This window comes from Mercurialis annua, linkage group LG7 (genome assembly GCF_937616625.2).
Source record: "Mercurialis annua linkage group LG7, ddMerAnnu1.2, whole genome shotgun sequence".
Taxonomy (NCBI): Eukaryota; Viridiplantae; Streptophyta; class Magnoliopsida; order Malpighiales; family Euphorbiaceae; genus Mercurialis; species Mercurialis annua.
In genome coordinates this window covers 11,628,369-11,686,768 of record NC_065576.1, presented here as the reverse complement: position 1 = coordinate 11,686,768, position 58,400 = coordinate 11,628,369, and the positions used below count along the sequence as shown (strand labels likewise).

The following is a 58,400-nucleotide window of genomic DNA, read 5'->3' as shown; positions in this document are numbered from 1 at the left end:
CCGATAAAAGGTGTTGTCCGTTTTTGTGTTAAAGGAAAGTTAGCATTGAGATACGTGAGACCGTATGAGATCATAAAGCGTGTTTGAGCGGTGGTTTATAGATTGACTTTGCCACCGTATATGTCGTTTATTCATCCAGTGTTTTATGTTTCTATATTGCGGAAGTGCATTTCTGATCATTTTCATTTGATTGTACCTCATAACGTTGAGATTAACCAAGAGTTATCATATGATCGTATTTTATATGTTTCGTGTTAAATTCAAGGACGAATTTGTTTTTAAATTGGTGAGAATGTAATACTCCATACTTTTCCGGTTTTGATGAACTTTCTGATGCGGTTGTGTTTGGTTTTTACAAGCACTATTCCTTTTTCTATATGAAAAAACCAAATAGCAATTAGAATTACGCAATTAGAATTAATTTTTAATTTTATTGAATCTTGTAAAAGAAAAAATGAAAACGAAAGGTGTGTTATACATGAGTACATCGAGACAAACCAAATCAAGAGAAAGGGGTTGAGGAGCGGGAATAGTGAACAAGTGAAAGATCCAGCTAGAGTAACAGTGACAGCTTGGCCAACCTTGTCGGTCACCAAAGTCTGGTCAAACTTCTAATTACACACACTCTCTATCTACACATCGGCGTCTGTCATTTTGCCACATAAGCACATACTTAACAAGGGCACGTGCTGATAGCAGCTTTGTAGGGTCCTCTTTCTCCTAATTTCATTATGAGGATCTTCCATTCATGTTTATGTTTCTTTCTTTCTCCCACTTTTTGTTTTTCCTAATAGCTAATTTCATATCATTAGATTAGATTTTAATAATTACAAATTTTAATTACAACTATTAGCAAAAAAGGATAATCATAATTATCAGATCTATCAAATCATTCTTCAAAACGGAACTACCAAGTCATAAATGTACACTTCTAAAAAATTGATTTTTTTAACTTTTTGAAATTTTTGCAAATATAGTAATTTATTAGTAAATTATTGGTAATTTATTGATAGACTAGAGGTAAAAAGGAAGTTTTTACAAAAATTCCAAAAACAAATTCTGATCTTGCTAATGATCTAGATTCAGAACAGGATTTTCCGTAAAGAAAAGTCATAAATATACATACTTCTTTTTAGAGATAAATTTTAAGTCAATTTCAAAATAAATTGATCCTTCAATTTCTATTTAATATAGAAAAATTTGTATATCTATTTTAAAAAAATGCACTTTTCATCTTAACACGTAAAAATTAAAGAAAATACCTCACGTTTTTTCATGTTTATATTTTTATTCTTGATATTTAAAATAATTATGATTTTACTATGTTATTATATATATCATAACATTATCATATCGGTATCAGAATCTTTCTGTATTATTATTTTACGTACTTTATCATACTATTATCATAATTTTATCATATTATTCTTATAATCTATTTTTATAAAAATCATCATAACATTATCATAATGCATTTCATCATAACAGTATAATACATATTATAATTGGTTAAAAATGACTTACACTTCAGCAAATTGCATCAATGAATGAGTGATATGTCAGCACCGTGTATGAATTTGGGAAAAATAATGAAAGTTGGTATATTTTTATGAGAAATTTTAAAGAACGTGATTATATTGAGAAAACGTGTTAAATTGGTGAATTTTTAAGACATCGCCCCTTTTTTATGAATAATATGAATTTTGGCCATAAAAAGTGGCAAAAGTCAGTTTAAAGCTTTCGCACAAGAAATGGCACACTCAAGGTGGCACACTAGAGACTACGGCTAAGAGAAAGACAAAACATCAAGTTCTCGAAAAAGAGAATAGAAAAAAGATTTCGGTAGAAACCCAAACCCGAGTATGTAAAACTCCCTATTACAAAGTTTAAACAGAAAAACTAGTTACTAAAACAGTTAAGAATAGCACCCTCTTTGTCCTGTAACTTCTTAAGAATTCTGATGCACCGTCTTAGATAATTTTTGAGAAAGAAGATCAATGATGTTCTCTTTGTGCTGAGTTGAAAATAAACCAAGTTGAAGACCCACACTCCAAGTTTTCTCAACTTCTGTTTCAGCATCCACAAATGGCTACCTCTTTACTGTACACCTGATAGAATGGAATTTGTTATTGTTTTTAATTATCTCAAGTTCCCTGGATATCTCAACTGAAGTATGTGACACATTATGCAAATTTCCTGAATTGACTAATGTCTTTGTAGATTTTTTCAAAAGGACTAATAACATCTTCTAAGTAAGTTTCCTCTAAGTGAATGGATGGGTTCTTAGAATCATCTGAACCCTCTAACTTGACATACAAGATGGAATGATCGTAGAATCAAATAGCAACAAAGGACTTGTAGGACTACTCAACAAATCATTACCAACAAAATCATAATCTGATTGACATGAAAGCTTAGAATGATATTTTATACCTAGGTAGTCAGACATCATAACCGGTATATCAAATTCATGAACGGCAAGAAAATAAATCCGACCATTAACAACCATCAAAATAAAATAGTTCGTTAAGTCTAAACTTGCCGAGATCAATAACAAAACCGAATCCAACCTCTCTTTCAAAATAGCTCTTGAAAGAATCATCTCATGCCACCGATGGGATCTCAGAAATAGTAATATGCACATATCATTCCATCAATTTAAAATAATAAGTCCACTGTATCAAGCTATAAAAACAAATCGTATAGGGCAATTTTGACAAATTGATCCTTATCCACCACATTATCAAAGTTAAAACGAGCATAGGATTCCCCCCCCCCCCCCCCCAAATAAGAAAAGAAAGAAACTATTGAACCACTATGACAAATAACAAGTTTAATATTTAGTAAATCCCGCAAATATTTCACCTTTGTAATCAATAAATTCTGAAAAGAGTGCATGACAGAAGAAGGACAAGAGTAAGAAATCGGTTAAGAAGTTGGGCATAAAATTGTTAATCTCTGATGGAAGGGCTATGTATAACACCCACATTTGAATTTTATAGATATTTATTCTCATGAATTTTATTCATTTTAATGATTAAGAGTTTCTATATGATAAACAAACATATTAGATCTAAATTGGAATGCAAGCACATCGGTAAAACATATTTTATTTGGTTACCATGAAATAAAATCAACTAAAAGGGTTAAGTTAGACTTTAATAATATTTCAAGGACTAGAAAGAGATATTAGTATTGATGAATTATTACATAAAACCTATTATATTTTAGTGTGAATAAACCCTAACTACATCATAAAACCCACCTCTTTATCATCTTTTTTATTTAACAAAAGAAACCTAGAACTAAGATAGAATAGAGAAAGGGGAATTCAGAGAATATACACCTAAGTCAAAGAAATAATAATTAAATTTTAAGGGTTTAATGGTTCGAGAAAAATTGGAAAGCAATCAGGTATGTTAAATGAATTGAATTCTTATGGTTTAGGTTTTCTGGTTTGAACTCTGTTTCTGGCAGTAATTTGTATTATATTGTTTATGTCATAAGTTCAAATATATAACTCCAAATTAATTTATTTTTGAGTCTAAGAAAACTATAGCTATTTTACTATAATTTACATTCTTCGTGTTTCATCAGTTTCAGTCGTTATCATGGTCTAATTTTCCACGCCATTTTATTGATCTACTGTGAAACAGTCTGCTAGTGTGGCACTAAATAATGAATAACACATAGAAATTTAATTAAGTTGGTTAATTTTTCTATCTCTTATATTCTCATATACCTATAACTACAACGAAATTTTTTATAAAATGATATTTAAATTAAAGTGTGTATCACTATTGAGACAAGGTATATGTTATGCCTACTTTGTATTATACATGCCCAAAAGATGTCATGTTTGATGCTATGGAATATTTAGGGTGTTAGCTAAATTTTTTAGCTTTAAGAATAGAGTAATTATGTCATTTGGATTGTGAATAAGGAGAGAACATTTAGTTGTATATTATATTTAAACAGTTCAACCTAGTTCCTGTGAATTGCATAAATTTTTTATACTAATCCAATTGATGTAATTGCAATTATAAATGAAACTAGACTCATGTTACGACCCAAAATCTCGAGTTGCGATTAGCGGTAGGGAATGGGAATGGTAGTTCCGAAACCCGTAGCAAGCCATTAAAAATACACATAATTTTTTCACGGAACAATCATTTTCGAAATCCAAACGTCCATTCATAAGCAATTTGTTTTCATTAAAACCTCCTTGAACTTTGACGTATACAAACGTCCATTTTAAAATGAAAATGTTTCATAGGAACCCGGGTCTTATTGTGCTATGTCCCACATCCAAGCACAGCCCGTTCCAACACAAAGCAAACACTTTTAGCAGCGGACACTACTAAAAAACTGTGTTTTACCGACGGATTTTAGCGACGGATTTTGAATCCGTCGCTAAATCTTTTTTACCGACAGATTTTGCGACGGATATGAAATCTGTCGCTAAATTGTCATTTAAATTTGCGAGAACACTCCCGCCAATTATTTTTGATGGTTTTAACGACTGATTTCATATCCGTCGCTAAATCCGTCTTTGAGTAGCGACGTCGCTAATTTAAAAAAAATAAAAAAAGTAAATCATAAAAATAAATTAATAAATTAAATAAATTTTTTATCAAAAAATTATTTAGGAAAATAATTATTAAAGAAAAAATAATTATTATTCTTTTAATTAAATATAATATTATTTAAATATAACATAATTATTTATGAAATATATTGAAAACATTGTTATTTATTTATTCATTAATTATTATTTAAAATAACCATCAATTATAAAAAATAATTATCTTAAAATATGGGAGGAAGTATTTGTTATTTTTTAGTTACATTTAAATATAAATATATATTTATATATAATAAGAAGCTGAGCTGGTTCAGGTAGAGCTATGCGCGGGAGAACTTCAAAGTTAAAGAGTAATGAGTGGGAGCAATTGGAAGGATGGGTAACCTATTGGGAAGTTTGTAAAAATTGCGAATGGGTGATGGAGACAACGGATGGGTAACGGAGAGCGACGGGCGACTGGTGAGTGACGGTGGGTGACAGGTGTGACTGATTAAATAATAATAATTTAATTTTACTATTTAGTTTTTTTTTATTTTTTTTTTCAATTAGCGACGGATTTAAATCCGTCGCTAAATTTCGTCGGTAATTGGCAATGGATTTAAATCCGTCGCTAAAATTCGTCGGCAATTTCTAAAAAATTCATCGCCAATTTTTTTGGTCCGTCGTCAAAAATTTAGCGACGAGGATTTTGCCGATGGATTGAATCCGTCGGGAAACGTTTTCCCGACGGATTTCATGCTTTTAGTGACGGAAAAATCTGTCGCTAAAAGCAAGCATTTTAGTAGTGGGAATTCAAATAACATACATATGCATCAGAGTTTACACACATGAAACCGTTTTACAAACATTCATACAGACTAGGACTTGACCCTACTACAGCACTACTGAATCCGTACATACGTCAGACTTTTGGAACAATAATAGAAGTCTGGCTTGCCAAAACTTGACACTTGCACCAAACATTGTTGGGGGGTCAGTTAAAACTGAGTGAATTCACGTAGTTTAGTGCCTATTCACAAAGCATTCAAATCGATGTGAAACCATTCAATTAAAGGCATCCATGTATATCTATTACGAATGAAACCATAACATTTATACTATACTTGGTATAAGGGTTACACAAATCAAAACTCTCGAACGAATCGAGGACTTATTCCTTATGGTAGGTTCACTACCATGTTACGGTCTCTGAGACTTCATCTTACCGAATGTATTCGTACTACTACTTATATCCAACAGAACACACCAGAGAGTCCGGGAATAGCTCAACCGGACTTAACAGAGTTTCTCAAGGTAATTTAACTGAGCATAACAAGTATGCCCGAGATAAATCAACTGAGCTACTAAGAGAAATACATGGCTTAGAGGATAACGTCCTCTTACATTCACACCATAACACCACATTCACAAATATCACACCACATTCACAATTATCATCCAGTAGATCCTTTCAACTTATGACACTAGGGTCTGACTTCTAGACTCAACTGGTGATCACACGGCCTATTGACACCCAGTAAGTAGTTTGTTTCATCGGGTCTCTATACTGGTTTCAAATCATGATGCATGTATTTCCAAACAAGCAATCATTTGTAAATGATGCTATGCATTTTATATAACATATAGCTTAAAAAATGCATTCAAATACATCAAATGTAAACAACCGCAAATGTACTCACAGCTTGCTATTCCAATTATTTACTCATAATAACATGAGCTCTGTGAGATCCTTGTCCGCTAGTAGGTTGACTTGTCGTACCTATTCATAAGTATCAAATATATATTCAGTTAATATTTAACTCGGTAAGCACATAGACTTCAGAATCAACCTTACACCAAACTTATCACATCATCACGTCTAACCCCGACACGTTCTATTTACATGTTGATATGTGATTTATACATATTTTATGTTTGTTAGGTTTATTCCTTTGAACCTAATTTCATAATATCATTTGACTAATAATCAAATAACTATACTTATAATTGTATTATGTTTTGTTGAATAATTTACCTCGCAATCGCTTACGATTGCTAGCCGTAAAATAGTCCGACCTCTAAACGAAACCGACATTCTTAAAATTCAGAATGTCTTTTTTGACTTTCGTTTAGGTCTCGGACTAAAACTTGCACTCAAAGGTATCAAAAACTCGCCCATAAGTTGATAACTTGGGCTGTCCAGAATTGCACATCAGTTACGCGCAACAGAATGTTCTGATTTATTCAAGACACTTAGAGGCCGAATCTGCAGAAACTCAATGTTAAAAACTTTTAGTCAACATTCTTAAGTTTCCGTACCAACAAACGGAACTTAATTCGGAGCTGCATAGATTGAGATATTTCCCTCGCAATATCCATGTTATGCAACGCAATATTTCCAGCAAATATCATCAATCTTTCATCCAATCCTTAATCAATCTAACTCATCATAATTCAGCTATACTAGCTCAATTCCAAGTCTAATTATCATCATCTAAAACCTTAAACATGTTCTTGATTCAATGGCCGAACCATACTCCACATTTCATACCCAAATTCCTTCATTAAAACAACATAAACCTATAGCTAACATCATCATCAACCTTAAACTCATGAACCATGCTAAACCAAAAGCCAAATAATTCATCCAATTTAAAACTCATACTATCAGAATTTACCTTTGCTTGGTGACTCCTCTTTGCCATAGGTTTCAAGACCTCAAAACTCCATGGAAATCCTTAATCCAAGCTCAATTAAACTCTACATCAATCACTACACAAAACTCCCAAAATCAATTCATGAACCCTAACTTTCTTAATCCAAGTTACTCCATAACCAACCATCTAAACATAAATTAATAGAGCAATAATCTTTACCTTTGTCTTGTGAATCTATAGATTCAAAAAGAAAAAAATTGGAGCTCAATTCCTTGAGCTATGGCGATGAGATGGTGTGCGGCAATAAAGGGAGAAAAGGTAAGGATTTTCTTTCTTTTTCTCTCTTTTATTATGTTTTGTTTTCTTTTACCTAGTTTAAATGTATAGATAGGAAAACATACCAATCAAGCCCCTCACATATGCCTTATCACATCATTTAGTGAGTTAAAAATCTATTTTAACTCACTCGCCATACCGACATACTTACTTGTCCAAACAATTTCGGACATCATTTTTCCGACTAGTCCTTGTTCATTATTAATAATAATAATTCTCATATTGAATTATTATTATTTGTCGATATATGTTTAACAATTCTTATGTCGGTGTCCATTTCCAACCTAGTTGGTCCAAATTACAAAATTTTAGGACTCGTGACACGATTTTGTTATTTCAAAAAATTTGGGTTATTACAACTCATATGTACAAAACTCATATCAATATTGTGCATAGATAATATTTGTGTTAGAATTGGTGCTTAATTGAAGTTGGTACATGAAATTTGCCTAGTAAAGGGGATTCAAATTACTAGTTTGTTTATTGTGTAAATTTTAAATATAGTTGTACATTGTGAATGAGTTTGGATTATATATGTGAAATATGTACTTATAGACCAGAAGGAAATACGGCGGATAAGCCATGAACTTCACGGGTTTGAGACTCAATGAATTAAGTAAGTGAATAGATAGTGCTATACTTGGTATATTCGTTTGTTTATAATTGCAAGTGTGTTGATTTGAGATGTAATTGTGCATAAGAATTATGGTTGGATTATTGATGTGAGTCATGTTTTTATTATGAGAAGCATTTCATGCTATATTTGGATATTCAATAAGAGTTGATAATAGTCGTTGGTTGCCTAAAATTGAATTTGGGCCAATAACGTGGGATTGACTTATTGGTTGACTAAAGGGCGAATCGGTCCGATAATGTATGTTGGTTGCCTGGCAATTTGGGCCAAAATGTGAATTATGCGCATGATCGAATATCCTTACGTAAGGTTGATATTGATTTGAATTAATATGAACATATTTGGCTTGAAATGATCATTGGACTATGTTGTTGGTTATGATTATTTATTATGTTGAACGGATAATCGCTTGAGTTATTTTTTAAATACTTGGAATGCTTGTGAATGTATATGTTTAGCAATACCTATATATATTTTTTTATTGAGTTGCAGCTCACCCTTCTGTGTTATTTTTTTTAAGATACAAAAATTTGCATTAATTCGACATTTACATCTGATAGACGTTTTAGACGGGCCAATAGAGAGTTCATTGCACGTGCATCTTTTGTAATGATTTTGTAGTATGAATATGTATATAGTGTGAATAAAAGTTTGTATTAATAGTTTTATAGTATGTTGTGTACAAAATGTTTAGAGTGAGATACTACGAATGTATATGAATATGCTACAAATTAAACTTTTTGTGCTGTAACATTACATGTATGAAATGATGTAATTCATGGAAGAATAATAAATGAAAGTTCTTGTGCTTATTAATACTTTGTGAATAAATAATGTTTTAATCAAAAGAGTGTGTTACTCTGGATTTGACAAACATCTATTTTTTGACAGTTGCAATCTTCTCTTTTGAAGGTGCATGAATAGTGTTTGGGAACCGAGCTTAAAAGACCTAATCTTAGAATAACCAATCTCAATAATTCTTAGTTATGATAAAACAGAAGCAGACTATACTAAACCATCCATATGAAGAAATCTTAACTTGCATTCAAATTCTCCTGGCCAAAATAACTCTACCATAGATTCCATACTTAGTAAAAAAACGTTGTAAATCTATTTATTTCCAATCATATATGAAGTGCTCAAAATAAAAGCTGATATCAAGGATATTGATAGAGGGTGAGGGTTTAGAAGAGGGTAGGTGGTAAGGATGATTTTGGTTATGGTTCTAGGAAGGTTTAGGGTTTTGAAAGAGGGACATGGTGAAGGGTTTTCGGTTTGACTTCTTTCAAATATTTTGCTCTTTTAAAGACTAATTGAAAAATAACCTCTTAATGTTTATAACCATGTGCTTTACTATAAAAAAAAGTTATTGTTTCTTTTATATTTTGGAAAGAACACTGTAGCATTTTTTGTTTATTTTTATTTTAATACCTAGCATCTCATATTTTTAATTATTTTTGTGAGTTTTTTTTTTCAAGTGTGTTAGTTTATTTGCACTATTTGAAAATATTGAATGCTCAAGCTGTATTTTTTTAAAAAAAACCTTACATATTCTTTTGAATTAGTTTAAAGGAATTTTTAACATTATGTTTATTCTTTGAATAGAGGATCAAATCGCCCCCTCAACTTGGCACAAAATAGCAAATGAGTGAATTTCACCATTTTTGGTATAAACAGACCCAAAACTTATATTATCGTATCAAAAAAACCCATAACTTGCATTTTCATATCAAAAAAGCCCCTCAGATACAAAAAAGAGAGTGGACTAACTAATTATAATTTTTAAATCTAATTAATCTCAGTTTAATATGATTAAGCACAATTAAAAATCTATTTAACATTAATTAAACTTAATTAAACCTATTGTCAAAAAAATTTAATTAAAACTAAATCTAACCCCATCGGAAACAGCCGCCGCCGTCGTTCTACCGACAGTCGCCGTCCCAATGAAACCCTCTACCATTTGTGGTCATCCCCTTGAGAGATGAACAGACTTTAAATGGATGAACAGACAAAGGGATGAACCCTTTAAGGAATGAACAACTGTTGTTCATCCCCAAAGGGATGAACAATTTTGTTCATCGCTAAAAGAGATGAACGAGCTTCTGATCATCCCTTTTAGGGATGAACGGATGAACTTCTTTTCATCCTTAGAAGGGATGAACGATAGCGGAGGCGTACGGAGGCATATGGCGGTGGAAGACGAACGGTGGCCGGAAAAAAAAAAGGAAAGAAGAAGGAGGAGGTTAGAAGAAAGGGAAAAAAGGTGCCTAATTTTTTGTTAAAAATTAAACAAATTATTGAAGTTCTAAAATTACAGAGATACAAATGAAAACTAAAAATTATCAAGAATTATTTTAAAAGATGAATAAAATATTAAATTTTTTTTAAAAAAAAAAATTCATTTTCTTATGGAGAGTGTAATTCACTTGTTTGGGTGAGAGCGGGGAAGGGGCTTTTTAGGAAAACTCAACTTTTTGGTCTGTTTGTACCAAAAGCGACTAGAATGACTCATTTAATATTTTATGTCAAGTGAAGGGGGTGAATTGATCCCTTGGTCTTTATTCTTTTCTATAACTCAGCTTTTCCCATATAAACCTTTTTTTTATTTTTTTTAGTTTTTCTTAAGCTATTTATCAATCTAGGATGGAAAAATGTTGAATAGTACTCCTTTTATTTTCTATTAATAGACATTTTATGTGAAAAAACATCTAGTCCACTTTATTTAACGTTATTATAAGAGTGATATCATATATTATGTATAACATTAATTTAACTTTTAAATATATGTAGAAATTTTTTACATATTACTTATTTTTTTCAGTTTATAATATTTTTTTATTTTGTCACATTTGTCATTTTAAAATATTAGAAGAATATTTATTATTATTTTTATCAATAAAAAATTTAATGAGATTTTAAAAACTAATTAAATATAAAAATAACTAATATCAATAATTTAATAGTTTTTTAATTCATATGAAATAATCTAAAACAATAGATAAATGTGGATAGAAGGTGCGTAAAAAAATCTGATTGCCTATATTTTTAATTATGTAGGGATTTAAGTATTTCAATGGAATTTGCAATTTTTTCAGTGCTCATGAGTGGTTTGATCCAAATGTTTGAATTTTAATTTATTTTGGGTAAGAGGTAAGGTAATGAATGCTATATTGGAAAGTAGGATCAATTTTTGGTCCCCTTGGGAAAATGATAGGTTTGAATGGGTCCCCATATTACCTTGAGATAGGGATGGCGACCCACTGACATTTATCAGAACACCAATCCTTAACTTCATTCTTACTGCTTAATTCTAATGTTTTCGCAACTGTTTTTTATTTTAACATTGTTTTTAGCAGCATACTATTATCACTTGCTAGCGGTTTAATTAGGACTATCAAAATGGTTCATCACATATCATAACTTATTAGGGAAGAAGTCACCTCAAAATATTTAAATATCACTAAATCCGATGAAGTCTAAACCCGACCCACAAATTCAGAGAGCTATCCCGATCCATAAGTCCCATATCGCCATAGCTCGAACCACATAGTCGGAGTTCGGCTTACAAAGTTCGAAGGCCCAACAAGAATAATAACCTACGTGTAGACAGTTTTTCCGGATTGGTAAAAAAGTGATAAGGATTAAAGCGTATAGTGATGATTTACAGAGACACCTATTGAGGTGACAATCTAGTGATCCGTCATTTAGAATTCAAGTGGATTAGATCGATGCGTAAGATAAAATTGGAGAACTGAAGTGTAATTATCGCAAATGATCCATAAAAATTCAAAGGGATTATGATATAAGTCTAAAAAATTGGACTAATTACAATGCTTTAAAAGTTGATGGGCCAATTTGTAGGTTTGACAGAATAAATTGCACAAAACCTAAACTTAATGGTCCTGAAGGCTCTTTTTGCCACTTTTTTCATGGCATGTATTTTTTATTTCGAATTTAGTATTAATTAAACTAAAATTAGAATTCTAACCTAACCTAAAAACCTAAATCTAACCCTAACCCTAAAAACCTCTATAAATACCACCTTAAAACCCTAATTGCGAGGGGGAAACCCTAAATGGCACAAATACAAACCGTTATTGCACTGCCAAGGGCGAATATTTCCATCCATAAAAAACACAAGTTCTAACCACTTTAGTTAATCAAACCGACTATTTATAGTCTAATTTTTCAAAAACGAACTAGTGCAACAACGATTTAAGCTGGATTATACGTCCGGAGCACCGGAATATGACCCCAGGTTTCAAAAAAAGCAATGGTACCATATGCCATATCATAATGGGGCTTGAAGCCTAATCTCCAGCCCATTAACTGTTAGTAGCGATTCCCGGTACATATAGACTCAAAATCGACCCTAGTTTGAACCAGTAGACTCATGTCAAACAGAGGAACAAATTCCATGTTTTGACAAGATCCTGAATCTAAATATATTGACATACAAACTATATAAAACCGCTACACATTCTAGAAAGAAGTTTAAAAGTATTTCTAACCTTGTATGTATATCAATTACTATTCTGGCATGTAAATAATGTATATTACTTTGAAAGTATGCCAAGATCCATTATTAACTAGCTTAATAAGATAATCATATTAACTTAGTTCCAAACTAATCAAATCACATAGAAATCCTAAGAATGCCATGAAAACTGTAATTAATGGTTGTATAAGAATTCAAGATGATAATTAATAAAATCAATCCCAGTTTTACATCTGGTTTAGACTTTATGCATGTAATAGGAATTAAACACACATTTGCTTGTTATGTATTAGAATTCCTAGGGTTAGATACTTACTTAGGAGTACTTGCTTCTTGTTCACCATGCTAGTCCAAATTGAGTCATATGCGAGTTTTAAATGTAATGTCTGTTTACATTTCTGCAATTATCTTTCCAGCAATTTTTTTCCCAGTCATTTACCTTCTAGTATTCTATTTTTGGACTACCTACTTTGATTAGATGATTATTTCTATCTAGGATATGCCTGATAAATTAATAAAGTCAATAAATCAAGTGCAAGAGTTGGTTGTGTCACGAATCCAAATATTTTAGTTTGATGCACGAAATCTCATTCTTAGGCGTGTGAGATTGTCTAGTTGGTAGAAAAGGTATTTCCTAATTAAACTAGGTGGTGACTCCATTTTTCAAACTAAACCACTGAGGTTTCAATAAGGTTGGGAGAGCCCGACGCCACTCCACTCACACTCGCAGTGGCGAGTCCACTAGGGATATTTCAACACTGTTTTTAAACATTCTTAAAAAAATATTTTTAAACTATTTTTTCTCTCGACATGATCACAAACTTGCGACTTATTTATCATAGCAATTTACTAGACGTATCCAACACCTGCTGCATTGCATTAGAATTTCTCTTCTCATCGTACTCTCTCGGAGTCCCTTTTATCAGCTCCGATGCTCATATCCGATCTCACATCTTGGCGTTGTGCTACAATGCCCAGGGTGTTTTATGTGGAGTAACATCACTCATAGCCTCGTACCTCGATCGCTTATTTAGGAGACTCATCAAAGGTATATTTGTTGTGGGGACCTAAGCCAGCTACTACCATACCCTTTGACTCAACCCCCATGCATTCCACCCAAGTCACTTCCCTCTAAAGAATTACCCAATACAATATTTATGTTTGAGGAATATCAAGGGCCCAAAGCCCATTTTGACCAGTATGCATACATTTTCAAAATCAACTTTTCCAAAACATATCCAGATTTCCAAAAATCTTTACTTTCCAGTCCGGGCCTAACAAATTTCAACCAATTTTCAAACCCAATTTTTCAAAATCATCTTTTTAGGTCCGACCTAACTTTTTCAAAAATATATTTTCAAAGTTACCAAGTTTTTTTAAAAACTATCCAAACCCAATCAAGTAAAGTCCATTTACTTGATCGGCCCGTAAGGCTAAATTACTTTTTCAATTCAAAACTTCGACCTTTAGGGTCACCCTTTTTTGTGACTTTAAGTCAAACTTTTTCAAATTCCAGACTTCGGCCTTTAAGGTTACACTTATTCTAGATTTCAAACTTTGACTTTTGTGATTACCCTTTTATTCTAGATTTCAAATTGTGGTTAAAAGTTGTCTTTGGTGCTTAAAGGTGTTAAAAAGGACTTCTAAGACCATATGAGTTTGGTTATGGTCAATTTATACCTTCAAACTTGCAAATTGGCCCATAAAATTTCTGACATATTATAATTAGTCCAATTTCTTAGATTTAGATCATAATTTCTTTGGACTTTTATAGGCTATTTACGGCTAGTTACGTTTTAATCCCTCAAGTTTTGCAACTACAAACAGATCTAACGAGGTTGAATCCGACAAGTGGACCACAAGCCTGTCATTAAGAAAAATTTCTCTGGATATCATCATTGGACGCTTGAGTCCCTTATCACTTTTTAACTGTCCGGAAAATAGGTGTCTACAATGACTACCCGAGTTATATGAATATTGATAATCTGACTTAACCTTTTACATTGAATATTTTAATCCCTTTGTCTCACGATATTCTAATTGAATAGATGGCATAGTATTGTTATCCTTATTCTTTTCAATCATTTGTTTCCTAATTGCAAGTATACTAAAAATGATAACTCTTTATCAGTTCATTTAGCATGACCATGCATTTCCTCTAGTCTGTCTTTCCAAGGGGGGCATATATATCTTACTATAAAAATGGAGGAACAAATTCCTTCTCAATCACTCACATTTCTCACATAGATACTTTCATATTGTCACGACCCGATTTCCACCCCGAAACTCGAGCCGAGACCGGCGCTAGGGAATGGGAATGGTTGTTCCGAAACCCGTAAAAAGCCTAAAACCTCTATAAATTTTTTGCAAATATAAATCTAGATTGTACATCGCATACGATCCGTTTTCAAAAAACGCCGTTAAAACAGTTTTTTCCCGTTTAACATAAAGACAATTCTTAAAATATTCATATAGCAAAATCTGTTTCACAAATGCTGGTTGAATAACCCTAGTTATTCTAACCCACGCGCATTTCTGAGAACCGATGCGGTGGTCCAGGGACTTAGCTCACGTGCCTTGCCTCATAGGCAGCCATGTCTCAAACCACGCATCCGAATAATATGCTTAATAAAATATCTCACACTTTCTGTTTTAAAGCGTTGTATTAAACATATTAAAAACTCGCACAGCAGGCATACAAACATAAGGCCAGCAGAACTATACACACTGTCTTTGCAGACCAAAGACATAAAGCCTTGCCTACCCGCAGAGGGACACAACTAAACACCACATGCCAAATAAGTAGCCACCTGGTACTTATAAACAACATCCATATCAACAGGGGAACACCGACGTGGCCACTGACATAACACTCTTATACACACTACTGCAGCAGCTAAGAGTTCAAAGTATTATATACATATCAACAAGAAAAAGCTTCCCTGACGGACAAGGGTGGAAGCTCGACAAGACCCAAAGCTAGGTACCTGAAAAATGATAAACAACTACGGAGTCAGAAATATAAATATATCTAAGTGAGTAGATATGTATACAATTAAATACCAAAATCGCATATAGGTAAAAAAAAGATATATCAAAATATTACCAGTTTTCGATCCAAATGAAATCCTAGTCCTGTTAAGTTATAGTGCTATCATTAATAATGCATATGCTCAACTCTTGTTTTATACAGGATGAGCTGTATACGTATGTATCACAGCCATCTTAACTCTGTATAGGGTTGCTGGGCCGGAACTTAAGTCACTGTCACCTCAGGACTACCCGTTAGGTTTAAGCCGCTTGACAAGCATCTGGCTTCACAACCTAACCCCAGTATATATGCTTATAATTTTTACCTCTCATCTAGTTCATTAACACCGGATATCACACAGTCCTATAGTTGCCCAATAGATAGCTCGTTTCAGTGGATCTTCCTTGGTTAAGTTTCATACTTAGTGCGATTTTTGGATTTAAAAACAATTGAATACTAATATTCTAAAGTAAACAAATGAAGTCACAAACACCGCTAGGTCTGATACTAATTCCTGTGGTATGTGTGTTAGACTCATGTGGTCGTGGTCAGACTACTGGCTAGCTGATCGGACTAAACACACAAACCAAACAAGATAAAACACACCAATATATGTTTCCTATATAATTTCTAGGTTCGGAAACCTAGTTCAAGGTCAAACATATAATCATTTAAACAAATAGCACTTATTGTCTCTTTTCTTTTAAAACCATATTATTAATTCTTATTTTGAGAAAATGTTTAAACTTCTCTCTATAAGTTATTTTAGGTATAGAAATACCAAAAGAAAACCATTTATAGTATAGACTTAATTGTCAAAACATTCTTAGTTATATACTAAGTATTTAGCAATACCGATTGCTAAATTTTTAAAACCGTTTAAACGTTGACTTTAACTCTTTTAAAATCTGTTAAAAATGTTTAACTTTACTTTTAAAACCTCGTTTTAAAATATCTCACTTTGGTTTAAAAATATTTATTTAAAATGTTTTAGGTTCGCTCGGAAAACACCTCGGGTTACTAGGCGAAAGCACCTCGAAATCGCCCCCAGAACGTCCCCCGAAAAGCCTAACAAAACAACCCCCGACAGCCCTGTCGCAAAGCCAAGGTCAGGGATACGTTATGGTCAGAACCGTCTCTTGGTCAGAAAACAAAATTATATGTTTCGATGATACAGCTCATTCGATTCAAACCGCGGTTGATTCCGAGTTCTGGTGAACCCGGAATCTGCTATGGAATTTTCTGGTTTTGCGGGCTTCGAGCTCGTGGGCCCGGTTTATACTTTATGGTACATTAGTGAAATTCGGGGTCCGTTTTACATCGGGTCTGGCCCGTTACGGTGCAGATAATTAAAGTACATAAAAATCCCTATTTATGGGTCTATATTGGGCCTAATTCCGAGCCCGAACGAGCCCGAAAACACGTTTGGATGTTTGGATCGAGTCTGGGAGGATCTGGAAGGGAATATGGGAAGCAGGGGAGTGAGGAGAACGGCGCTGGTGTGACTGTCGGCGCCGGCAGTCCATTGTGGCGGTGTCGCCACTTCATTCTGGAGACGGCGCCGGTTATAGTGGCGGTGGCGCCAGTGCGGGCTAAGGTAGAAGCAGTAGTTTACAACAACGCTTTTTGAATGTTTTCAACTCGTTTTAAGTCTGATTTACATGTAAAATCAGTCAAAATGCATAGAAAGCATAATGAAAACGAATATAACAATTTGGGAGTGTTTAAACGCGAATTAAACACAAAAATCATTGATTTACAGCAACTTTAAAGGCTTATTTTTCATGGCGAAAAGGCTTAAAAACAGCTTAAACATGCATTCTATGTGCTCTAAACTATTGGGTTTCTGGATTTAAGCTCAAAAAACACCTTAATTTGGTCATTAACATGCTTCTTCATCAAATTCAAGACAATTTGATAAATATATAGAATTTAGGTAATATGGCAATTTTCATGGCAAAAATCAACAACAAGCTAAAACATGCAATTTTATGCGATTAGATTCAACATGCATGAATATAAAAAGCAATAAAGAGAGGGTCCTCATAATTACCGGTCTGAGTCCTTGGCTCGTTTACTGGCGAAGTGGATGCGGAATCCGGCTTTGAGTCTGTGCAGGGTTGTGTTCTTGGAGAATTAACACGTATTTAGTGTTTCAGGTTCTGGAATCAGGTGTGTGTGTGTGTGTGTGTGTGTGTGTGTGTGTGTGAATATTCAACTAGGCTTTTAGAGGTGGAGGTCGAATTCCAGCTTTTAGGGTTTTTGTGTTTCTGGTCCGACCTTTAACTCAGCTAAGTTAAGGCTGAATTTACAGTGGTGAATTAGGTTTACGGTTTACTTAATTATATTTACAGTTTTATCCTGTTAGAATTTGATTTGATGTTGAAGAACTGCTAATTAAGTGATATGCTTCTAGGATTAGGATTAGAATTTTAGAATTTAAACTATTTACTTTAGGATATTAACTTTGATTTTCGGATTTTGACTTGCTAACTAATTAAAAAGGTGCTAAAAGTCAATTTTGGTGCCTAAAATTGTCAAAAAGGATACTAAGACCCTATGGGTTTGGTTATGGTCAATTTTAGTCCGTAAAACTTGCAAATTAGCCCATAAACTTCTAAAAAATTGCAATTAGTCCAATTTCTATACTTAGACTACAATCTCTTCGGATTTTTATAGGCTATTTACGGCTAATTACGTTTTAATCCTCCATGTTTACAGCTATGCATAGATTTCGCATGCTTGGATTCCAGCAAGCAAATCGATAGCTCGTCACCCGGACAGATTTCTCTGGAAATCGTCATTTGACGCTTCAGTCCCTTATCATTTTTTACCTGTCTGGAAAATTAGCTGTCTACAACTGCTTTGTTGTATCAAAAAGTATTTGAAGAGTATGAGGAAGTGGAGTCCAGTTTTAGGAAAGACTTGGGTGATGATGTGCCTTATTTCAATGATTAGGAAAATGTTAGGGAGTTATGTGATATGATATAATGATTTTATAAAATGACTTTGAGAATTTCTAGTTCTCTTTATGTGACTTCTAACAACCATTTAAATGAGATTTCTGATTTGTGTACGATTCTACATGATTTGATTGCTTATAGTGACGTGTCTTTGAGGTTAATGGGAACTAGAATGAAAGAAAAATTTGATAAGTATTGGGGTGATCCATTAGTAATGAATAAACTAATATTTTTTTACAATTATTTTAGATACTAGGGATATAATTATTCATGGAGTATACCTTAAGTCAGATGTATGACTATCACCAAGGGAAATTCTTGTTTACTTGTTTGATGGATGACTTGCTTGAGTTGTTTAATGACTATGATGTGCAATACAAGAAAGAACATGCTGTTTCTGGCCAGCGTAACTCCCAATCTGAAACTCTTGGCCAATGCTCTCAAGCCAATTTTATGTTGAAAGAAAGTTTCATGCATCAAATGTTGGAGACTGGTGGTGTTAGTTTAAGCAAGAAATATGAACTTGATGTCTACTTAAGTGAGACAACAGTTCCTAATGATGGAAATTATGATATCTTAAGATGGTGGAAGTTCAATTCTCAAAAGGTTTTCAGTCCTATCTAGACTTGCTTGTGATGTACTTGTAGTACCAATCTCCAGAGTTGCTTCAGAGTCTGGTTTTAGCACTGAAGGAAGAGTGCTTGATGACTTTAGTAGTTGTTTAACTTCTAAAACTGTGGAGACCTTGATTTGCACTCAAGACTGGCTAAGAGATCCATCAAAGTCTATTTCGGTTTAGCAGAATTTGGAGAAGTTGGGAGAGTTAGAAGAAGGAATAATAATCTATATTTATGTTTTATGTTTTGTTTAGTTATGTTATTTGAAATGTTAGTGTCTTAATGATTTTATTTATTTTCATGTTTTCAGGATCCAGCAAATGCTATAAACGATTAACAATTTGTCTTTAACTGTTTAATCTTATTTATTTAACTTGCTAGTTTTATTTCCTAATCTAGTGGAAACTTTTGCTTCCTTTGGCTTTGCAATATTCTTGATGCTTTATATATCTATTGTTGTTGCCTTGTTGCATCATGTTTATGATATTTGGCATAGACATTATACAGATCTTGGTTGGTATTGATACCGACCTAGAAATAGCCGGACTCCAGGCATCGCCCAGATAAAACTAGACTAGCCCACAGCGTGATTAAGAACGCCTTAATCATAGATCGCCAGACCGATCTCTCATGATCGCCCATGACATCCTGAGAACACCCCAGTCCGAGTTCGCCAAATACGATCTGAAAAGGTCGCCCGACGATACAAGAACGTACTTCGCCATCGAAGTACGTCGCCCAGACCGTTTCCATTATCCCACTACCCGAGATAGTCGGAGAACGTGGTTTAAGCACTATCAGAAATCATGGCCAACATCCACGATTTTCCAGTCAGTAGCCGGTTATGAATTCTCTATAAATAGAAGCCCTCTGATGCTTGAGAAGGTAACACACAGATTAGACCCAAATACTTATCAATTTAATTACCTACCAAAGAACCCTTCTAACTTAAGCATCGGAGTGGCTTTCTGGCAACACCAGCCTGAGATCCTTTGAGCTTACATTGTTACTTGTGCAGGAAATACTGATCAGGCGAACTCGAAAGTTTGAACAATATCATTTGGTGCGGTGAGCATGGAACTTATAGTTTCGTTGTTCCTTCTCAATTTCTTTTCACAGTTTGTAATCTACCAATGGATCCCCCGGGAGATGACACCCCACTAGTTACTGACAGAAACGCTGGAGACGACGTACCGTCGGCGCTGAATCTGTTCCTTCCTGGAAATGAGGAAGGAGAGACGAGTGATCCGCAAGCAGCAAGGCGGACAAATCCGCCAACCGGAGCTTCAGTGGGCATACTAGGTGACAAACCGGTTAGCAATCAGGCAATGTTCAAAGCATTCCTAGAAATCACTAGTTTTCTCAAAGATATCAAACAGGAAGTATCACATCAGTCACAGAGGTCAGCTCCCAAAAATTGTCGGCCCAGAAGTCGGCGTTACCAGTGGACAAGGGAAAGGAGCCAATCTGTCAGGAAGAAATCCCGGAGAATTCTGCTAAGAAACAAGGCACCCCGATACCGGTCCCGGATGATGACCACTGGATGGGCGAGCAGCCTGCTTCCAAAGACGGAGGAGAGCATCTAGAGGAGAAATTTTGCCAGGTCATGAGTCGGCTTGGAATAAGGTGTGAAGACGTGGACATCTCCCTACGCAGTGACTCTCCCCTTGCAGATTTCATCATCTCCCATGAATTTCGTACAAAATTCAAATATCCTTCGAACCTGGAATCCTATGACGGAACTGGTTGCCCCACGAGTCATTTCCACAAGTTCCAAGCGGTGATCAACTTTCAGACAAATTTGGATCACGTATTATGCAAACTCTTCCCTACAACCTTGAAGGGCCTGGCGCAAGAGTGGTACCAGAGTTTGAAGCCAGGATCGGGGGTTGATATGAGTATTTTACTCCTATAATTAGGGTCGATTATACTTGGTTTTTATCATATTTAGTATTAATTACATACATTATTTGGCGTTTTTATGTTTGATAGTGTTTGTTGGTGTTTCAGTGGAAATTAGGTGATTATCGAGTATTTGGAGCTAATTGATGATGGATTAAGCGTTGGAGTTAAAAGCGTAGCTTGCGGATGAAGAAATCGATTTTCAAGGGGAAAACAATGGGAGTCTCGAACGAGACATGTGAGTCTCGAACGAGACTCATGAAGAAAATGGGAGGTTCGGACGTCCTTAGCAAAAGGGGCAAAGAGAAATTGTTCTCGGAAACTCAAGGATACGAACGAGAAACTAAAGAACAAACGAACCATGGCAGAATTGCATAGAGGCTCGAACGAGAAGGCAAGGTTCGAACGAACCTTGTAAAGAAAAGCCTTAGTTTCGTTCGAAATTTCACAATTTCGAACGGGACCATGAGTTTGAAGTCCTAATCAGTTTTTGACTTGGATTTAATCTCCTTTTCCGACTTCAAACGCGATACAAATTCGATTTGTAAATCGACTTAGAAGATTCCAGGGCTTACTCCACTATATAAAGACCTTGTAATAGACTAGTTTAACATTATTAGATTACATTAGTTATATTTTCGTTCTCTTTAAAATAGCTTTTTAGCTTCTTTTTTCCAGCAGTTTATAAGTAGTTTATAATTAGTTTCTGCAAAGAACGATTGTGAAGATTTCAAGTTTAATCAAGACGATTCTTCCGAAATTGACAACTCCGATATTTATTGTTCTAATTATGTTTAATTTTTCATCTTCTTCTTTGTTTAATTTAAGATTAAGCATGAGTAACTAAATCCCTTGTTCGGGGATTGATATGAACACTTAGATTAGTTTCCGAATTGGATTAGGATTTATTAAGTGAGAAAATTGTGTTTTAATTACTACAACTAATGCTTGAATTAATTTGATCACTTAGTTCATGATTTTGTGTTTAATTAACTAATTGAGAGATTGTTAATTAAATAGACATAGGTAATTAAGAATTTAGAGAAAAACACCGCGAGAGCGGGTTGGAATTTAGGTAGTCGCTGAGTTTGCTTCATAATTACAATTTGATTATTTAATTCAGTTTTAATATTGTAAGAGCAAGTTAATAATTGATTAGTTAATTAGGTTGCGATTTTATTTGAATCTTTGAGGCTTGAGAAAGCGGGATTCGGTGCATTAGAATAGCTCGATTCACAATAAAATCACTAAATAAATTTTAATCCATTCTTTTACTAGTTTATTTGGAATTATCAATCCTTGAGCTTTTATCATTATTGTTTAAACCTTAATCTATTTGCTTGTTTTTAGTTTATACAAGTTTACATAATTGATTTAATTTACTTTAGATTTAATTTAAGTTACAAACTCCAATTAATTCTTCTAGCTAGCCAATTAGAGAGTAATCGAAATTAGTTGTTTAATCTATTGCTTCTGTGGGATCGATACTTGGTCTTCCAAGTTATATTACTTGCGCTATATCGTACACTTGCGATTATTTGCAAACAGTGGTGACGTTCAAACAGTTCTCAGGACTGTTCCAAGCTAGGTTCATAGCTTGCATTCCTCAAAAACCATTGTCAACATATCTGTTGGCTATCATGCAGAGAGATGGTGAGATGCTAAGAAAGTATGTGGAGAGATTCAATAAGGAGGCCATGTAAATTGAAGACCTGAGTCAGGAGATCGCCTATACGGCATTACTCAATGGGACCACAAATTCTGATCTTCGGAAAGAACTGTTGGCCAAGTCACCAAGGTCATTCACCACCCTAATGACCATCGCGCACACGCAAATTAGGGTGGACGATGGTCAAAGAGAGATAACGAACTGGCATGGAGGAAGAACGGAGGAAGGACCATCTTCAGAAAGAAGAAATGAAGACAGGTCAAATGACAGATCGCCCGCAGGAAGGAGGTTCGGAGACAAGGGTAACAACCAGTTCAGAAGCAAGCGGAAGCTAGACGAAGAAAGACGTTACACCCCTCTGAATACCACTAGACCCAGCATACTGTTCTGGGTAAAAGACAACCGAGAAAAGGTCAGATGGCCAAAGAAGATGAATGTCGCATCATCAAACAAAAGAGATAACAGCAAATATTGCGAGTTCCACAGAGATAACGGTCACACCAGAGATGAATGCTGGCACTTAAAGGAAGAGATAGAGAAGCTGATAGAAACAGGATCCCTTTCCCAGTTTATAAAAAGAGAGGCCGAAGCCAAAAGACGGTGAAGGGGATCGGAAAAGGGAGCGCAGGGAAGACGCCCCTCGGAGGCCCAATCCACAACCTGCAGGAGTGGTTAACGTGATTATGGGAGGATCAACTGGAGGAGATAGCAATACGACAAGGAAAAAGGCGGCTAGAACTTCTTACTCGGTAAGTGCGGGAGCACCAGATGTAAGGAGGTTCGGAAGCATATCCTTCTCTGAGATAGACGGCCATGGTTTGGCACTGCCCCATGAAGACGCACTGGTGGTGAAAGGAAGGCTCAATAACTTCGAAGTATCCAGGATGCTTGTAGACACAGGAAGCTCGGTCAACTTGATTACAATGGAGGTGTTCAATAGAGTCGGACTAATGAAAGAGGATTTGACACGGGTGTCCACCCCATTGGTGGGACTTGGTGGCAAATTTGTACAGGTAGAAGGATCGCTGGAAATAGATGTTCAATTGAAGATGGCGATATTTTCAAAGAAGTCCGAACTGAGTTCATGGTGGTCAGTATGGACTTCACCTACAATGCAATTTTGGGAAGGCCTTTGTTGCATGACACCTGTGAATCCATCTACATGAGGTATTTCCTTATGAAAATCCCGACAAAGGAGGGCGAGGCGGAAGTGAGAGGATGTATAAAATTGGCTAGAGAAGCATACTTCACGACCCTCAAAAAATTTCATGTAACGCTACCAGTATTGACAGTGGAGCCTCCAGAAAGGATAGAAAGGGCACAACACTATGGAAGCACATCGAAAATAAAGCTGTTTCCAGGCAAATAGATCGTGGTGGGAGATGAGCTAGAGGAAGAAGTCCGAATATCTTTGGCAGAGAATCTCCGAAGCCTCAAAGACTCATTTGTCTGGACCACAGATGAACTGGTCGGAGTAGATCAAGAGGTCATATGCCATCGGTTGAACATCGCCCCAGACTCAAAACCTATGATACAGAAGAAGAGAAGACATTCACCAGAAGACGGCCTTCGTAACAGATAAGGGGCTATTTTGTTACAAAATGAAGCCCTTCGGCTTGAAGAAAGCAGGTGCCACATACCAAAGGCTAGTAAACTCCATATCCAAAGAGCAGATACGGAAGCACATGGAGGTTTACGTGGACAAAATGATCATCAAAAGCATCAGGGCAGAAGATCACCCGACAGATGTAAAAGTAGTCTTGGAAACTTTGAAAAAGTATCAATTAAAGCTCAATCTGGAGAAGTGTGTGTTCGGAGTACCAGCAGGAAAATTTCTGAGGTACATGGTCTCCCAACGAGGGATCGAAGCCAACCCAGATAAGATCGAATCGGTATTAAAAATGACACTGCCAAAGAGCATACACGAAGTTCAGAAACTCAACGGCGGATCACCGCTCTAGGAAAATTCATGGCTTGCTCGGCGAGGCGATACCTACCATTCTTCAATATATTGAGCAGGTTAAGAACTTTACCTGGACGACGGAATGCCAGACCGCATTTGACGAATTGAAAAATTTTCTATCATCACCACCGCTCCTAGCAAGGCCTGAGACAGGCAATATGTTATATTTATACATCTCCTGTGCCGACGAAACAATAACAGTTGTGTTAGTATCGGAGAAAGACAGGGAGCAGTTTCTGATCTACTATATCAGCCATGTGCTTAGGGATGCGGAGCTAAGGTATCTGGAGTTGGAAAAACTGGCGTTATGTGTCTACACCGCCACAATCAAGCTTCGGTATTATTTTGAAGGACACCAGGTCGTTGTGCGATCGACCAGCCGCTGAGAAAGATCCTCCAGAAAGCGGAAACAAGCAGGAGGATAGCCGAATGGGCTGTCAAGATAGGAAGCTTAGACGTTATCTAAGAAGCCCGGAAAGCCTTAAAAGCTCAGGCATTAGCCGATTTCTTTGCTGAACTAACATTTGCAAAGCCAGTTGAAAGCAAGGAAAACCCCTGGGAGATACATGTCGACGGGGCAGTCTGTGGAGAAAGATCAGGGATCAACGTAGTGCTCAAAGGACCAGGGAATGTCCAAATGGAATACTCGGCTAGGCTAGAATTTCCAGTCTCCAACAACGTTGTGGAATACGAAGCACCATTGGCTGGACTGTAGTTGTGTGGGGAACTCAACATATTGGAAGCTCAGATATACAGCGACTCATAATTGGTTGTAAACCAGGTATCGAGGAACTTTGAAGTAAAAGAGGCCACTCTAAAGAAGTACGCCAAGCAAGCCAAAGCCTATTTTCGTCGACAATGGGCGATCCTGGACGATACAACAGATTCCCAGAGTAATGAATGGAAGAGCGGATGAGCTGGCGAAGTGGGCCGCAACAAAAAACTACGACTCAGTGAAGAACATTCCCCATGAAATCAAGCGACAGCCTAGCTTTCAAGAGGAACTGGAAGAGGGAGAAGTGCTAATGGTAGATGGAGAAGAAACGTGGATGACTCCAATCATGGCATACCTAGCTAGCGGAGCACTCCCCTAAGATAAAAAGGATGCAAGGAGAATAGTAATATTGTCGTCAAAGTTCGGCATATACAACGGCCAACTGTACAAACGATCATTCTTTCACCCCTGGCTAAAGTGTGTTAACAAAGATGAAGGAGACTCCATCCTAGAAGAACTCCACGAAAGAACTTGCGGAGCACATGATGGGGCATTAACGCTAGTCAAAAAATCCTTATTACAAGGTTACTATTGGCCCACAATGAAGGAACAGGCAACAGAACTGGTGAAAGGATGTTGGCCATGTCAGCAGCACACCTTGGTACCCAGAAAGCAAGCTTTGGAAATGAAGCCAATTGGCAGCGCATGTCCCTTCGCCCAATAGGGAATGGATATCCTAGGTCCGCTCCCTCCAGCCACTGGTCAAAGAAAATTCTTGGTGGTGGCAATCGATCACTTCACAAAATGGATAGAAGCGGAGCCCTTAGAGAAAATCACCCAACAAAGAATAACTATCTTTTTCTTTAGATCTATCTTGTGCAGGTTCGGAATACCAAAGGTGCTTATCACAAACAACGGCAAGCAATTCGACTCGGCCAAATTCAGAAAATTCTGCGCAGAATATCAGATCGACCTAAGGTTCACTTCGGTTTACCATCCACAATCAAATGGACAAACCAAAGTAGCCAACAGGATCCTACTGGCAGGACAAAAGAAGAGACTGAACGAATACCAAGGAAGATGGGTGGAAGAACTCTACAGTGTCTTATGGAACTATCGTACCACCCCAAGAGAATCAACAGGCGAAACCCCATTTGCTCTAGCCTACGGAACGGAAGCTGTAATCTCAGTGGAGATAGGCGCACCTACACCAAGAATCGAAGACAACCAACTAGATCTAGAAGAAAATGAAGCAGAACTCAGGAACAATCTAGACCTCTTAGTTGAAAAGATCAATAAATCGGATATCAGAATAGAGGCTTCTAGACACAAAATGGCCAAACACTTCAACAGCCATGTAAAAAAAAGGAAATTCAAGCTAGGAGATCTAGTCATGAGGAAGACCGAAGTCAAAAAGGGAGAAGCCAAGAGCGGAAAACTCCAACCCAATTGGGAAGGACCCTACACTATCAGCCACGTCATCAAAGAAGGGACATTCAAACTCACCAACTCTTTTGGAAGAACTATTCCCCGAACCTGGAACGCAGACAACCTAAGGAAAATCTAGAAATTTCCTTTAAGTCATTTCATTATCCTGCGTATTATTTATCATTTTCTAAGTTTCAATTATGCATTTTCTCTAGAAGTATGTATTTGAATTCCTCTAAGTGATGTTTCATCACCAAATATGTATTTGAATTCCTCTAATTGATGTTTCATCACCAAGTATGTATTTGAATTCCTCTAAGTGATGTTTCATCACCAAGTATTTTAATTTACCCTTGCCTGGACAAGGAAATTCTATGAATGGTCTTTTTTTATTATTATTATTATGATCTACATATTATTTAAGACTTTTCATAAAGGAAACTAACGAGTTATCCTCTAGAAAAGCAGCTTAAACTTGAGAAACTTAAGAAAATGGGAGCCAAAGACCCCAAATTAAAACTTAAGTACAAAAAAACGGAAAATACAGTTGACCCTCTAATAGTTAATATTCTATAAATTAATAATTCTAATAATTAATAGAAAATTGAGAGAACCAACTTCGTTCCACGTCGGATAATTAATAATTCTATTATTTAATAATTAATACAATTTAAAATATATTCTACATGAATATTAATTATTAGAGAGATTTTTTAAAAAAATATATAACAATTGATGATTTATTTGAGACAATACTAACCTTAATTCATAAAGTAGAAGTTAAAATACCATCAAATTATGACTTTCTTATTCTTTTGAGAAATTTTAAAAGAAGTTATTAGATAAACAAATTAAAGTAAGTAAAGTATCTCTAGTATAAAAAATATTAAAAATTATTTTACTTTATGAATACAACTTTTTAATAATTATTTTTTGAGAATATAAAATTGTTTCTTTTAAATTGGGTGATTGTAAAATATATTTAGTTAGTTTTTTTATAATATAATATTAATATTAGGTCTGTTAATGTAGATGTTTTAAAATATCTTTTATAATTTTTTTTATACAAATTCAATAAATTAATAATTCTAATAATTAATAAATTTTTGATCTACCATGTGTATTAATTATCAGAGGGTCGATTGTATTCTCAAAATCTGAAAATTGAAAACTTAAGTATAAAAGCATGATAATTCAAAGAAAGCTAAAAATAGCAGGAATTACAGAAATGTATAAAGAGAACATTGTATTAAGCAGGAATAAAAATCCTAAGTAGATACAAGCAAGAACTTCGCCCAAAAAGACTATGTCTAGAATAAAAAGAAATTACAAAATCTTCAAAACTTCACCTTTCCTGTCTTGGATCTTGGCCTTGACATTGCCGATCCAATACACTTTCCTTGTCTTGAATCTTAGTCTTGACATTGGTAGCTCGCCCAGAACACCTTCTTTGTTTTGCATCTTGGTCTTGACATTGTTGATGATGTCTGGAAATTCAAACTCAAAAAAGACGAAGTTAGAGAACACCCTCACGGCTTCTCTTCTCTACCCTCCTTCTCCTTCGGCTTAGCTCGGGCCATGAGATCCTCATGCAACAGAGGCTTAAGGTCATCCTCGATGATGATAGGCTTGCCATCTTTAGCAGTAGGATCGCCAACAATATTGCCGGACGGAGTAGGAGAAGGGATCTCTGACAAGTCCAGAGCATTGCTCCCGGAAGGGAGACCAGTCATGTTGTCTGGACGATCTAGCAACTCCAAACCAGCAAATTGGTTGGCGGGGGCAATAATCTGGCCAAAGGCCCTCTCTTCAGGACTTCCCCCGAGACCCGAAACTGGCCCTCCTTCGGAGGCAGGGACACCCTGGTCCGCTGAGGGCCCAACATCTTCTATCTTGACGATAGATATCTTCGGCTCCGGCTCGTCAGGCTCACTTTCACTCTCATCCCCCTTTGGGAATTCATAGAGAAAATCGACATCGCCCCCAGGATGGCGGTTTAGGTACTCTAATGTTTTTCCATAAACTTGGAGAGCTGTTCAGTAAGTTGGTGGGTCACCCTCTTCCGCCTCTCTTTCTAACAAAGCAACCTACCCTGCTTCATATACAATTTCTCTTGGGCGGCAGTGAACTTCTGGTTCAAGGTAGTCACTGTATCATCGAACTCCTACTTCAGAGCGTCATAGCCAATCTTCCTAGTGACTATGTCCACAGCCTGGTTGGTGTTCTCCTTCTTCAGGCGAGCCACCTCATTCTTGAGCTCATCAGAAGAAGCCAACAGTGACTCCCTCTCCTTCGCAAGCCTCCAAATGTCAGCAGCACCGTCCTCTCTCTCCTTTGCGAGCTTCTGAAGGTCAACAACATCATCCTCCCTCTTAGCCTCGCTTTGCTTCAACTCCCCCAGCAAAGAAGAGTACTTCGTCTTACAGGCCCCATGTTCGGCCTTCAGCTTCTACCAAGCCGTCTCCTTGGCCAGATGATTATGCGTGTACTAGCAAAAAGCAAAGGCACCCTAGAACAAAAAGAGTAATAATAATAAATAACAAGCCACTGAGATTATTAGTAAAAAATATTACAATAATAACAATACAAAAAAGGCAAGAAAAGGATAAAATTACCCTTAGGAAAGACAACTGAACATCATCAACCAAGTCTCTGTCATCCTTCTTGAAGAAATAATTCACATCTGAGGGCAAGCAAGACCCCCAGATGATGTCCATGGAAACGGAAGGATGACGGGCTGTGGCGTTCGCCCCATATTTCTCGATCAGCATGTCGACCTGGGAAACAATCACGTCCTTCCGAGGCTTCTTCATGGAAGGACCTTCCTCCGAGGTCTCGACGCTTCCCCCCCAGCAGGAGGGTTCTTTCTCTTTTGACCCGAAAAAGGGTTGGAAGGAGGGGCAGAATCTTTCTTACTCTCGGGAACAGCATGGCCTTTGCCTTTGCCAGTATAAGAGGGCGGAGAAGGAGGACGATGAACCTCCAGAGCACCGATAACCACGCCCTTCAAAGGGACTTGGAGGGGACTCGGAGGAAGATCAACATCGATCAAAGTAGGGACACACCGGACCCACCAGGCTTCGTAATAGCAAACGAAGCAGGCAAATGAGGAGGAGGTGGAAGAAGAACCTTCGTCTTATTCGCCGAACTCTCTTTTGGAGAAAGAGGAAGAGCATCCTTCGGATTGTTCGCCAAACTCTCTTTCTCCTGCTTCTTCCGGGCTTTCTCCTCCCGATTCTTGCGAGCAAGAGCGTTGAAATCAACCACTGAGTCAAAAACAACAAGCAAATGATCAATAAAACCATAATATAATGATTATTCATGCAAAAGATAAATTCCATGGTACAAACAAGGTACCAGAGGGATCAACAGGGACATAAATAAGAGAAGAAGCAATAATATTAGGAGAATTGTCCACGGTCGCCTCTTCCTTCTTCGCACTTTGCTTCTTCTTCTTTTGAGGCTTCTGACTAGTAGGACGTTATCCTCCTTAGCGATCCCTAGTATGGTCTTTCCAACTTTCCACAGGTCGTCAGACCAGCGATAATATCCCCTTATTAGATCCACCACATGGATAGGGGCCAAAATTTGAAAGTTCCCTACAGCTTCCTTGTCCACTGGGCCGAGAACCACCCGATCGAGCTTCTTGACAGAATCCACCCACACATTGGGAATTCTCCCCAAGCCTCCTTCGTACTGGGCAATAAAAAATATGTCCTTCCAATTTTTAAGAGAGTTCGGAAGGCCCTCGAAAAAAGTACGGTGAGGCTGAAGATAACAAAACTCATCGCCAGGCTTCTGACCCAATGAGTACACTGACCGGACCATCTCATAGTTCAACTCTCGATGGAGTGTCATCCCATAGATGAAGAAGCCACTCAGATGACGATGACCGTTGGGATGAAGTTGAGCCAAGGGAATCTGGAGATGTTCAAAAACACTCTGAGTGTAACTATCCAGTGGCAATCTGAGACCGCCCTCCATGTCCTGAACAAATATCACCTGTTTGTCGGACTCAAGAGCTTGATCCATAGCGCAGCCAGGACCAGGAAGTCTCAACTTAACGGATTCAAAAAATTTATAGCGATCTCTGATCCATTCGATGGCTCCATCACCCAACATGCAGGGGAAATCAGAAAGAGGAATATGATGTTTTTTCATTGAAGGAATGATCCTCGAAGCCGGTTCTTCCAGTTCTTCAATATCCTCAAGATCCTTCTTCTGCTTCTTGGGAAGAACCTGTCGCCTTGTCTTCACAACAAAGGCTTGCTCTTCTTCAGACTCCTCCTCTTCATCACCATCATCACCACTAGGACCAAAGTTCCCTCCACCACCCGGTCCTAGAACGACCACCTCCGTGGCCAACGCCACAACCCTTCCTTTTTGACGAAAAGAGACAGCTTCAGGACTGGAAGCCCCCTCCTGACTGTCAGCTACTATCCTATTTTATAAGTCCTCTAGATCAGAGTCCATATTAACAACACCAGGAGGCACATAGAAAGCCGTCTTATCATCAGACCCCTCAAAAGAAGAAGAAACGGAAGAAGACGACATGAAAAAAAAACTCAAAAGTAAAGCAAGAAAGTTAAAACAAAAGAAATAAAAGATCAAAAAAGAGCACTTACTGTTTATATAAAGGAGGAAGAAAGCTTTGCGAAAAAATAAAACCTAAGAAAGAGTAAAAGTGATTGCAGGTGAAAGAAAGAAGAATATCAGAAAAAAATGAGAGAAAAAATGATAACAATTCAAGACTTGCCTCACCTTTTTATAAGTATCGAGAAACGGGAATATGAGTGCGTGATAGCGTGGCGTAATTTTCCAAGAGAAAGCATTCATTGCAGAAAATGGAAAGACGCGACTCTTTATATTCCAGTAACCGTAAAAAACGTTTGAAATTCAGATATATACAAATTTCAAAATTCAAAATTTGAAACGACGAAATAACCGCCTAAAGCATTTGACTTGGCTAACCTCGGAGGGTGGGGGGGCATCTGATACCGACCTAGAAATAGCCGGACTCCAAGCATCGCCCAGATAAAACTAGACTCGCCCATAGCGTGATTAAGAACTCCTTAATCATAGATCGTCAGACCAATCGCTCAGGATCGCCCATGACATCCTGAGAACACCCCAGTCCGAGTTCGCCAATAACGATCTGAAAAGGTCGCCCGACGATACAATAATGTACTTCACCATCGAAGTACATCGCCCAGACCGTTTACATTATCCCACTACCCGGGATAATCGGAATCAGAAATCGTGGCCAACATCCACGATTTCCCAGTCAGTAACCGATAATGAATTCTCTATAAATAGAAGCCCTTGATGCTTGAGAATGTAACACACATATTAGACCCAAATACTTATCCATTCAATTACCTACCAAAGAACTCTTCTAACTTAATCATCGGAGTGGCTTTCAGGCAACACCAGCCTGAGATCTTTTGAGCTTACATTGTTACTTGTGCAGGAAATACTGATCAGGCCACCTCAGAAGTTTGAACAGTACCAGGTATGATGGCTCTATCTGTTTTTTGCTTGATTTCTCTGTCTGTTTTTTTGGTAATGGCTATAATGATGCTTCCACATCTAAGTTAGAATACTATAGGCTGTAAATTGTTGAGGCATTTAATTAATGCCACATTTTTATGATCTTTAATGTTGTTATTTGATATATTTTAACATCTGAGCCTTACTTAAAAATTGGCATTGATGAGATATATTTGTCTATAGTGACTGCAATTTGTAGTGATTGCAAATTGCTTTTGATTTCTTTGTCTTATGCTAATTTATATATCATATCTATTGAAAATGATGAAACTTCCATCTTTTAAGTCTAAAATTGCTAAATTTGAAATTGTGTGACATAAGTTATTTGTTGCGTTTAAGAGTTGAGTAATTTGCTGATTTAAAACCTATGAATGTTGAGTCTAATTGTGATTGTTTAACTAGTTTATGACTCAATTTTAAGCTGCAGTTTTATTTTAGATACAAATTGAATGCTTCCTTTGTGTTTCTTTTTTTGCGGTTTCAATTGTTTGGAATATAATTGGTGGAGTGGAGGCTGTTTTGAGCACCAAAGAGAAAGGGATGCAAATTTGTACACACTAACAATTTTGTATGCCGCTGTTGCTAATTTTTTTTTAGAGAATGCCGCCATTAGGTTAGTTTCATTTTTTGTACAATTAGTATAAGTTGTAAATTTGGCCTGTTAGGTTTATTAACATTAATTACTGGTCTAATAGTTTTTGATATATAATATATAATTTAGGGCTATAAATTGTAGGCTAAATGACTAAAAAATGTCAAATTTTTCATAAAAGTTTCACAAAAGTCAAAACTTTTAATTTTATCCAATTTGTCATAAAACGTAGGATTTCGTTTCAATTATGTCCAACTATGTAATTTTGCTTATGTGTCGCTGATGAGTGGCATTACCACATCAGCACCACGTAAGCGCCACATAATAAAATCGCGTAGTTTGACATTATTGAAATAAAAACCTGCATTTCAGGATGATACGGATACAATTAAAAGGTTTGCACTTTTGTAAAATTTTCATAAAAATTTGGCCTTTATTAGCCATTTCGCCTAAATTTTATATGCCCCTTAACTTTTTACATAATGGGTCTTTGTAATATTTAATCTTATGTCTTATCATAAGTGTATTTATTTTTTTAATATATATATATATATATATATATATATATATATATATATATATATATATATATATATATATATATATATATATATATATATATATATATATATATATATATATATATATATATATATGCATATAAAATTGTTTAATCTTAATTTTAAATTTAAATTTTCTAGACTTTTTGTTATATGAGAACCGACCGAACTAAATTAAAAAAATCAAAATTTCAATTAACTGAACCGAATTAAAATGTGCACCAAAAGGGGAAATTTGGTTTTCAAAATAGGATGGGTGGTTTGGTTCGGTTTTAGTATTTTGTACACCAAACCGAACCGAATCGAGCTCATCTCAAAAAATTTCTACTCTTCATATTCTTCGTCTACTATATCTATTAAAATCCAAATCTTATTTTTTTTCTTTTATTAACACCCACCACTAACATAAATCGCCGCTCTCTTCTCCTTTGCTGACGCACACCATCGCCCCCCCCCCCCTCCCTTTCTCCGTTCAAATCTTAAATATCTATCTGAAATTTCATATTCAGAACAGATTTTTTCAAATCTATTTTTTTTTTGAAAAAACATCGTGTACAATTCGTATTATATACAATAAAATTATATATGTATATTATTCTGATTTATGTACGAAATGTGTATTGAATATATATAAAATTGTACTTCAATAATTTTTTTTTTAAAATATAATTTTGTGTAAAGAGAACTTTTAGATAGTATTTTGAAGGAAGTCCACCACGTCATCCGTACAATAGTTTATCATATTATAACACATAATTAAAATAGTGGTATTATCGTAATTTTGTTTGTTACCTTTTTACATATTTGAATAATAAAATTACGATAGTGCCACTATTTTAATGATTTGTCATAATATAATAAGCTGAGTCTACAAATGACGTGTTAGACAGAATTTACTTAAAAGAATTTTTTATATTTATAAATATTTGTTGTTTTTTTAGTATTTGTGTAAATACCTCAGTTTATTAATTTTATTTAATGAACCGGATTGCCGTAGCATCATCTATTTTGACAATCTTAATTGCACTTATCCATAATTTCACATAGGAAAAAAACTTCATAAAAAGGTAGAAAACGACTTAATTTTGTGAAACTCTATCTAGATATAGAGAGGATTCAGATCAAATTCTAAGAATTTTTTTGTTCGTTTTCGAAGAAGAGAGACTTACATGTTTATTATATTCAACCGTGAATAAATGATATTTATTAAAAAAATTCAAAAAGAATATTTATTTTTTTAAACATCAAACTTTTTTTTGTTGCTTATCCGATTTTCAGAGTTTCGTTTTGATTAATCCGGATACGATCCGCGTCGCAAACCTGTCATGTTAGGTGAGTTTGTCAGCGGAATTTTCTGCATTCACAAAGTTCGAAGCCGAGATCTTATTTTATCGATGGCAAACCGCTTACCACTTGAAACACCTCATGTTGGTTAAAAATGTTAAACAGCTTAGCAAAATGTTTTTCAGCCACAAATAATAAAAATACCCCTAAATTTAACCACATACGGTAAAAAGGTTTAATATTCTCCACGTCACTCTTGCATGAAACACCTGAAAGTTACTATTACCTAAATGCCCCATACTGATGATGCAAGTCTGTCATTTTACAAGGACAAGTTACGTAAATTTCACAGGTGCGTAATAGATTTACTGCTAGATATTAGAAGAAGACGAGAGCTGAATTATTTGTCCCAAAAGTACAATCAGTGACCTTTTATTTCAATCAGTAAAATCTTGACCGTCAAATATGAATCAACGGTTATGATTACTCGAGATGAATGGGGCCTGACGTACAGTACCCACACTGGCAAGTAAAAATAAAATCTATAACTGCACTCGAGTTATATGGAGCGTGTAACACACGAAGAAATAATTTTTGGTTATTATCCTTTGTCTATTAGCGTGTGAAGGTGAAAACCGTTTTGCTAGATGCCGAGAGTCGTTTGGAATTTGCTGATTCCCGGGCCCACATGAAGATGATGATATTGCACGCGTTCTTACTGAGAGTGAAAATGAATTTTAAAGGTGATCGGAATTTGAGGCAGCCTTTCTATTACACGAGCGCCAATAGATAAACTGGAAGGACAATCTTGCCACTATGACGTTAACTCATTTTTTCATTTTAAATTTAAATTTTATCTTTTTAGAATTGTTTTAGCATTTATTTTTGTACCATTATTTAAACAATATAACAAATGTATAAATTGACGTTTTTAACTATCTTAAAATATTCTTAGTCATAAAATAATATTATAATTATATATAGGATCTAACTTTGTTAAATAAATATCATCCGTTCTAAAATAATAACTTCATTTTTTAAAATATCATATTAATGATTATAGTTATAATATTACTAGTTTTTCGATTGTAATTCTATTATTATATAACAGCTCTAAACTATAAGAAACTTATTCTAAGAGAGCGATATTTTATAAAAAAAAAACATTCCTAATGATTGAAAAGTGTGGAAAAGTATTAATAATTATCAAAATTAATAATTTTTAACTATTTATATGGTTAAAAAATCAACAAAGAAAATTTTCAAATATTTATTTAATGAAATAGATTTAAAAAAAACACACTTCAATACCATTTAAAAAATATATTTTTATAAATAAGAATAATGTATGAAAAAAATAAATAAAAAGGTGTATACACTTTTTTTTTGGACAATAAAAGTGAAAAATATGATAATTATTAAGGGACGGAGAGTAAAATAATTTAGTGAACAATATGCTACAATGTGATATACATATTTATTTTTAATGCATGGTGCAATTTATTGTAATATTAAAATGCAAATAGTTTTGAAGTCATTAATATTTGTTTAGTGTGATTTTTTGTAATCAAGGTGGAAAGAACAATTGTACTAAAGTGAAATTATGGGGCAAGCAATTATTTTCAGTTTAATTTGTACATATTTGCTGCTGTGAAATTCCTCTTTATCTAACAAATTTGACGTAATATGTGATATAGAAGATTACAAAATCATGGAGGAAAAGCAATCCACATAGAGCAAAGTTGCTCAACTATAAAACTATTATAAATAGGAAAAGCTAAGAGAAAATCTTTGAATTTTTTTAAAACCTAATCACTCCATGCATCAAATGGTCCAAACTATACTATTAAATGTGTTTGTCACTTTTAAACAAAAAGATTGTTCATTCAAAATTTCTCTAAACCCTAATGGAAATGAACTATCTTTTCCTATTTGTATGTGTATATATAGATGGATTGTAATTGGGTCAATGAAGTCATTTTCACTCCACTTTATATGTAGAAAAATTAGAAATTTTTTGGAGCCACACGTGTGACCGAATTGTAGTTGCAATTAAAGTTATTATTATTGTTATGGTGGTAGGACCCTTTAGTTATGGCATATTAGTTATCGTCAATAATGTGACAATCTCATAATGTGACAATCTCATTTAGAGAGAATTATTTGGATAAAAAAATTAAATTACTATCAATTTATCCAAAAAAATCAAATTACCATAAAACATTTTTAATAGGGTTAATTACATATAAAAATTACCATATTTACACAAAATTTTAAAAATAACACGACCTGCAAAACATATCAATTCAGGACATCACCTTTTATTTCTTTTCAAAAACAACATAAACATATTTTAGATAAAATTTTGCTGATTTGAACATCCGATGGGAGTGTCATGCACGTGTCATGCCACGTCAGCAAAAACGCCACTAAAAGTTGCCGATATTGTATTTGAAAAGAAACGAAAGGTGGTGTCTTGAATTGAACGTTTTAAAGGTCGTGTTATTTTTGAAATTTTGTATTAAGATAATGCTTTTATATGTAATTAACTCTTTTTTGATATTATTTTACATGAAACTTCATCTTTCTCAACTCTTTCTAGAATTAAAATTAATGACTATAATTTGAAATACAATTTATAAGACTGCCACTAATAATAATAAAAATAATTATAAAAATAATTTTCTTTTTAATCCAAATACAAAAGGTATATATATATATATTTATTTAAAAAGGTCGAAGAGAATATAAAAATGAGGGTTGCACAGTATCATAAAAAAATATTTATTATTTTTTAATTATTTTGTCAAAAAAATTATTTGTAAATGAATTATTCAAAAATTTTAATTAGGCGGTGACTGCTCTCTCTTTCTAATTCACTATCAATGTTTTCTCTAATCCTAACTCTTATTGTTTTAACGACAAGGACAATATCCTATGATTTTAAGTAATGGAAACTCAATTTCATATAATAATACAATTAAGCTGAGTCCCCTAGGATTTGGCTACCGAAGCAAACTCCTTGGATTCAAAGACTAACAAGCCGAAGATAAGATCAACTCACGGATGAACCCAAATAACTCGTACTAATAAAGCGGAGTCCTATAAGACTCGTCCATTTAGAATCGTGCCCATATGGTTTCGTCAACGAAGAGACAACCACATGGAACGGAACTCGGTAAACAAAGATATTCTGAAAGGTGTTGGAATCTAATACGAACCTTATTCCAAGATTTGAAATTCTAATACAAATACAATACCGATATTTCTAGAGATTTTATAAAACTCTTATCTTTTAGAAGAAGACTAAAAGTTAGGTTCCTATTCAGAATCATATTCCTATTTAGAAACATAATCCTATTTAGGAGTTATATTCCTATTTAGACTCATATCCCTAAATAGGAATCATTTTCCTATTTAGATTTTACAAGATATTCTCTCATTATCATTATATAAAGAGTTTGAGGTATTGCCTAAAATCCATTATTATTATAATTACTCTAAACTTTATTAAGCTCCATACTTACTTAAGCATCAAAGTGCTTATCAGACAACCATCGTTTGATCGACAATTTAATCTCTGTTTTGCAGGTTAACCCATCGAGAATGCAGATTCCATCAATTGACGCCGTCTGTGGAAAAACTTACAAAAAAATCATTTTTAAAGAGCTTTCTATGAACTGAATAAATTATCATTGGATGATGAATTCCGACGGGACTGACCCCGAGAACAAACAACCAACGGATCTAATAAATCTTGAATCACCCACCACCTATGCTACTCACGGAAGGAGGAAACTCAAGTATCACGTGATCTATCCCGGCAGCAGACAGCTTAAACGTCGATCCACTAAATTTGACACCTAAGTATCAAAATCAACAAGTAAGGGAATCGAACCCCATCATTTTTCCATCACTAGACGGGTCAGGAGGACCAGCCCATAGTATGATTTTCCTAGAAATATATCATCAGATGCTTGAAAAATTCCAATCTAACCTGGATAAAATAGCGGAGGAAGCACGAAACACGACAAAGGCTCACATAGAAACCATCAATCTACAAAGGATGGAGATTGTAATCCCCCTCAAATTTCCATAGGAAGTATTTGGAGAACCCGGAAGAAACGAGGAAGGAAGGAACCTAGAAAATGACGGAATGAGGTTTGAAAAGCTGGAGACGGAATAAATTTAGAAACAATACTCAAAATAATGGGTAACAGAACGACTCAATAAATGAAGAGGAGAATCATAGACGTGACGAGCATGTCGACGAAGAAGAAATTCCACCAAAAAGCAAAAGAGCAGAAAAAGGACCGCAAACTTCACACCTGAAAAAGAAGAATCAAGAAGAGGACAAAAGAGAGTCTTTCGAGTCTCCCTAGAAGCAAGACTATATACATGGTAGAAGAGGACATAGAAGAAAAAAAATTAAAGGCTTTAAAGAAAATGAAAGCCGAAGAGCTGGACCTAGAAAATATGAAGCTAAAGGGCTCCCCCTCCTTTCAGCTAAAATAATGGATGAGACTATCGTGGTGAATATGAAGTTGCCAACTTTACAAACATTCAATGGAAATTGGATCCCAAGGATCATGCTTCCCAATTCCATGCAACAATGGGACTACTTAATATGATTGATAATATCATGTGTCGAGTCTTTCCAACAACATTCATAGGAACTGCTCAAAGATGGTTCAGCAGGTTAAAACCCTGTTCTATTAAAAATTACACTATTTTATCCAACGAGTTCCAAAGAAGATATTTGACCAATAAACCTACTAAAACCATTACAAGTATACAATAGCATGCATACAAGAAGAAGGGAGGCTCTCCAAAGTTACATAAAAAGGTTTAACATAGAGGTCATGAGGATTGACAATCTAATCGTCGATATGGCTATAGAGGCCCCTAGAGAAGGAACCAGATTCGGAAAATTAATAGTCATTAAACCTAATTCACCCGCCATCTTGGGTATTTCAATAAGCACGAGGAAGAAGAACCCAATTTGTCAGTCTTCTCTACGGAGAAGACGAACCATATTTGTTTGACTTCTCCATGGAGAAGACGAATCAGACAACCGACATGTTAGAGGCGGACGACGACATCGTCGAGGCAGATGATGGTAGAGTTGGAGGTGGTTTTAATAAAATTTTAAAAAATAATTATTATATCCAATAAATAATCATATAGGATTGATTTGGATTTTTTTAAAGATAAATGACTTGTTTGAATTTTTTCAAGTGGAAAAGAATATACTATCCTTAAAGTAATAAAATTGTCAAAAATTTAAATTTAGGATACAATTAAAAGTCGATCATACGAAATAAAATAAAATTGGCGAATTTACAATATCAGGGTGCTATTGACAAAAAAATTCAAAAGTATGCCGGGACATTTTGCTTTTTTTTTTCCACTATACCAATTTATTTTCAAATTGTATGCTTGATATTTTAAAAATTGTAGTAGTAGTTACATATTTAAGATTAACTAATTTTTAATGAATATTAATAATTTATTATCTTTTTAAAAAGAAAAGAAAATATTTCATCAAATTTATAACATGACACATATTGATAATTTATATATTTTATATTTAACCATTTAAGTTAAAATAAAAAAATTTAAACGTTTTTAAAAATTATAAATTTATTTGTATTAGTTATTTTTTCCATTTTTTATTAATTTATAATATAAAATGATATCTAATTTATTTGATGTTATCATTTATTAATGCATTTTATTATTTATTTTATTTTATTTTTATTTTTATTATTTATAAAATATTAAAAATTAATAAATAATGGTTAAAAGTATTGTAATATTTTACATATATATTTATCTTGTCTCATTTTTATTAAAATTTGTTTATTGCTTATAATTTAAATAAATTTAATAATTTTATTTTTATATTATCATATTATACTAAACCATTATTTTATCATTTATTAATGCATTTTATTATTTATTTTATTTTATTTTTATTTTTATTATTTATAAAATATTAAAAATTAATAAATAATAAATAATGGTTAAAAGTATTGTAATATTTTACATATATATTTATCTTGTCTCATTTTTATTAAAATTTGTTTATTGCTTATAATTTAAATAAATTTAATAATTTTATTTTTATATTATCATATTATACTAAATACATCACAACTTTTTTAAATAATTAATTGAATAGAGTTAAAAAATTAATGCAAAAATATTTTATAAATTAAAAATACTATCGATTAAAATAAAATATTATATTGTGTGTTTTTCAATAAAACAATTTAATGTCAAAAAATTGAGTGAGTTAATCATTGCTCAAACTTCCATACGGGAAGGTGTGGCTCATTGGCTACATTTCTCGTCGTACATGCCGAAAAGTTGGGGGTTCGACTAGGGGTGAAAAAATCGGCCGACCGAATTAACTGACCAAACCGATGAATATGGTCAGTTCAATTTAGTTAAAATGGTTAATTCAGTCAGTTTGTTTTTTATAACAAAATTTCAGTTTTTTGGTTATTAGTTTAGTTTAATTTTAAATTATCCAAATTAACCAAACCGACCAAATTAACCAAATTTTTTAATTTTTCGTTATAATTTTTTTGGTTTCAATCGAACCGATCGAATTGACCGACCTATTCGGTCAGTTCAGTTATAATTTTTTCTTGCTATCTTATTCGCTCTGTTTGGTTTTTGATTAAATTTCTTATTTTGCCGATTTGATTTTGAATATTCGGTCGAACAATTAATTTAGTTAAAAAATTGTCAATTTGATTTCGACCAAACTGATTGAATGCTCACCACTAGGTTTGACCATGCCTTTTGGAGGTTGGTTTCTAAAAGTTTTAATTTTAGAGTAAATTGATCCTGACCATCATTGAATTTTTCAACTTTTTTAATCAGTCATTAAATTATTTTTTTCTTTTTGATAATTGATTTTTTTTTCATTTTAATATTTTCCAGCGAAAAAAGCTTAGGTGCAGCCGAAAGTTGGCATGTGACAATCATATTCTGTTACACGTACATAATTTTACTTTAAAAAGAAGTTTTAAGTCAAATTATGCATACATAACAAGTTTTCAGGTAAAAAAATTAATTTCCGGCTGCCATCTAAAATTTTTTGATGAAAAATATAAAAATGAAAAATGAAAATTCAATGATAAAAAAATAAATAGTTCAATGACTGAAATAAAAAAACTGAAAAATTGAATGATCACTAATTCTAACACTAATTACATATATCTAGAAGAAAGAATTCCTAGCTCAAAATCTCTTAAAAAGAATTCAATAGTAAAATTTTAGAAGTAGAATAAAATAAGAAAGGGTGTGGAAATGAAGTTGCACAAATTAAGAGGAGAGTTTGTAATAATAATAGAAGGGTCTTGTTGTGTGCCATATGGTGAGCACATGGGCAAGAAAGAGAGAGAGAAGGGTTTAATTTACTCAACTTTCCCAATGCAACAAAACCACTTATAAATGCCAAAACTCACTTTGATTAAATCTTATCCTCGTGACCAAACCCATCTTTTTACTCAATTAAACCCTAATTAATTAAACCTTAATTAAACCTTAATTAATTATTTACATCATGGAATCTCCCCTCTCTCATTCATTGATAGTGATGCTTCAATCGTTCATCACACGTACACTCTCCACAAACAAACATTAACAAATACACTAAAAGCTAGAGAGACAAACACCCCATTTTTTTACTACTCAATTTAATTATTTTATTTATTTTGTTTACGTACCTTAAAGTAAACACCATGCTTAAGATAAGATTAGAGACAAAAAACAATGTTTAATTAATTAGAGATTGAGAACTGAAGAAGAGGAGAGGCACATGGCATGTGACCAACAGCTGTGTCCACTTGATAAATACCCTTCTCTTCTTCCTCCCCCGTCTTTTGACTCTCCTTCTTCTTCTTCTTCTTCCTCTAATAATACATCAATTATAAGTTTTTACTTTCTCTCTCTAGAATTTCTCTCTCTCTAGAATTTTCTCTCTCTAGACAAATAGTAAACCAGAGGTTTGAGTTTCTTTTCTATCTCTCTCTAATGGAACCTCTGAAACCCTAGCGAAAACTAACCCACCTTGTGTTGTTTTGTCTGTTATTTATATTTTTGAGTACCCATTTAGCTCAAAATGAAAACCCATCTCTCAGTTTTAGTTCTTGTTTTCTCTTTCAACTTCTTCTTCTTCGTCTCTCTTCAGCTACAAGACGCTCAAAATCTTATCAGCTTCAAGAACGCTCTGCCCAACCCGTCTGTTCTTCAAAACTGGCTTCCGAACCAAAACCCGTGCGGTTTCAGCGGTGTTAAATGTCAAGAAACTAACAGAGTTTCATCTGTAGACCTGTCTCAGTTTAGTCTCAGCACTGAATTTCGAACTGTGGCTGCATTTCTTCTCACTCTTGATAAGCTTGAGAGTCTCTCTTTGAAATCAGCTAATCTCTCTGGGTTCGTCTCGTTGCCGTCTGGATCTAAGTGCAATTCGGTTTTGAGCAGCTTAGATCTATCTCAAAATGGTTTGTCTGGTTCCTTATCTGATTTAGATGGGTTGTTAAGTTTTTGTCCGGAGTTGAAGTTCTTGAATGTTTCCACCAACTTGCTAGATTTTTCTGTTAAACAAAAATCTAGTGGTGGTGGGTTGAAGCTGAGCTTGGAGAGTCTTGATCTTTCTTACAATAAGATATCTGGCTCAAACGTTGTGGATTTTATCTTATCTGGCGGCTGTAATGAGTTAAAGTACTTGTCTTTGAAAGGAAATAAAGTTAGTGGTGACTTTGATGTTTCGTTTTGTAAGAATCTTGAGTTTCTTGATGTTTCTTCAAATAATTTCTCGGTTAGTATCCCTTCATTTGGAGATTGTTTGGCTTTGGAGCATCTTGATATCTCTTCTAACAAGTTCAGCGGTGATCTTGCTGATGCAATTGGTTTATGTGGTAAGCTTAAGCTGTTAAACGCCTCCGCGAATGAGTTTTCCGGTCCGGTTCCGGTTCTTCCCGGTGGGGTTTTGCAGTATGTTTATCTGGGTGGTAATCATTTTCATGGGGAGATTCCTTTGCATCTTGTAGATTCTTGTCCAGGTCTTGTTGGGCTTGATCTTTCTTCGAATAATCTGTCTGGTTCTGTTCCTAGTAGTTTTTCTGCTTGCACTTCGTTGGAGATTTTTGATATTTCTGTTAATAAATTCAGTGGTGAATTGCCTATTGATACTGTTTTGAAAATGAGTAGCTTGAAGATTCTTGATTTTTCGTATAATTATTTCGTTGGTGATTTGCCTGATTCTTTGTCCATGCTGACCAATTTGGAGACTTTAGATCTGAGTTCTAATAATCTATCTGGTCGTATCCCTACTGGTTTGTGTAAAGATCCAAGAAACAACTTGAATCAACTGTTTCTTCAGAATAATTTGTTTGTTGGGCCTGTTCCTGCTACTCTGAGCAACTGTTCTCAGCTTACTTCACTTCATTTGAGCTTCAATTACCTCACAGGCACCATCCCGTCCAGCTTGGGTTCCCTCTCGAAGCTTCGGGATTTGAAGCTCTGGTTCAATCAGCTCCACGGAGAAATCCCACCGGAGATAACCGACATCCAGACACTAGAGACTTTGATTCTGGACTTCAATGAGTTGACTGGAGAAATACCTTCTGGTATAAGCAAATGCACTAAGCTCAACTGGATCTCCTTGTCTAATAATCGGTTGACCGGTGAGCTTCCAGCATCGATTGGAAATCTTACGAATCTTGCCATTCTTAAACTTAGCAACAATTCATTTTATGGTAGAATCCCACCGGAGCTTGGGGATTGTCGTAGTTTGATCTGGTTGGATCTTAATACCAATTTCTTTAATGGCACAATCCCACCTGGTCTGTTCAAACAGTCTGGCAATATCGCCGTAAATTTTATCACTGGAAAGAGATATGTGTATCTAAGGAACAACAAAAGTGAACTATGCCATGGCGAAGGAAATTTGCTGGAGTTTGCTGGAATTAGGTCGGAGCAGTTGGATAGAATCTCTACAAGGCATCCCTGCAACTTCACTAGAGTATATGGTGGACACACGCAGCCTACATTCAACGATAATGGTTCGATGATTTTTCTCGATCTTTCATATAATATGTTGTCTGGTAGCATTCCGAAGGAGATTGGGACAATGTCATATCTCTATATTTTGAATTTGGGACACAATATGATATCCGGAAGCATTCCGGAAGAGCTTGGAAACTTGGATGGTCTTATGATTCTTATTCTGTCTAACAACAAGCTCCAAGGGCTGATTCCTAATTCCATGACTCGTCTTTCGTTGCTTACAGAGATCGATATGTCGAACAATGAACTCAATGGTATGATTCCTGAAATGGGTCAGTTTGAGACATTCCAAGCTGCCAGTTTTGTCAATAATACAGGCCTCTGTGGGATACCACTTCCGTCCTGTGGGTCGGGTTCAGACCCCAGCTCGAATTCTCAGCATCAGAAATCTCATAGGAGACAAGCATCTCTAGTAGGGAGTGTGGCAATGGGATTGCTGTTCTCACTTTTCTGCATCTTTGCTTTGATTATAGTTGCCATAGAAACGAAGAAAAGAAGAAAAAGGAAAGACTCCGTCCTTGATGTCTATATCGACAACAATTCACACTCAGGGACAGCAAATACCAACTGGAAGTTAACAGGCGCACGGGAAGCATTGAGCATTAATCTCGCCACCTTTGATCAGAGTCAGAAGCCGTTGCGGAAGCTTACTTTTGCAGATCTTCTTGAAGCAACAAATGGTTTCCATAACGACAGCCTTATAGGCTCTGGAGGTTTTGGTGATGTGTACAAGGCGGAATTGAGAGACGGAAGCATTGTGGCAATTAAGAAACTAATACAAATTAGCGGACAGGGCGATCGGGAATTCACTGCGGAAATGGAAACCATCGGAAAAATCAAGCACCGGAACCTTGTCCCGCTTCTTGGGTACTGCAAGGTTGGAGAAGAGAGGCTCTTGGTTTACGAGTACATGAAACATGGAAGCTTAGAAGACGTTCTGCACGATGAAAAGAAATCCGGCATCAAGTTGAACTGGGCTGCGAGGAGAAAGATTGCCATTGGTGCTGCCAGAGGATTGGCATTTCTTCATCATAATTGCATACCTCATATCATTCACAGGGATATGAAATCAAGCAATGTACTGCTTGATGAGCATTTGGAAGCCAGAGTCTCCGATTTCGGGATGGCAAGACTCATGAATGTAGTAGATACACATTTGAGTGTTAGCACATTGGCCGGCACGCCTGGTTATGTTCCTCCTGAATATTATCAGAGCTTTAGATGTTCTACCAAAGGTGATGTATACAGTTACGGTGTAGTTTTGCTCGAGCTGCTAACCGGAAAGAGGCCGACGGATTCAGCAGATTTCGGCGACAACAATCTTGTCGGGTGGGTGAAGCAGCATGCCAAACTGAAAATAACAGATGTATTCGATCCGGTACTCATGAGAGAAGATCCATGTCTAAAAATCGAGCTTTTACGACACTTAGAGGTGGCGTGCGCTTGTTTGGATGATCGGCAATGGAGACGACCTACGATGATACAGGTAATGGCAATGTTTAAAGAAATACAAGCAGGGTCAGGCCTGCAGGACTCACAATCGACCATAGCCACAGAAGATGACGACGGCTTTACTGCAATTCAAATGAGTATAAAAGAAGATCCCGAAAAGGCGTAAAGAGAAAGAAATAAAAAAATTCAGAATGAGTTTTGCTGTGAATTTTATTGAAAGAAAGAAGAAAGAAGAAGCACAAAATTTTCCCTCTTCTTTGACCACTCGAAAATGGCATAAAAAAATAGAAACCCTGTCAATTGTATCTCTTACCAAATTAATGTATGTATCATGTACCCTTGCCTCTTCCAAAACTCTCTTCTTTTATACTTAAAAGCTTGTTTTTTTAACTTTGTTATAAATGTGTATATACCATAGTTTTCAGGTGTTATATGTCATTGTCTTGCTCCTTTAATTTTCTGGTTGCAATCCGAGTTTTTTTCTTTTCAGCTGATACATATTCCTGAAACAAAAAAAATGAATCAAGTATTTTTCTCTTATTCGATTTGGATTCGACCATTTGAACCATCCGGAGTAAATGTGTATTTTTTGACATTATTCTATATCCGTTTTGATTTAATCATTTCGTATCCGATTGCTGTATTAGAGACGACGGATTCCGAATCGAGCATTCGAGTCGGCACGAGCACATGTGCATCTTTTAACATCTATGATGGTGACTAAGTGAAGAGGTTCTTTTGGCCCTTTTCATAGGCTGCTTGATTTGCTCTCATTCTTCTCTCTTTTGATTTATAATATTTCTAACCTTTTTGTTCCATTTCAGAATTATGGTAGCATCAAAAAGTGTCCCTTATTTCTCTACAACTTTAACCTATGCAAGATTCACTATCTTTATCAAGAATCTCCCTCCTTTTTATTCCTACATATTAAATTGAGGTCTATTTGCATATTACTTTATGAGAATTCAAATAATTCGTTTAAATATCGCATCACACATTTTATTACTTTTAAATTTGGCATTTTATAGTATATTTTTGTTTTCCGGCGTCAGCTTATACAAAACAACGCCGTATTTTATGGTTTTATATTTTGTAGAAAACGGAAATATGCTACAAAATACTAAATTTAAAAAGGATACGATGTCTGATATAATGTTTTATATGTTATGAATATAATGTGAATATGGTGTATGACAAAATTACCTATCCAATTAGGTGAAAAAATTTTAACCCTCCATTTTTGACATGCATGTAAATGCATTAATTACATGGTGGGTGAAATTGCCTATAAATAGGTTTCCATCCATGTAAATTTTACAATTGAAAATACTCATCAAAGAAGTAAAATTCCTCCCAAATATTTGCTCTCTTGTTGCATTATTGTGATCACTAATTATTAATTAGTTTAGTCTATAAAAATTATTTATATTATCATTAAATTTATAACACGTTATCAGCACGATCGTTCTATCAGTTTACGATTCCCTAATTCAAGAAAATTCGGTAAAGTATTCCAAAGGTAAATCTCTAACTTTAATACTTGTCTAATTATTTAATTAATGGAAGGTTATACCTCCTACAGATTTTATTTACTTAATATTTAATTTATTATGTTTATATCTATGTTATTAATTTTTATATGGAAGGCTAAGCCTCCTATAAATAATCCTTTGATAATTTAATTTTAATCGTTGATGCTTGAGTGGTAATCCCCTTGCTATAAACGATTTTATTTAGTTGACACTATTAGTATAAATATAAATATTTTTATACCATAATTAAATTTAATCCATTGTTGTCCTCATCTAAATAATTTTATTCAAAAAAAAATATATAAAATAACCTAACGGCTACATAACGGTAACAAACGGCTATATAACGGTAATAAAACGGCTATATTTTTCTCTATATATACTCACTTTACTATTTATTTTCACTACACAATTTTTCATCTCTTAATCTTCAAAAATTCAAAAATGAAGCTATTTTGGATTATTATTATTATGTTACTTAATTTAATACTCATTGGTATATTTAATCTTCCGTGGAAAGAATTTTATTTATATTTATGTATTTTTGTATTTATTGTTCTACCTTTACTAATTGCTGCAATAATTGTTGATTATGCATATTTATAAGCCAAAAATATGATGGTTGTACTTGTTTGTTTACTCTTGAAAATAAATGATTATTATTTCTATGTTTTTATCGCATAAATAAATATTAGTTCTAATTATATTTATTTTTCATGTGATAGTTTAATCATGTCAAACCTTACAAAGCTTGAATTTACGGCACTTGATGTATCTGGAAAAAATTATCTGTCATGGATACTAGATGCAAAAATACATCTGCAAGCCTCTGGTCATGAGGACACTATTAAAGAGGGAAATAATGCCTCTACTCAAGATCGTACAAAAGCAATGATCTTCCTTCGCCATCATCTTGATGAAGGATTAAAAAATGAATATCTCAGTGAAGATAATCCACTTATTCTCTGGAATAGTTTAAAAGAACGCTTCGACCATCAGAAAACTGTAATTCTTCCAAAAGCTCGTTATGACTGGATGCATTTAAGATTGCAGGATTTTAAAAGTGTTAGTGAATACAATTCTGCAATATTCCGAATTAGCTCAAAGCTAAAATTGTGTGGAGAAACAATTACTGATGAAGATTTATTAGAAAAAACATTCTCCACTTTTCATGCATCTAATGTGGTACTCCAGCAGCAGTATCGTGAGAAAGGGTTTAAGAAATATTCAGAGCTGATTTCTTGCCTTCTAGTGGCTGAGCAGAATAACGAGCTGTTAATGAAAAATCATGCGGCACGACCCACTGGTTCTGCTCCATTTCCTGAAGTAAATGCGAGCGCATATAGATCTCCTTGTGGTCGTGGTCGTGGCCGTGGTCGTGGTCGTGGTCATGGTTACGGTCGAGGTGGAAATAATTACAACCATGTCGGTTATAATAACTCCTTTAGGCATAAGAATCACCACCAGAAGTGGGATAAGAAGGAGGAGAAACAAGAAAACAGGAACAGTGGACAATACAAACATCAAGTGAAAAATGTCGATAGTAAATGTTATCGATGTGGCATGACTGGGCATTGGTCGCGTACCTGTCGTACGCCCAAACATCTTGTTGAGCTTTACCAAGCTTCCCTCAAGGAAAATGGAAAGAATATAGAAACAAATTTTGTTTCTGATGATGATTTTGACCACAGTCTATGCATAATGACTCTATAAACATGACACATTTAGATGTTTCCGATTTTCTTGAGAACAATAATAATGAAAACTAATCCAGCATGTATTGTAATGTTTTTATTATTTACTTATGTATTGTTGTGTTATTCTATAATTTCTTATGATAAATTTTTCTTTGTTTGAATTAAGAAGCATATGGATAATTCTCAGCATGTTGTTTCGTCCAAGTTCAGTAATGAAGAAATATGTCTTGTGGATAGTGCGACAACCCACACTATACTCAAACACCAAAAATATTTTTCAAATCTTAAAAGATGTCAGACAAATGTCAGTACAATATCTGGTAAGGTAAAATTAATTGAAGGCTCCGGAAGAGCTATTGTTCTATTACAAGGGGGAACTGTACTTACCATTAATGAAGCATTATTTTCCCCCAAGTCTCAAAGAAACTTGTTAAGTTTTAAAGATATTCGTCTGAATAAATTCCATATTGAGACAGAAAATGATGATAATATGGAATATCTTCATATTACAACAAATGTTTCAGGTAAGAAACATGTAATTGAAAAATTACCCACATTTTCTTCTGGTTTATATTATACATATATAAATGTGGTCGAATCACATATGGCTGAAAAGAAAAAGTATTGTGATGCTTCAATACTAAAATTATGGCATGAAAGATTGGGTCATCCAGGATCAATAATGATGCGGAGAATAATTGACAGTGCACGAGGACATCCACTGAAAGGTGAGAAAATTCCCCAAGTAAGTAATATGTCATGTACAGCTTGTTCTATTGGAAAATTAATTGTGAGACCTTCACCGGCTAAAATTGAGAATGAATCGCCTTTATTTCTTGAAAGAATTCAAGGTAATATATGTGGGCCAATTCATCCACCATGTGGACCATTCAGATACTTTATGGTATTGATTGACGCATCCAGCAGATGGTCACATGTTTGTTTATTATCAACTCGCAATGTTGCATTTGCAAGATTTCTTGCTCAAATTATTAAATTGCGTGTTCAATTCCCTGATTACACAATTAAAAGGGTAAGACTTGATAATGCTGGTGAATTCACATCTCAAACATTCAATGATTATTGCATGTCTGTTGGAATCACAGTTGAGCATCCTGTTGCACACGTACATACACAGAATGGTTTAGCTGAATCTCTAATTAAGCGCCTTCAGCTTATTGCTAGACCATTAATGATGAGAACTAAGCTACCTATCTCTATATGGGGACATGCTATATTACATGCTGCATCATTAATTCGTGTTAGACCTAGTGCATATCATAAATACTCCCCATTACAATTAGCATTTGGTCAAGAACCAGATATTGCCCATCTTAGGGTTTTTGGTTGTGCTGTATACGTGCCAATTGCACCACCACAACGCACAAAAATGGGTCCTCAAAGAAGATTGGGAATATACGTTGGTTATGTGTCTGCATCCATAATTAGGTATCTTGAACCTTTAACAGGTGATGTTTTTACAGCACGTTTCGCCGATTGTCATTTTAATGAAGAAGAGTTCCCACCATTAGGGGGAGAAAATAAACAATCAGATAAAAATATTGCATGGTGTGAACCTTCATTATTGCATCTTGATCCTTGCACAAAACAATGTGAAACAGAAGTTCAAAAGATTGTGCATTTGCAAGCTGTTGCAAATCAATTACCTGATGCATTTACCGATACAAAAAGAGTGACTAAATCATATATACCAGCATTTAATGCCCCTGCTAGAGTTGAGATTCCAAAAGAGAATTATGAAAATAAAGTCGCTCATGAATCAAAGACACGCCAGAAGCGTGGAAGACCGATCGGTTCAAAAAATAAAAATCCTCGGAAAAGAAAAGGAGCAGAAAATCTCGATCATGCTAGTAAAGAGAAAGTTGTTCCTGAAGAAACACAAGATAAAGAAAATACTCCAGAAGAGAAAATAAATGAGGTTAACCAAGGCAATGCCCCAGAAGAGGATATGAATGTAATTAATCAAGACAGTACCCTAGAAGAGGACACAAATGAGAATAACGAAGAAATCTCGATTAATTACAATAATACAAAGATTGTTTGGAATCGAGACACAATGGAAATTATTGACGAAATTTTCTCTTATGCTGTTGCATGTGATATCATAAATGGAAATGAGGATCCCGAACCGAGATCGGTTATTGAATGTCAAAATAGACATGATTGGGATAAATGGAAAGACGCTATGCAAGCTGAATTAGATTCTCTTAACAAGAGAAGTGTGTTTGGACCTGTTGTCCTCACACCTAAAGATGTGAACCCGGTAGGTTACAAATGGGTCTTTATACGAAAACGAAATGAGAAAAATGAAATCACAAGATATAAAGCTAGACTTGTTGCTCAAGGCTTTTCTCAAAGACCTGGAATTGATTATGATGAAACATATTCTCCTGTCATGGATGCAATTACATTTCGATATTTGATCAGTCTTGCAGTTTCTAAGAAATTAGAAATGCGTCTCATGGATGTTGTAACAGCATACTTGTATGGATCGCTAGATAGCGATATTTATATTAAGGTCCCTAAAGGATTTAAAATGCCTGAAGCATTAAATAGAAAACCCAAAGAAATGTATTCAATCAAATTGCAAAGATCTTTGTATGGGTTAAAACAATCAGGGCGCATGTGGTATAATCGTTTAAGCGATTATTTGATAAATAAAGGCTATGTGAATAACCTTATTTGCCCATGTGTTTTTATCAAGAAATCAACATCGGGATTTGTGATTATACCCGTCTATGTTGACGATTTAAATATTATTGGAACAGACAGTGAGATCAATGAAGCAAGTGTGTACTTAAAGGAAGAATTTGAAATGAAAGATCTTGGAAAAACCAAATATTGTCTTGGTTTACAAATTGAATATATGCACAATGGCGTATTAGTGCATCAGTCAAATTATATAGAAAAGATCTTAAAACGTTTTGGTATGGATAAAGCAAATCCTTTAAGTACTCCTATGGTTAATCGATCACTAAATGTTGAAACTGATCCATTTCGTCCTTGTGGAGAAAATGAGGATATTCTTGGTCCTGAAGTACCATATCTCAGTGCAATTGGAGCACTTATGTATCTCGCTAATTGCACTCGTCCTGACATATCCTTTTCTGTCAATTTATTGGCAAGATTCAGTTCAGCTCCCACGAAGAGACATTGGAATGGAATCAAACATATATTACGTTATCTTCGTGGAAGCACTGATCTTGGTTTATTTTATTCTAACGATTCAAATCTAGAATTGATTGGTTATGCAGATGCAGGTTATTTGTCTGATCCTCATAAGGTTAAGTCTCAAACTGGATATGTATTTACAAGTGGAGGTACTGCAATTTCTTGGCGGTCACAGAAACAAACAATTGTAGCCACTTCCTCAAATCATGCTGAACTTATTGCATTACATGAAGCAAGTAGGGAATGTGTGTGGCTCAGATCAATAACACAACACATTCAAGAATCTTGTGGTTTTCCAGTCCATAAGAGTCCAACTGTTCTATACGAAGATAATGCTGCATGTATAGCACAAATCAAGGAAGGATACGTCAAGAGTGACAGAACCAAACATATACCTCCAAAATTCTTTTCATACACTCAAGAACTCATAAAGAATCAAGAAATTGACATCCAGTATGTTCAATCAAATAACAATTCATTTGATCTCTTCACGAAGGCACTTCCTACAGCAATATTTAGAAAACATGTTCATAATATTGGAATGCGCCATCTGCGAAATACATGAATGATTATCTATGTTGCAATGAGGGGGAGAAATTACGCACTGCACTCTTTTTCCCTAACTAAAGTTTTTATCCCATTGGGTTTTTCTTTAGTGAGGTTTTTAATGAGGCAGTACGACATAGCGTACTTTGGAACAAACATTTTGTCATCCAAGGGGGAGTGTTATGAATATAATGTGAATATGGTGTATGACAAAATTACCTATCCAATTAGGTGAAAAAATTTCAACCCTCCATTTTTGACATGCATGTAAATGCATTAATTACATGGTGGGTGAAATTGCCTATAAATAGGTTTCCATCCATGTAAATTTTACAATTGAAAATACTCATCAAAGAAGTAAAATTCCTCCCAAATATTTACTCTCTTGTTGCATTATTGTGATCACTAATTATTAATTAGTTTAGTCTATAAAAATTATTTATATTATCATTAAATTTATAACATTATACAATATGTCTAAACGCTACAAATACAAAAAGCCGTGATTTAATATATAGATAACCCTTAAATTTATGTTTTGCAAAATTCTCTTTCATTTTTTGATTCGTAAAATTCGGAATACGAATTTCTGTAAGAGCCAAAATAAAAATAAAAAATAGCATGACTTATTGTAAAACTATTGACCCTCAACACATTCTAGATTATAAGGTATATGCTCAACGATTGAACACTTTACATTCTAGATTACAAAGTAGATAGATACACAGTTATTAGCTATCCCACATGGCACATATATGTCCCCCATAGTGATTGTCAAAAATATAAAATCTTATCAGTATTTCTTCATAGTGTTTGCCAAATGATTTAATAATTTAAAGATCTTTCTCATGTTTGGATCTTAACACATCAACCATTGAGTTGATGCAACTATAATGTAATTTGGATAAATGCTATTTTGACATGCTTAATGGATAAAAAAAATCCAATTTTTTTTGACAATTTACAAACCTAATTAAATGTCTTCATTTCTATAATTTTTTTTAATTAGGAAGGAGAGAGCGCTTGTGAGGGAGTGCTTGTGGAATGATATGAATCCATAACCTAGCAGTTTGCTGCACATCGTTTATTCATTTGAGCTATTGCTTATTGGTTTAATTTTATAATTTTAATTCAATTTTAAAAGTTAAGAGCAAATCTACTCAAATTTAATAAATTACTTAATCGTATGTGACATTTTGTACTGAAAGTTAATTATGATAATTCATGCTTAAACTTATAAAAATTCAAAAAGTTGCATAGTTAATTTCTTTAATTCATCAGTGAAAACATATATTCAAAACACATGTAATTATTGTATTAATATTATTCTGTACCTTTAAAATTAGAGTTAAATATGAAAGAAAAAAATACAATTTAAATTTTTTGGACCATTTTTTCGTATAGAAAGCAACAAAAAAAGCTCAATTGATAAACATCAAACGAGATTGCACGTAGACTTCCCAAAAACAGGCTTAAGGGGAACCAAACCATGCAACAGTTAGAACACTACAAGGGCCAGTCCTATTATAAAAGCCTCGGGACATCAAAAAAAAAAAAAAAAGCAACAAAACAACAAAACAGAGTGTCCTGCTACAAAAGCCTCAGGATTTGGTGGAACTACCTCGACACCTATATCTTTCCAACTAATTCGGTGAAACTATCTCGGGATTGGACCCAATAACGAAGCTTTGTGGTAATATAAAATTACACGAACTTAATAATAAACGTAATGGCTTAGGGTTTTATTTGTTTCCGTATTTGGATGCATATACTTATGATTTATGTTTTTAGTTAATACTCGATAGGATTTATATGAATTCACTCAGCATTATCTGACCCTCAAATAGTGTTTTCTTTCAGGATTTTGATATGAAAAAGTGGTTGAGTTTCCATTCTATGTTCCGGAAGTCTCAGTTCAAAGCATTTATGGAAAGCTTTGGTACTAGTAGTAGACCAAATTTTGTATCAAACGATTTTCCGGTTATTCACTCTGTTACAACATTTTATATGAACACAGTTTTGGTTTAAAAACTGCGCTTTATAATTGTGTGATGTTTTGCAAATTTCCTGTGTTGGAATTGGTTAAGTATGGAGTGTATGTTGCGCAGGGCAATGCTTGATAGAGTTATCGCACGGTAAGTCCCTAGTACCTATGACTTATGCATCTATTTTGAGAAAGGTTTTCAACGTTTTCAAATTTTATGTTTAAAGAAGTTTTAGAAAACCTTTTATTCTTGATGCTATGTTTGATTTTGCTAAATATTATTAGTGGTTTTTGACTTGTTACGGGTTCCGGATCAACCATTCCCGTTTTCTAGCGCCGGTCGCGGCCCTCGATTTTGGGCCGTGATAGCCTAGTACCTCAATCTGTTGTACTTAAATGATGGAGAGTGAAATTGTATATTTTGTTATGGGGACCTAGCCGAGTTACCAAAAAGAACAACCAGACTATAAGCTCATCCATGCAAAGCTTAGTTACTTCCCATGAGGACTTACCCAATATATCCTTCTTTGTGACCGAGTCATGTCAATATAAGGGTTTGAGCCTATCAATCAATAAAAAAAATCAAATTCGATTTCAAAATCTAATGCGCAATTAAAGTTTTCAAGTCCAACCCCCAATTTCATGGAATTAAATTTTCAAAATAAGCATTTTCTCTAGACCAAATTACATTAAATTCAAGGCTAATTCCATACTTATATTCATAAAATGAAATTTCAAAATCAGCCATTTCAAATTTAGTAAATTCAATGCTAATTCCATACGTCATGGAGAGATTCTCGAGAGGTTTCTTTCAGTTGAGCATGTAGCAGATACTTCATCACATACTTTAAAACAAACTATTAACAATTTTTTTGCAAAGTATGGACTTTCAATATCTAGACTACGAGGGTAAGCATATGATGGGGCTTCAAACATGTGTGGAGAATTCAATGGTTTAAAATCGCTCATACTTGATGATAATCCTTATGCTAGGTATGTTCACTGTTTTACTCACTAGCTTCAATTGGCAGTTGTTGCTGTTGCAAAAACATTACCAATTGTTGAGAATTCATTTAGTTATTTATCCATGCTTGTGAACACTGTTGGAGCTTCATGAAAAAGAAAAGATGCACTCAGACAAAGTCAACATGATCTTATGGTCACACAATTGGAAAATGGTGAAATTTCTTCAGGAAGAGGGTTGCATCAAGAGACAAGTCTTGTAAGACCTGGAGACACAAGATGGGGTTCTCATTATCAAACGATACTTCGTATATTATTAATGTGGTCTTCAGTAATGGAAGTGCATGGAAATGTGCATGATGATGCGACTGGTTCAAAGGAAAAAGGTGCAGCTTTGGATTTACTTGACCGAATGGAAAATTTTGAATTCGTATTCACCTTGCATTTGATAAAAAAAGTCTTGGCAATTACAAATCGATTATCACAAGTTTTGCAAGAGAAAAATCAAAATATTGTCAATGATTAGACATGGTACGTGCTATAAATGTCAAGTTCCAATCATTTAGGGAGGATGGATGGAATGATCTTTTTGATGAGATTGACAAGTTTTGTGTTAAAAATTCTATCGATGTACCTAATTTGGAAGATAGTTTACCGAATCGTTGGCGGTTAGAACGTGAAGGTCAAACTATAACATATTCTCGTCATTTCCGTGTGGAAATATTTTTTGAGGTTAGTAATGTTTTAAATATGCTATTCTTTTTATTATTATTACACTTCATAATTCTCTTAGTTTTATTTTTTTTCCTTATATTAGGTTATTGATGTGATTGTGCAAGAGATGAATGACCGTTTCTCTAAAGGAAATCTAGAGTTGCTTTCTTGCTTAACCTGTCTTGATCCACGACAATCGTTTCCTAGATTTGATGCCTTGAAATTGCATCGTCTTGCCGAGCTTTATCCAGAAGATTTTTCTACATTTGATTTGATTCTGTTGAGTGATCAATTGGAGATATACATACATGATGTGAGGTAAAGTGCTGATTTTTTTGAACTTGTGGGAATCGGGGAACTTGCAAAGAAGATGGTTGAAATAGAGAAGTACACTGTTTACCCCCTTATTTATCGATTGATTGAATTAACATTGGTTTTGCCAGTTTCAACTGCTTCAGTTGAAAAGGCATTTTCAGCAATAAATATCATCAAGACCGATTTGCGTAATAAAATGGGGGATGAATTTCTAAGCGACAGCTTATCATGTTTTATTGAGAATTTTTTTTTGTGAAGATTGACGACGAGCCCATTTTACAACGCTTGCAAGGTTTGCAAACGCGAAGAATACAATTGCCTTCCCGCTATTGACTAATGTAAGAATTTATTGATATTTTTTTATTATTAATATAACTTTTATGCAAAAATTTATATATTATTTATTGCATGTTGTTTAGCCCGGGCTTGAAACAATTCCTGGTTCCGCCACTGTATACAAACATTCAAAACTAGATCTAGAATTTAGGTAATGCTTGTTTACCAAACTTCTCTATGACGGCTTCTATTTTTTTTTAAATTAATAAAGCTTATTTACCTAATTTTTTCATAAAGGCCCTCAACTCATTTCCTATTTTTTGGCCTCAAAAGTAATTGCCATACACATTTTTAATCAATGATGTTAAAGACCAATTGTTATTACAGTGATAATATCATTTGTATTATATAGAACAATTAGAAGAGTGTGTTGCCTGTAAATATCGAACTAGCATTCCCTATTGATTGGTCATAATCCGAGATTCAAACTTCACCAATATCACGTGTTGTAACATTGATACCGATTGTTGAATCTTTGGTACCAATTGTCGTGACCGGTTCTTGACCGGATTGGTATGCGCAGCGGAATCGAAACCATTGGTAGGTATTTAATTATGGATTTGATCAACAAATAACAATATAGCAAAATAATAAATAACACAAGAGATTTACGTGGT

The 58,400-nt window shown here is 34.6% G+C and overlaps 3 protein-coding genes across 3 annotated transcripts; all 3 read left to right on the top strand.

Annotated features, from left to right (window-relative positions):
- The first annotated feature begins 42,926 nt into the window (after nt 1-42,926).
- Nucleotides 42,927-46,959, top strand: LOC126655203 (protein BRASSINOSTEROID INSENSITIVE 1). Its single transcript, XM_050349247.2, has one exon. The coding sequence runs from the start codon at nt 43,104-43,106 to the stop codon at nt 46,668-46,670; it is 3,567 nt and encodes a 1,188-aa protein (XP_050205204.1). The 5' UTR covers nt 42,927-43,103; the 3' UTR covers nt 46,671-46,959.
- A 1,809-nt stretch (nt 46,960-48,768) lies between these two features.
- Nucleotides 48,769-49,749, top strand: LOC126656804 (uncharacterized). Its single transcript, XM_050351422.1, has one exon. It carries the CDS (start codon nt 48,769-48,771, stop codon nt 49,747-49,749), a length of 981 nt encoding a protein of 326 aa, XP_050207379.1.
- Nucleotides 49,750-56,611: 6,862 nt separating this feature from the next.
- LOC126656802 (uncharacterized) lies at nt 56,612-57,784 on the top strand. The gene is made up of 4 exons (XM_050351421.1): nt 56,612-56,848; nt 56,971-57,150; nt 57,236-57,450; nt 57,706-57,784. Exons 1-4 carry the CDS (start codon nt 56,612-56,614, stop codon nt 57,782-57,784), a joined length of 711 nt encoding a protein of 236 aa, XP_050207378.1.
- Nucleotides 57,785-58,400: the final 616 nt, after the last annotated feature.

Bases quoted from the DNA above. Each gene is read 5' to 3' on its own strand.
- LOC126655203 (XM_050349247.2), top strand. From the start codon at position 43,104: ATGAAAACCCATCTCTCAGTTTTAGTTCTTGTTTTCTCTTTCAACTTC.
- LOC126656804 (XM_050351422.1), top strand. From the start codon at position 48,769: ATGTCAAACCTTACAAAGCTTGAATTTACGGCACTTGATGTATCTGGA.
- LOC126656802 (XM_050351421.1), top strand. From the start codon at position 56,612: ATGGTCACACAATTGGAAAATGGTGAAATTTCTTCAGGAAGAGGGTTG. The intron at 57,151-57,235 runs GTTAGTAATGTT...TCCTTATATTAG, and splicing joins GTGTGGAAATATTTTTTGAG to GTTATTGATGTGATTGTGCA. The intron at 57,451-57,705 runs GTAAAGTGCTGA...TTTTTTGTGAAG, and splicing joins ATATACATACATGATGTGAG to ATTGACGACGAGCCCATTTT.